This window comes from Lolium rigidum, chromosome 1 (genome assembly GCF_022539505.1).
Source record: "Lolium rigidum isolate FL_2022 chromosome 1, APGP_CSIRO_Lrig_0.1, whole genome shotgun sequence".
In the NCBI taxonomy this organism is placed as follows: Eukaryota; Viridiplantae; Streptophyta; class Magnoliopsida; order Poales; family Poaceae; genus Lolium; species Lolium rigidum.
This window is the reverse complement of record NC_061508.1, coordinates 144888088-144960176: the sequence shown is the minus strand read 5'-3', so window position 1 is coordinate 144960176 and position 72089 is coordinate 144888088. Positions and strand designations below refer to the sequence as shown.

At 44.6% G+C, this 72089-nt stretch overlaps 1 pseudogene; it reads left to right on the top strand.

The window, feature by feature from the left end:
- The first annotated feature begins 38161 nt into the window (after window positions 1–38161).
- On the top strand, window positions 38162–60042 carry LOC124652250 (annotated as a pseudogene).
- The last annotated feature ends 12047 nt before the right edge of the window (window positions 60043–72089 follow it).

Below are 72089 nucleotides of genomic sequence, written 5' to 3'. Positions count from 1 at the left end.
CAATCAAGATGACACGGGCGACCCCGCCGGTACGTGCCCCACAAGCTACTTAAGGGAATGCCACGCTCTCTACACTGGGCGACGAGGTATGCATGTGATCATCTATTAACTCGTCCATTTTCATTTGACAACGGCCAGTGATGCTCAATTGTCCATAGGCCTACTATGCCGGGGACCTAAGAGGCCTACATGCATGTAGAAAGAGACCACATGTGCTACCCTCATCGATCTCTGTCAAAGAGATCTATGAAAATCTATGCCATTGAGGCCGAGGCCAAGTTGCTCGCCGAGGAGAACCAAATCATATTCACCGAGTTGAGCCACATGGATCCGGAACAAAGGACTTGGGTCAAGAAGAAGCAAGCCATCATCCGCCAATGCCATGTAATCTTCCACACATATGTATCTTACTTTGTCTATTGCGCATAAAACTTGTGTCCTTTTACGGCTTGTGTCGGTATTATTGCGTGTGAACTATGTGATTCCATAATTAGTGATGATTATTTACACTGTATTCAGTTTTTGTGGATTTTTCACAAATATATTGGCATATTTAGGGAAATAGAGATAAAATAAATCCATACGGAGATGGCGGACCACAATGTGTTAGCCCGCTAGGACAGCCCCCGTCCCAAACGAACATCAAGGGCTAGAAGGTCAAGTTTATGTCCTCGGCTCGATAAAAAAACACATTGGTGTGTGGAAAGGGGTGGATCGGGTGGACGGAGATAGACGGAATGCAGTGTAATTAGGGCATCTCCACCGGGGAGATCCAATCAGTCACGCGCTGTCCGTTTTTATCCAGCTGGACATCCGGAATAAAAAGGCTCCAGGGGAAAGAGCTAAACGGACCGACTATCTGCGCTCGATCCATCCGTGGGCCAAATTTGGGACATGGATGGGTCGAGTCGGACACGCGAGGACATCTGGCCTGTCCTCCCTCCCACCAGCGTGGCCCAGTTTTCCGTCAAATATATTGGGCGCCTTTGCTAGCATGCAAAGGCTTTTTTTTGCATGGGTGGAGAAAAAAAAACCGGCCATTTGATTGCCCGGAAGGCCTCCGCGTTGTGGCCCAACCAATTTTCAAAACACCCTCGAGATAGGCTGTGGAGGAACGCCCGAATCAGCAGTTTTCAGCGGGCTTGTCCCGTTGTCGTGACTCCTCTGCTCGACGGATGCAACCACTGCACGTGCTCACTCTCCTTTAGACTACTCCACACATCCTCTTTTCAAATCAACACAAACATAGTCAGGATCAAAATAAGGTACATGAAAAAGATGTGTGTCGCGGATATGAATAAATTCTGACAATCGGTTACGAGTTCCGTCAGTCATAAATCGTTAATTTCATTCATGAAGTTTTAAGCGAATTTTTCCAAATTCGTCACACACGCTCGACCGTTTTAAATTTCTTTTAAGGAGTAGGTTCACCTCACCATTCTGCATGACTTTCGTGTGGACATGTTTTGTTTTAGTGTACATACACGGATAGATAAATGACTCGCTAGTATAATGTAATGTGTACGTATGTGTGAGTATAGTTTGGAGTACTCTTGCTCAACTTATTGCTTGCCATCTTCATGGATGGCGACGTGATGATGATATGTGAGAAGTGAGAGGTGATAATCCATGGTGGTGGCGGCATGGTCATGTTCACCTTTGTGGTCGGCGACATGGTGATGCTTGTGAAGGGCGTGAACATCGGTGTCATGGTGGTGTTCATCTTCGTGGTTGGCGGCGCAGTGTTGCTTGTGACCGGTGTGACCGGAGGTGTCATCTTGTTCTTCGTCTTTGTGGTCGGTGATGTGATGATGCTTGTGACCGGTGTGAACGACGGTGCCATGATGGTCTTCATCTTCGTGGTCGACGACATGCCAATGCTTGTGACCGGTGGTGTGTCATGGTTGTCTTCGTCTTCGTGGTCGGAGACGTGGTGATGCTTGTGACCGGCGTGAACGGTGGCGCCATGATGGTCGCTTATGTGCCAATGCTTTTGATGGGTGAGGTAAGGTCATCATGTTGCTATATAGGCGAGGCTAGGAAAAGCATGCAAGGAACCAAACAATGAGGCCTCACTTCCCTACCCGGTGCAGAAATAAGCGGCCCTAGCGACCAAACAATAGGCTGTTTCTGGCTCGTGACCCAGCAAGAACGTGCAGGGGCGTTCTTCAAACTGGCGCAGTGATGCAACAAATTGGCCCAGGCTACCAAATGGGCCCATTTTTTCCGTGTTTATATTTGTCCACGATCTTCTCATGCTCTCGACTCGCCGACAGCTCCCCGCCGCCCTCCTCCTGCTCTCTCCTCTCCGGCCGTGCTTCTCCTCCTCGCTAATAGCGTCCCGCCACCCTCTTCCTCGACCGGTCGTGCCCCTCCTCCTCGCCAGTCGCGCCCCGCTAGGAAGGAATCCAAAGCCTTCAACGCCGCCCACGTCGACACCTGGAACGGGTCCACCTTCATCGTCATTGTCATTGGCGCCTTCCTCGCCGACAGCTGCTAGGGGAAGTACAACACCATTGTCGCCTCGCTCCTCTTCTACCTCGTCGTCAGTATCCTCCTCTTAATCATCCATCCCCTTCGACTCTATCAAGCAGCTGGAGATGAAAATCTTGAAATTGGTGGATGCAGGGCCTGGTGGTGCTCACCCTGTTTGCTGGGATCTCGCCAATGCGACCGGCATCGTGCGAGGAGATCTCGTGCCCGTAGGCCACCGGGAAGCAGTTCTCCATCTTCTTTGTGGCGTTGTACGTGACCTCCATCGACATGGGTGACATCAAGTAGGCACTAGCGGACGGCTCGCTCGTGTGGGCGACGGAGCATGGAGGTTGAGCTCCTCTGCATGTCTTCCTTGGACCGACGCCAAATGGCTGCTGCAGAGAGGTAGCACGGACGACATAGCTGCGTGAAATGGCAAGGATGCATCTGGCGTTGGTTGGGCGTGAGAAAAAAAATACAAAGTAGTAGTAGGACAAATTGGATCGCACCGCTGTGGCATTGTTCCGGACAGGCAGGACAAGCCAACTCAAATGGTCTGCGGCACGATCTAAGACCATCTCAACTCGTCCCCGTGCGAATAGCTCCTATGCGACACAGTTGAGTGGAATTTTCTCCGGAGCATCGTCGTTCGCAATAATAGCTCAAGTGCGACCTATTTGAGGACCACAATAGCCATGGCAAGACAATCGGTTAAAACCTTTGGATGGATGTTAATTTAGGGCGAGATTACGTTAGGGCAGGGGGTATGTGCACCGACAGGTGGGGCCTAGTCAATGAACCAAGTCATCTGTCCCTTGCTAGACCGTGCTCGACTCGAGCGGCGCCACCCCTGTGCCTCTTCTCCAGCGGACCCACTTCTCCGGCAGAGTCAAGGATTTCTTCTCGGCGGCGGCGGCAGAGCTATCACTGGTGAGTTATTTCGCAACCCTAGTCATGTTCGCCCCAATTTCACGGGTATGTGGCCCGTCCTAATGCTCGAATCGTTTTCTGCCGATTTGAATTGTAGATTGTGCTAGAGAGGTTGAGCGAGACGGAGGGAGGAGATGGCAGCCAAGACGACATTGCTTCAAATCGGTAATGCCCGCTCACCTCATGTAGTTGAATTAGCTCTCGACCCTGCCCCCTCCTACAACGCTCGCTCACATGTCGCCATTGACTGAAACAGGGGAGGAGACAGTAGGTTCACAATTAAAGTATACTTCTTTCCTTTTAAGGCCAGGCTTGCTGATGGTAGTGTCAGAGATATTGAAAGAGATACAACAGTGTTGTTGGATGCAAATTGTTCAGAAATTGATCCACAAAAGCTACAGAGCATGGAGGAGAAGGTCGTACAGAATTTGGTGTAGAGAATTGGGGATACTGGTTTTTGGGGTCCAGACCATGAGGTATCATTGCTACGGTTCGATAATTTGGCGGGTGAATATGTTAGAATTGAGGATGGAGAGCAGCTGGTTGATGAAATTGATCAACAAGAAGGCTGGGCAAGCAAAGAAGTAACTATTTATGCTGAGCTAGTTGATTTGAACCATGATTCCAAAGTTGGTTATGTGCCATCAAAGATGGCTGCACAAATGGTAGATGATCAGTGGGTTGCACAAAGCAAATTGTGCCAATGGTTACTGAGCCGTCAGTGCTAGGTGAAGAAATAGGGGTTAGAAAGGTTGTTGTTGATTGGAATGTTGTAGAATTGAATGAAAGTACAAACTTGGTCATTGCACCAATATCTGACATTGTTATGGCCACAATGTTTGGAATTCCAGTTGATGACAGAAATAAGGAGAAAGATGACAATTCTTTGCCAGTTGATGGTAACACAAATGCAACCACTGAAAATGTGGATCAAGAAGAGCCGATGAGAGAGGATGTCGATGATGTGGATGATGCAGATGATAATGAGCTGGTGTCTTTGTATGACAAAGAGCACCCAATTATTGAAGTGGGCAAGACATGGCCTAGCATGATGATTTTAGGATGTCTTTCAAGACCTATGCAGTGAAAAAAGAGTTTGATGTCAAGACTATGTGGACTGATCGCAAGAAATTTTATGCTCGGTGCAAAGGTTATGATGGTGGTGGCAATCCGTGCAAATGGTACATATCTGCTAGATGACAACCTGATGGAAGTATAGTAAGGGTAAATCAAATCCCACACCAGCATACATGTATGACCAGTTCAGAGAGTTTCAAATATGACATCACAGCTTTGGGTTACAGAGAAGATTACTCCAATTTTAGCCAAGACACCAAACACTATAGCAAAGAGGCTTAAAGTTGACTTGGAGAAGCAATACCCCATTGTGCTGAAATATACCACAGTGTGGAAGGCAAAACAAAGGGCAATGAAATCATTGTATGGTGACTGGGCAAATACATTCAGGATGTTGTATAGTTTTAAAGCAGAGGTGGAGAAGAGGTCACCTGGAAGTGTGGTGGAGATAGATACCGAGGTAACAGAGGATGGCAAGGTTTATTTCAACAGAAAATTATGTGTTTAAAGCCTTGCATAAATGGATTCAAAGCGGGGTGTCATCCATATTTGAGCATAGACTCCTCCTTCCTGACTGGAAAGTGGAGTGGTCAGTTGGCTGCACGCAATTCTCTAGATGGACACAACTGGATGTTTCCTATTTCAATTGGAATGTTCCAATTAGAGATAGAGGCATCATGGACATGGTTCATGATGCAACTTAAAATATCATACGGCATGTATCACCTTTGTCCATCCACACATATGCATGTAAAGGGCTGGAAAATGGAGTGAAAATAGGTTTCCTCCATGCTGAGCAGAGGGAGTGCTTTGCATATATGTGGATGAATCTGATAAAAAAATTCGGAGGAGATGAATTTGGGCGCATGTGGCCAGCAGCAAGATCTTACACCACACAGACATATTCTTATCACCTTAATTCGTCATGGCAGCATGTGCTAACAATGAGTTTGCTACATGGTTGAAGACCTACCATTCTCTTTTATGGTATAGATCAGGTTTTAATACTGCTATAAAGTGTGATCGTATCAACAACAACTTGGCAGAAAGTTTCAACAACAAAGTGAAGGAGTTGAAAGACTTGCATGTGCATGACATGGTGGACCAAATAAGGATCATGATCATGCGCTTGTGGGAATTGAGAAGAGTACTTGCTGATGTTTTGGAAGGGGACAAGCTTCCATCCGTGGTACAACAGGTGGTCAACAGGAGCAGAAAACTTTCACATCTATCTGTTGAGAGCTTGATGCGTGCAGTTAACACACGTCCGTTGGGAACCCCAAGAGGAAGGTGTGATGCGTACAGTAGCAAGTTTTCCCTCAGAAAGAAACCAAGGTTTATCGAACCAGTAGGAGCCAAGAAGCACGTTGAAGGTTGTTGGTGGCGGAGTGTAGTGCGGCGCAACACCGGGGATTCCGGCGCCAACGTGGAACCTGCACAACACAATCACGGTACTTTGCCCCAACGTGACGAGTGAGGTTGTCAATCTCACCGACTTGCTCTGTAAACAAAGGATTAGATGTATAGTGTGGATGATGATGATTGTTTGCGAAGAACGATAAAGAACAATTGCGGTAGATTGTATTTCGGATGTAAAGAATAGGACCGGGGTCCACGGTTCACTAGTGGTGTCTCTCCCATAAGATAAGCAGATGTTGGGTGAACAAATTACAGTTGGGCAATTGACAAATAGAGAAGGCATAACAATGCACATACATATATCATGATGAGTACTATGAGATTTAAACAGGGCATTACGACAAAGTACATAGACCACTATCCAGCATGCATCTATGCCTAAAAAGTCCACCTTCAGGTTATCATCCGAACCCCTCCGAGTATTAAGTTGTAAACAACGGACAATTGCATTCGGTATGGTGCGTAATGTAATCAACACAAATATCCTTAGACAAAGCATCGATGTTTTATCCCTAGTGGCAACGAGCACATCCACAACCTTAGAACTTTCTGTCACCGTCCCCGGATTTAATGGAGGCATGAACCCACTATCGAGCATAAATACCCCCTCTTGGAGTCACAAGTATCAACTTGGCCAGAGCCTCTACTAGAAAAGGAGAGCATGCAAGAACATAAATAACATATATGATAGATTGATAATCAACTTGACATAGTATTCAATATTTATCGGATCCCAACAAACACAACATGAAGGATTACAGATAGATGATCTTGATCATGATAGGCAGCTCACAAGATCTAACATGATAGCACAATGAGGAGAAGACAACCATCTAGCTACTGCTATGGACCCATAGTCCGGGGGTGAACTACTCACACATCGATCCGGAGGCGATCATGGCGATGAAGAGACCTCCGGGATATGATTCTCCTCTTCGGCGAGGGTGCCGGAGGCGATCTCTGAATCCCCGAGATGGGATTGGCGGCGGCGGCGTCTCCGGAAGGTTTTCCGTATTGTGGCTCTCGATGCGGGGGTTTCGCGACGAAGACCTTAAGTAGGCGGAAGGGCAGAGTCGGGAGGGTCACGAGGGGCCCACACAACAGGCCGGCGCGGCCAGGGTTTGGGCCGCGCCGCCCTAGTGTGGCGCCTCCTCGTGGCCCCACTTCGTTTCCTCTTCGGACTTCTGGAAGCTTCGTGGAAAAATAGGCCCCTGGGCATTGATTTCGTCCAATTCCGAGAATATTTCCTTACTAGGATTTCTGAAACCAAAAACAGCAGAAAACAGCAACTGGCTCTTCGGCATCTCGTCAATAGGTTAGTGCCGGAAAATGCATAATAATGACATATAATGTGTATAAAACATGTGAGTATCATCATAAAAGTAGCATGGAACATAAGAAATTATAGATACGTTTGGGACGTATCAGAGATCTTCTTTGTGGGGTGCTGAAGTTAAAGATACAAAGAGTGGCAGGACGCATGTTGTAGACACTGAGTTGCATGAGTGCACTTGCCAAGAGTGGCAACACACTGGAAAACCATGTGAGCATGCCATACTTTTTTTGGCATCTAAACCCAAGTTAAATATGCACCCATATTTGCATGAGTATTACCCAATATAAAGATTCAAAGCTGCATATGCAACTCCAATTCCAGCAACGACTGACCAATCTCATTGGCCTGAAGTGGAGATAGAATTTACATTGTGTCCCCCAATCACTACAAGAAAGGCTGGGAGAGGCCCAAACAGAGCAGATTCAAAGCTTGGTTTGAGAAAGGTGGTAGTAGTAAGAAGGGGGAAAAGGAAAATAATGAAAAGCCTAAAAGGGCTAAAAAAAGGTAAGAAGAACATGTGCAAGTTGTGTGAGGAACTTGGGCTCATAATTGGTTCACCCAAATGTCGTTACACTCCTCAAAATGAAAATTATGTTTACGTTTTTGCAAATTTTTGATGTTGCTTCTTGTTTCAGTATCTAACAAATGATCTGCTTTATTTTTAGGACCAAGCGTGCAGGAAAAGCCCCCACCTCTTGTGGTTGAACAATGTTGGCCAATGAAAAAAGCTAGAGTCAATGGCTTTAGAAAGAAGAGAACTAAGCAGATATTGTTTGGTGCTGATGTGGAGCAAACTGAACTTGCTCCACTATCTGAATTTGCTGTGCAGGAAACTAACACTGATTTTGAGCAAACTAAACTTTCTCCACTATCTGAATTTGCTGTACGGCAAACTGACATTGCTTTGGAGCAAACTGAACTTGCTCCCCTCTATGAATTTGATGTGGAGGCTTTGGAGCAAACGGCTTCGGTACCAACTCAACCTATTCTGGACCTAGTTGTACAAACTGAACCAGATGTTGTTGTTGAGGAGTTGCAGCAGGTGAAGCAGGTACTTGGACGTGTTGTGGGGAGGCCATCTGGTTATGGTAAGAAAAGGAGGAGCATCAGCATATTGTGTGTTGTACAGGCTGAGAAGGAGATGAAAGCAAGTGGTAAGAAATAGAAGAAATCAAGTTGTAAGAAGAAGCAAAAGAAATAGACTTTTTTGTTGTAATAATTTGGTACTTGTGTTCTGAACTGAAAACTTGTTACTCCTATTTGTGTGATGCTATTTGTAATGATAACTTGTCATTTGTAGAGTAAAGACATTTTCATCATTTTCATGAAATATGTGTTCAAAGAGGGCTCCAAGTGACGGTAAACGACCCCATTTCTAAGTAAGTTTTTCCCACCTAGTCAAAATCAACCAAAATTAACTTGAATGCTTACTATATGATATAACAAGACTATGTGCTTTGGTTTTTCTTTTTTTTTGTATTTTTTTGAATTTTTTATGCCCATTTGAATCTTGGTCAAATCCTAGGTTTGATCAAGATTTAAACAAGTTTAAAACATGAAAATGAAAAAGTAAGCTTGAATCCTTCTTATCACTCCAAAATGAAGCTTTTGTAAGGTTTTTCATATTTTCATGTTTAAAACCCAAAAAAACTTATTTTCATGCTTGACTTCATACGACAGAGTTTAGGGCTAGGGGTAGGTACATGATATTTCAGGTTTGAATATGTCTAGACCTTGTTTATCAACTTGAATGCTTATTATATGACATAAGAAGACTATGTTCTTTGATTTTTCATTTTTTTGATTTTTTTTTGAATTTTTTATGCCCATTTGAATCTTGGTCAAATCCTACGTTTGACCAAGATTTAAACAAGTTTAAAACATGAAAATGAAAAAGTAAGCCTGGATGTTTGTTGTGGCTTTTTTTGGCTTTTTGGCTTTAGAAAAAGCCAAAAAAAGCACCTAAATAGGTGCTTTTTTGGCTTTTGGGTTTTGGAAGCCAAAAGAATAGGATCTTTGTTTTTGGCTTCCAAAATTTAAAAGCCAAAAAAGCACCTATTTAGGTGCTTTTTTTGGCTTTTGCCAAAGCCAAAAAGCCAAAAAAAGCCACAACAAACACCCCCTTAGTCACTCCAAAATGAAGCTTTTGGAAGATTTTTGAAATTTCTATGTTTAAAACAGAAAGCCACTTCTGTCCACCCTTGACTTCATACGACAGAGTTTAAGGTTAGGGGTAGGTACATGATATTTCAGGTTTGAATATGTCTAGACCTTGTTTATGAACTGAAATGCTTACTATATGACATAACAAGACTATGTGCTTTTATTTTTCATTTTTTTGATTTTTTTGAATTTTTTTATGCCCATTTGAATCTTGGTCAAATTCTAGGTTTGACCAAGATTTAAGCAAGTTTAAAACATGAAAATAAACAAGTAAGCTTGGATCCTTCTTAGTCACTCCAAAATGAAACTATTGCAAATGACAAACTTTTGAAAACAATGTTGACTAGGCTAACGCTAACGACCAATGTGAACCGTCGACATAACCCTAACGACCAACCCCGTCCGTGCGATCTGTTCTTCTAGAAGGATTCCCCACCCGATCCGTGGGTTTCTCTGTTCGCAACGTACACCGTTCATCGCCGCTAGTCGGCTTAACTTGTGTTGTGCGATCTGGACTTCTATATTAGAAGGTTTGGCGACCGATCCGCGGCAGCCCGTGTTCTTCAACGTGATTGGTCGTTCGCATACGGCTGGACGGAGACAGAGAAATAACCGTTGGGCCGTCTCACGAGTCAAAGCTACTCCAACTGGCCCATCTAGGCCTGCCTCTGCATGGTACAGCCCTCGATCAGCTCACCACCTTTACATGCATGCGCCATGCAGCGTCGTATACATGCTATTAAATTCCGCGCGTGCCAAGCCCTCGAGCAGCTCACCACCTTTTCATGCGTGCCAACCAGCCCGCCAACCACCATTTCAGCACCTTGCCATCGTATCAGAGGGTGCCATCGTCTCAGCATACGTGCCAGCAAGCAGCGTGGAATCGGTTTTGGTATCACTGTAATTTGTGCAGTTTGTTAAAGTGAAATCTGTGTGCATTTTTCAAGTGAATTTTGCTAGCATCTTCTTTTTAAGGGGCCATGTCTGCATTTTTCTTTAAATTGAAATTTGCTACCATCTTTCCTCTCAAGTTTTGCTTGCATTTCTGTTTTTCAAGTGTCATGTATGCATGTTTTTTAAAGTGAAGTTTGTGTGCAATTTTGAAGTGGATTTTTCTACCATCTTCTTTTCAAGGGGCCATTTCTTCATTTTTCTTTAAATTAAAATTTCTAATATCTTTATTTTCAAGTTTTGATTCCATTTCTGTTTTCAAGTGTCATGTATGCAATTGTTCTTTGAAGTGAAACTAGAAACTTGCCACCATCTTTCTTTTCTAGTTTTGCTAGCATTTCTTTTTTCAAGTGTCATTTGTGCATTTATCTTTAAAGTGAAACTCAGAGCATCTTTTGAACTGTCATTTTATGTGTAAGCCTTATAGTCATGCGCGGTCTCATTGTCCAACGTTTCGTTACTCCCATGCACCAGAAGAGGAAACGGTCCACTCACCACTACGGGCACCACTACTTCCTCTTCTCTCTCACACGCTCCACCCATAACTCGCCCAAACTCCCCGCCCTAACTCCCCCGGCTATATAAGGCCACCTCCTCTTCCTCTTCTCTCACACATCTCACACACTCTTCTCCTTCCCTCCATCTGCCATCGCATCCGTGCCCTAGCCATCGTTTCTAACCAAACCCTAGCCGCCATCATGTAGTTCCTTCGCCCATCCTACCGTCTCCCGGCCACTGCGTGAGCAGGAGTTCCCGGCGGGTGTCATCGTGTAGAACGAGCTGCGCATCTGGGCGATATCGAGGTGGAGGGGTGCCATGGCGCTAGCCGAGTTCTACCTCTTGCAGGGCTACCACCACCTCAACCTCCCTCTAGGCTCGCCGCCCATGTACAAGATCGAGTCCCACTTCGACGGCAACAGCAACCATGAGATAGGCCTCTTCGTCCACTTCACGAACCTCTTCGACGTGCACCACCTCCTCGGGCAGGTGTTCTAGTGTGGTTGCGAGTTTATCGCTTTCACTGCGTACAATATCTACACCAACTTCCACGTCATCTTCCCCAACCATTTCAACATGCACTTCCTCCCCCACCGCTTCCACATTGATGGCCACATCGGCGATGAGGAGGAGGAGTAGAGGAGCGAAGGAGGAGCAAGCCAAGGAGGACCCGGGGTGGTCTCATGTTTTAATTTTTTTTTCTAGTTTCATGAGTGCTTTTATTATCTATGTCTTGTTGTGGGGTTTGTGGGCCCGAGGTTTGTTGTGTGCGTTTGTATCGTGTGTGTGATGAATTTCCTATGTAAGGTTGGTACTATCTACCCCTATCTATCTATGTTTTTATAGTCCGTGCTAAATCAGTCTATTTTGGATCGTGCACTACACAAAGAAACAACAACACACCCTAACATTTTTTTACTGCAAAACTAACACAATTTGAGTCCAAAATATTTCAGTCCAAGGCGGCAGGTGGTGTTGGTTGGCTTGGGCTTGTTTCAACTTGGGCCCAACATCTATTTTACCATATGGGTCGGCGCAGATAATTCTCTATATGCATGTGTTCTTCTCCAATTCCAAACTGAAGAACTTAAAACCCAACTTCAAATATTGTACCATTTCATTCAAACACAAACTGCACTGCTTATTCAAATTGATCATTTTCTACAATTTCATTCACTGCCTAAACTGAACTTAGCACTAACAAACCCAACTTACATGACACAACTATTTCTTCTGCAAATAAAAGAAAAACATAGCAACGATACAACAATAAAATGCTCCAGCCATCATGTTCGACTACTTCTTCAAATCCATCATTTTCTTCAGCTTATTATTTATCTTCTTCAATCCCCCTTTCACTTCATCATCTGCACTGCCCAAATTCTGCACTGCCCCTAAATCGGGTCCGAAATCTCTGCACCCCGTAATGGCACCCCATCATCATCCTTTTCAATCCTACGAATATATGCATCAATCCACTTGAAATGGCTGCAATGTTTCAGATTCTGCAAATTTCCCCAATTTCAACATGAACCCTAGATCCAAAATTAAAAGGGTAAACGCAATTGAAAAAATCATAGAAAATGGATGCGATAGAAAAGAGATCTAACTTGCCCCGGCTGTGCTAAGCTCTCACATTTCACGAAATTGCACCCAGCGTTACCATTCTTCTCCGTCACAAAAACAAACGCTTCAACGGCTCAACTCGTGGGTAGTCAGGGCAGCGGGTCAGCGGCACTGGACCGTATTGAGGCCACGATGGGCAGGACACGGAGGGCGAGGTGGAGCTATGCATCTCTCGCTGGACGGTGACGCCGCTGAGTCACCGGAGAAGAAGAAGAAAAGGGGGGCCGGAAGAAAAGGTAGGGCCCGACGAGATGGTAACCAATGGCGGACACGTGCTCGCTCGGGCTCTGTCTCCACCAAATGTGAGCTGCACGAGTGGTTTGGGGTCTATGCTGAGTTGGATAAGTCGTTGGTCCCACGTTGAGCTGGTTAAGTTGTGGGTCCCACCTGGACAAATGGCCCATTCAAAGCCTAACGAATGAATGTCGTATATGAGTTATTTCAACTAGCACAAGCATCGCATGGGAGCTATTTCGGCCAACGTCGTTGCATTTCAGTCCATTTCCCTCAACTATGTCACACAGGAACTATTCGCCCCTCGTCCCCCCCCCCACAAGGCCTCCTACCGGCATTTGGGGAGTGCCGGGGCCCAAAATTGCGTCCAGTGATACGTCCAAAACGTATCTACTTACCCGAACACTTTTGCTATTGTTTTGCCTCTAATTTGTGTATTTTGGATGCAACTAACACGGACTAACGTTGTTTTCAGCAGAACTGCTCTGGTGTTTTGTTTTTGTGCAGAAATCCAACTTTCAGGAAAATCCTCGAAATTTATGCGAAAGGTCCTATTTTCCCAGAATACTGACGGAACCAGAAGGGCAAGCCAGGTGGGGGCCCGAGGGCCCCACACGCTAGGCCGGCGCGGCCCAGGAGGGGGGCGCGCGGCCCTAGTGTGTGGCGGCCTCGGGTGGCCCCCGACGCCCTCCTTCGGACTACTTATTGCCTTCGACCTAAAAACGCACGGGAGTTAGTCAAAATCGCCAGAAACCATCCGGTACGCCGCCAGCCGTCGCGAAACTCCGTCTCGGGACCGGAAACTCCGTTACGGCACTCTGCGGGACGGGGAATTGGATGAGATCATCGCCATCATCACCACCGACGCCTCTCCATCGACCAGCCATGTTTCCCCCATCCATGTGTGAGTAATTCCCCCGCTGTAGGCTGAAGGGGATGGTAGGGATTGGATGAGATTGGTCATGTATTAGCATAAGATTGTTATGGCATAGTGCCTAGTGTCCGTAATTGGTACTTTTATGATATTGTTGCAACTTGTTATGCTTAATGCTTGTCACTAGGGCCCGAGTGCCATGATTTCAGATCTGAACATGTTATCGATTCATGATGATATTCATTGCTTTATGATCTTACCTGCAAGTTGTATACACGTATTGCTGTCCGGAACCCGAGGCCCCAAAGTGACAGAAATTGGGACAACCGAAGGGGATGGCGGTGATATGAGGATCACATGTGTTCACGGAGTGTTAATGCTTTGCTCCGGTGCTCTATTAAAAGGAGCACCTTAATTTCCAATAGATTCCCTAGAGGCCCGGCTGCCACCGGCTGGTAGGACAAAAGATGTTGTGCAAGTTTCTCATTGCGAGCACGTACGACTATATATGGAACACATGCCTATTGATTGATTAGTACTTGGATACCGTTTTATTATTATCTGCAAATTCCCTACCTTGATTGTTACATGAGTTTCTCTCATCCATGCAACGCCCGTTCATCCATCCCTGTGCCTACAGTATTTTAATCTTGCTGTTTACTATAATCACTACTGCTGTCTTTGTTACTCTGCTGCTGTTATTTCACTACTGCTAGTACTATAAAACTGTTACTACTAATAAATTCTTGCGAGCAAGTCTGTTTCCAGGTGCAGCTGAATTGACAACTCCGTTGTTAAGGCTTTCAAGTATTCGTTGTCTCCCCTTGTGTCGAATCAATAATTTGGGTTTTACTTCCCTCGGAGACTGTTGCGATCCCCTATACTTGTGGGTCATCATCCAGCTGTGGCCCCCAAAATAGTTTTTCAGCCTACGCGGCCCAACTATCTATCCGGCGCCTCCAGGCCGAACCCAGTAGAAAGGGAGGCTAGCGGGGGCACCGGCGTGCTGCGTGTTGGCAGGAACGATGCGTGAAGAAGGCGCGGGAAACGTCTCCTAGATTTGGACCCGCCTCGTCAGTGTCGGCGGAGTCGTCTTCCTCCTCCGTCAAAAGCTGCTCGCCTTCAACATATGCTCGCCTTCAGCGCCTGCTCGCCTTCCGCATCAGCGTTAATGTTGCTCTCCTTCAGTGTCTTCTCATCTTCCGCGCCTACGTTAATGCTCGCAAACGCCCCCTTGACGCCATATAAACCCCCGCTCGCGCTCCCTCGCCTCACATTCCAGCCCTTGCCATCTCCTCCAAACCTTCACCAACGCCCTCGCTATGGACTGCCAAGAGCAAGAAGGCGCCGCCGCGAACGGCTGCGGCCGCCGGTGGCTTAAAGTCGCCGAGACGCGCGCCCTCTTGAATGCGCACTACCCCATCCCACTAGGCATGCGTTGTCCGGGGGATGGGCGCTCAGCCGCGGCGGCCTGCCAGTCCCGCCGATGCCGATGGGGTCAGCGTGTGCCGTGGCGATCTATGACCACTTCTTGGGTAATCTCACGCCAGAGGAGCGCAACAACCCGCGCTGGTCGCCGGACAACGACCACGCCTGGACAATCTTCTTCGAGCGCGAGCGCGAGGACCGCCTCGCTGCCTATGGCGATCCACCGGCGAACTACAACGCCAGTGGAAGGCGGCGGTGGTGGAGCGCGCCCAGGAGGAGCCTCGCAACGGGAACAACATGTCGCTGCAAATGCCACCACGGCAGTTGAAGCTGGCACCCCCCGCACGGCAACGACCAGTGGGCGGCGCGGCGCCAGGCCTCGTCGTCATCGCGCTCCTCCGCCTCGTGTGGGTCCTCGACGAGGTACTCGCCCTACAACACACCGTCGTCGCGCTTCTTGGCGACGGTGAAGGACGAGCCGGACGAGGCTCCTGCTACTCGCAGGTGGCACCTTGGCAGCGGCGTCATCCGCAAGCGGCGCCAACCATCTCCACCGCCAGCTGGATTGGACGCCACCGCCGGGATTACAAGGCGGCGGCATCCATCGTCAAGGAGGAGGACGACCCCGAGGAGTTCATGGGGTTGCGCCAAGCCCAGCTCGAGTCCTTCATCACGAAAGACGAGTTCGCCGAGGTGTGGAGCGCGGCCTATCACCGTCGGGCGGAGGAGGAGCGCCGCCGTCGCCTCGGCCTCGTCATCAACCTGGACATCGACGATGACGTTGGCCAGTCCAGCATGCCACGCATGAGGCGCGTGCACGCCGGCTAGGGCTGCAGCTACCTCCCGCAGACGAAGGAGGATCCCAACAACGAGGAGGAGGACTACACGGCAGCGATGAATTGCCACCTAGGGCTAGGGCGTGGCGGCAACAGCGGCGGTTACTAGATTTTTAGGGTTTTTTATGTCTATGTTTTTAAATTTGTATAAATACTAGCCAAGTACGACCGAACTATCTATGAATATAATATTTCTATGAAATGTAATATATTTTGAAAATTCAAATATTTCTAGTATAGGACCACAACTGGCAGCAACCCGGTCTCTCTTTTTATTTTACCGTCGGTGCCCCATATGAGCCCTAAAACAACTGCGTCGTAGCCCATACGGGGAACGGGGGAACGAGTGGACATGCTCTAAATCGATAAAATCGGACAGTTTGGGTAAGTAGCAAGTGTTCACATGTCAGTACTCGGTACTAGCTAGAAACTAAATAAGCTGCAGTCCCTCCTGTGTACGGTGGATAGATGAGAGCTTGTAGTTTAGCTGTAACCCACAGCCACTGGCAGTAGGGGGCGGACAAGTTGTTGGATGTTTTCACGTGACAAGTTGTTACGGTTTTGTCTGACGTGTAGAGATTGTGGTCGTGTCCTAGAAGCAACCAAAGCCAGACATACCAGTGTAGAGATTGTGTAGTTCATAATATCAAGTTGGTGTAGAAATTGTGTAGACTCAAGAATCAGCTGATACAACAGTTTTTTTGTTTCTTCTAAAACAATACATATTAATCATTAGAAATAGAGTAAATTCCAATTTTTACCCCCTACTTTGAAAATTTTGACACTAATTACCTCATTTAGAATTTTTTCATCATATTACCCCATTTAGCAAAAGTTGTGCCAATTTTTACCCCTTCTAAAATTTTGTGAGCATTTTTATGGATGGATCCGTAGTGTTGGGCACATTCACGTGCCAATTTGTTTAATTCTATAACTATTATTGAAAAAAGAAAATCAAACAATTAATCACGCTGCTATACCATAGAGTGTGCAACTACTTCTCCCATAAACACACCGATGTACTCTACAGGTCGTGTCTTCCCTCAAAGAAAGGACACCTAATGGGAAAAGTCCCAGTTGAACCTGGGTGCACGTGAACCCAGGTGGGAAATGCATTTTCCAAATGTTAAAAAATTGTGAATTAAAAATAATGGGATACGTATGCATTTTTCATGTGCGCGTAGAAAGTTTTCACTGGAGAAACCACTTTTTTATTTCAGAATCTAAAAAAGACAAAATACGTCACATATATACTCTTATATAACCCTGCAAAATTTCACTTTTTTGCCGAGGCAAAATAAAAGGTTTTTTCATCACGAAACTCATGTCCAGGGAACATATTTGAGATCACCTTTGCATTCATTTTGTGTTTCGATTTTTAAAACATGTTTTTACATCACAAACGGATTTTTTAAAAAGTGGGTTCACATGCACCCAGGTTCTGAAAAGCCAGTCTCCACCTAATGTCTTGTTTAAGGCGACAAAATCTATGTTACGTCAAACTCAACACCACTCCTGCTCCGTTGATCAAGGAGAAGTCAATAACTCAGTTTTTATTCAACCTGCACCTTACACACCTGCGGATAAGTTACTTAATACCCTCATAGAGTGATAGGATATATGTGTGTTCATTTACATGTGTATGGATTCCAGATGCAGTGTAGCATCTTGGTGAACACGGCCTACATTTCCGTCATCGCGTGAAGATTATGCCATCGGGCATCTTCTATTATTGCAGGTAGTATAGCAGGGGATGCTCTTTGCAGTCAGTAGTTTGATGGCATAGATATAATCCCTTCGTGTTAACTTTCTAGATTACAAGTATGCATGTCTAGATAAAGTGGAGTCAATTAATTTGGATCAGACGCAGTACAAAAATTAAAAAAGGTAAAAATTGGCACAATGTTTACTGAATGGGGTAATTAGGATGACAAATTTTTAGATGGGGTAATTAGTGTCAAATTTTCAATGTAGGGGGTAAAAAAAGGAATTTACTCTTAGAAATACTTTGTACCATTATTTAAGCCTAGGTTAAGTAGACGGGTGCTCCAATTTCCCTTTGAATTATTACTATGAAAATTCATTAACTAAAGCCAAGAAAAGGCAAAGCTCTTGTTCGGTGTTATACGTCGCAAAATTATCTATAATTTTTGATGCTCTATGCTTGTTTTACACCAATTCATATATGTTTTGCTCATACTTTGTTGCACTTTTATACATTTTCCGGCACTAACCTATTAACAAGATGCAACAGTGTTAGTTCCCTATTTTCTGCTGTTTATGTATTTTACAAAAGTTGTATAGGAAATATTCTCGAAATTGGACGAAACAAAAGCCGAAGTCAATATTTTTCCGTAACAAAGACCACCCCTTGGCTCGGCCAGGCCTGGGCCCGCGCCAAGGCATGGTCTGGCCCACCCAGGTGGCCACCGATATCGCCCATCCGCCTATTTATTCACGATCTCGGGAAAACCCTGGATACCCTAGCCTCCATCCACGAAAATTTCCGTCGCGGCCGCCATTGCAGAACCCATCTCGGGGGTTCTGAAGCTCTTCCCGGCACCCTGTCGGAGGAGGAAATCATCGTTGGAGGCATCTATATTACCAGGCCCGCCTCCGAAGTGATGCGTGAGTAGTTCATCCTGGACTATGGGTCAATAGCAGTTGCTAGATGGTTGTCTTCTCCAATTTGTGCCTCATGTTTAGATCTTGTGAGCTGCCCTACATGATCAAGATCATCCTTATGTAATCCTACATGTTGTGTTTGCTGGGATCCGATGAATATTGTATACTATGTTGAGCTCGATTATATATTCATGTCATATGTTATTTGTGATCGTACATGCTCTCCGTTGCTAGTAGATACTCTGGCCAAATAGATTCTTGTGACTCCAAGAGGTGAAATTTATGCTCGGTAGTAGGTTCATGCCTCTAGTAATCTGGGAGAGTGACAGTAACTTTTAAGATTGTAGATGTGTTGTTGCTACTAGGGAGAACACAACAATGTTTTATCCAAGGGTGATTCTATTGTTTACTTTACACACATTGCTTAATCTGATAATCTGTTGCTTGCAACTTAATACTGGAAGGGGTTTGGACGATAACCGGAAGGTGGATTATTGGTCATAGACGCAGTTGGATTACGTTCTATGTATTATGTTGTAATTTCCAAACAAATCTCATAGTATTCGTCTGGTTATGTATGGTCGATATTCTGCACATTGCTTAATGTAATAATCTATTACTTGCAACTTAATACTGGAAGGGGTTCAGACAATAAGTGGAAGGTAGATTATTAGTCATAGACGCAGTTGGATTATGGTCTATGTATTATGTTGTAATGCCCAAACAATTCTCATAGTAATCATCTTGTTATGTATGGTCGATATTCACCCAACATGCTATTTATCTTTATGGAGAGAAACCTCTAGTGAACTGTAGACCCCGGTCCTTTCCTTTACACTGATAATTTCAACCACTGCAATCCTGCTCTGTTACTTACTGCAAAGCTCTGTTCTCTTTAATTACTGCAAACATCTCCTTCCACTCGATACATTTAATCCTTTGTGTTCAGCAAAACCGGTGAGATGACAACCTCACTGTAAGTTGGGGCAAAGTATTTTAATTGTGTTATGTGCAGGTTCCACGTTGTTGCTCACACCGGTAGTGCACCCTGCCACTAGTCAGCTAGCAATACCTTCAGAAATCACGCCTTTCTCCTACTGGTCGATTAAACCTTGGTTTTTTACTGAGGGAAAACTTGCTATTGTGCTTATCATACCTTCCTCTTGGGGTTCTCCAACAGTGTGAAGTTGGTGTTACGATAAGCACCATCATGGTGTTGCAGTGTGCGACACGTTGTTCATCTGTAGGGCAGCGGACGACATCGCTGCTCTATTCAAGTCACCGGGGGGAGCTTACAGACGAAGTCATGAGAGGGTACATCAACGCCTCCCCGGATGCGCAGCTTGCACATGGCGGAGGCATCCAACCCGCCCAACTTCTTGCGGCATCGAGTCAGCACGTGTTGTCGACCTCCGTGAGCACGACACCGCCCACCAGCGCAAGGAGAGCCAGCCACTGCCTCGTGCCAGTGTCCCTAAGCCACGGGATTAGGGACTGGCGCACGCCGGCGGTGAGTACCGAGTGGACCATGGCAACACACCGCAGGGCGTGCGAGCAGGGGAAAAGCTCCCCTTGGGGCAAGTCAAGGAATCCTCTCTACCTTGATTTTTCGTGAATACATTTAGATGCACATGTTTTTCTGAATATTTTGAGTGGTCCTGCATCGAAAACAAACTCAGTGTGAGAAAGTTATGCTTGTTTTTGTGAACATTGCGTAAAATCGACTTCGAGCTGAAAGCATATGCTCATATTCTAGGTTTAATGTAAATAACAATGATTCTATATTTCTATTATAGATATTTATCATGAATCTTAGTATATTTCTATTATAGAGATTTATCATGAATCTTAGTATATGCAGGATAATTTTGTGATATTCATTATTCAAACGTGTAGGATTGAAAATACATAGATTTTCTTGATATTTGAAAGACACATCATGATTTCATCAAAGACATTATCACCTCATTTAGATGGTGAATTGGAAGGGTTTCTTGGCGACAAAGATCATTAAGACCTAGTTGCTCACGGTGGATATTTAAAATCTTAATCGATAAATTATTCTTATTACAAAAAAAGTAAAGCCTTGGCATTGAGGTGGCATTATTGTTATGTTTTTGGGTTCTACGTATATCAAATAAGTCTTTGTTTTTATCGTACTAAGTTATTTCGTTAGAATCATATATGACGTTCAGGTCTTACAACTATTTTGGTATTTGCATCATTTTTTTAAGTTTGCCCTACATCAAAAAAAATTTGTCCTTCGCCACTGCGTGCGAGAGGAGGATAGGCTACCTGCTGCCAAGCGGTGTAAGTATTTCTTTGTGGTGGAAGCAATACTTTGTCTCGCACCAGTTACATGTTTATATAGTCAACCGAGTATGCCATTTTGGTAACACAAGATTACAGGGATTGACTAAATCAAAATATGCTTTATACTCCTAACACATTCCGTTACATATACGGAAGATATAATCCTAACATTCCCCCTTAATTCAACCTCCTCTAAATTGCCTCCCTTTCCGGTGTTTTCCCTATCTCGCATCTCTTCTCTCCTGCAGTCACAATGGGAGTATCATGGATGCAAATGATGATGCGAACGATGTGGACTAGATTTGTTGCCTATGTGTCGTTGTAGACGTAGATATGATATCGATGTCAAGTTAGCCGATGATGTTGTCGTGGTCGAGATAGTCATGGTCGATCTAGAACTCATCGTCGGCGTAGCCGCAATCACCCAAGGCGCAAAAAGTTGCACGTATTTTTTGGACAGAGTTGCAGTCATGGAAGAGGCACCTTGCGGATGTCAGAGGGAGCCTTCTAGGGGCGTCTTGCAAATGTCAAAGGACACGATCGTAGGTGAGACCACCAGTTTGCCAGGACTGGACGAAACCAGCGAGCCCGCAATAGTTTTGCAAGAACCGTGTGCGCGGTTGTAGTGTCGATGCAGTTGCTCTACATCGGACGTGGTCGATGCCATCGTCGATGTTGTGTCGCCTTGCAGTAGTACCGTCAGAGGGCGTGTGTCCATCCTAGGGGATGATGTAGCGGCGGTGGCATTTTGACGAGTTGGTTTTGTTGATGAAGACCATGCTGATTTAGACCCTGGCGATGAAGTGTTGGCGATGTCGGAAGTAGCAGGCGCGTCGATGGTGATATGTCGCTTGAAGGCGTCCCTTCTTGCAACGATGATGTCGATGTCGTGCCGCATTGGAGAAGTCGACAAAGTAGTGTTCCACACTGGCCTGTGTGTGGATGTTATTAATGTGTCTTCTTTGTAGATGCTCAGGGCTCCTTTGATTCATAGGATAGGAAAATCATAGGAATTGGAAAAGTATAGGATTGAAATGTCATGGCTCTTGAATCCTATGGGAAAATGAAGTGTTCTCGATTGTAGCAAAGGAAATTTTTCATGAGGTATGACCTCATGTTTTTTCCTATAGAATTTACACTACAAGATTTCTATAGGATATGTTTCTATAGAATATGTTTCTATGAATTAAACAACATGTGTAGGAAATTTTCCTGTGGAATTCAAATCATACACTAAACTAAACGGGCCTGAAGAGTGACGAGCAGCCCGGTCCACACGAGGTGAGGCCGAGAGGGAGTCCTCTGGTGCAAAGCGCTGAGATCGCGCCATGGCTTGAGGAATCAGACGCAAAAAATCTGACCGATGGTGAAATCAAATTTCAGCTAGCTGAAAACTAGGAGACCTGTTATTTTTTATAACATGAAAACATAATTTACATAGTTGAACACATGGAAATAACCCTAAACGCATGCGCCTACTGCTTCTCCTAGTCGCTGTCGAGCACGATGAGCTCCGGTACCACCCACGGCTAGTTGGGAACCGGCGGAATGTACGCCGGGCGCGCCGGCGGTGCTGGAGGTGGAGGCGCCTAGGACTGTGGCTGTGGCGGAGGTGGAGGCGCCTAGGGGTGTGGCGGAGGTGGAGGCGCCCAGGGATGTGGCGGCGTTGGAGGCGCCCAGAGATGTGGCGGCGGTTAAGGAGCCCAGGGGTTGTACGGCGGCGGTTGTGGCGTGGCCGAGTCCTGTAGCGCCAGTCGTAGGGCTTCATCCTCCGACAGGCCCGGCGGCATGAAGCCGGTGGCGTACCGGGGCAGCGGCGGCTGCACAGGTCGGTCGTTCTCGGAGACGAGGACGGAGCTTCGCGATCTCGTCGTTCGTCATGTTGTCCGGGTACTAAAACTTGCGGCCCTCCGCCATGGCCAGCTGCCATTCCTGGAGGACGACCGCGATGTAGTCGTCCTTGACCTCCTCGTTGTGGTACGCCGGCGCCTTGATGTAGTCGTCGTCGTATTCGTCGTCATCATCGTCGTACAGCACACGCATCAGCGCCTGCTGTCTTCGAGGACGAGGCGGCGGTGGACGGTCGAAGGGAAAGTCCCTGTCGCCCATGAAGCCCGCCCTCCTCCTCCTATCCCTCTCGGACACGAGATACGTGCGCCAGCTGTCGGAGTCGATGGCGTACGTCGGATCGGCGCGGAGGTCCGGCGGCAGGTACCACCTCCTTCGCCGGATCTCGGCGGTCCTATCTGGCTCGCGCGCAGGCACGGGAGGGACGGGCACCCGGCGGTAGCTGAGACGCCAGCCGCCAGGCAATTGCACGCCCGACCAGGCGTCGCACGGCGTCTAGTTCCCGTGCATCAGCCTCCCCTCGTTGACGGCCAGCGGCACCCTCTGTGTCCACTCCCCCTTGGTGCTGCTGTCGGACGCCTCGAAGTCGTTCTTATTCTTCCCCATGGTGCTGCGGCGGTACGCGGCGGTGGAGGTGGGAGTGAAGGTGTAAGCGAGGGCAGGAACTATGTCGGTCGACTTTTAAGACCGACCGCGCGCGGGAAACGATGTCATTGAAGGCGACGCAGGCGCAGAAGCCTAGCCGCCCGCCAGTGCGCGCGCAGAACAGGCAGCCCTGACATTGAAGGTGAAGGTTGCGGCGCAGACGCGGAAGCGCTGGCCGTGGAAGCGATGCCCTTGATACAGGGTCGCTACCAGGTGGGCCCGTGGTGGAAGCGAGCGGACGCTCGGCAAGACCGCGCAGTTGATGGCGTGTATTTCACACGTTCGTTGGGAACCCCAAGAGGAATGTATGATGCGCACAGCAGCAAGTTTTCCCTCAGAAAGAAACCAAGGTTTATCGAACGAGGAGGAGCCAAGAAGCACGTTGAAGGTTGATGGCGGCGGGATGTAGTGCGGCGCAACACCAGAGATTCCGGCGCCAACGTCGAACCTGCACAACACAACCAAAGTACTTTGCCCCAACGAAACGAGTGAGGTTGTCAATCTCACCGGCTTGCTGTAACAAAGGATTAACCGTATTGTGTGGAAGATGATTGTTTGCAGAGAAAACGAGAAAACAAGTATTGAAGCAGATTTGTATTTCAAGTATAAAAGAATGGACCGGGGTCCACAGCTCACTAGAGGTGTCTCTCCCATAAGATAAAAGCATGTTGGGTGAACAAATTACGAGTCGGACAATTGACAAATAGAGAGGGCATAACAATGCACATACATGTCATGATAAGTATAGTGAGATTTAATTGGGCATTACGACAAAGTACATAGACCACCATCCAACCGCATCTATGCCTAAAAAGTCCACCTTCGGATTATCATCCGAACCCCTTCCAGTATTAAGTTGCAAAGCAACAGAACAATTGCATTAAGTATGGTGCGTAATGTAATCGACAACTACATCCTTAGACATAGCGTCAATGTTTTATCCCTAGTGGCAACAAGACACAGCACAACCTTAGAACTTTCTCATCACTCGTCCCGGTGTCAATGCGGGCATGAACCCACTATCGAGCATAAATACTCCCTCTTGGAGTTAAGAGCAAAAACTTGGCCGAGCCTCTACTAATAACGGAGAGCATGCAAGATCATAAACAACACATATGCAATAACTTGATAATTAACATAACATGGTATTCTCTATCCATCGGATCCCGACAAACACAACATATAGCATTACAGATAGATGATCTTGATCATGTTAGGCAGCTCACAAGATCCAACAATGAAGCACAATGAGGAGAAGACAACCATCTAGCTACTGCTATGGACCCATAGTCCAGGGGTGAACTACTCACTCATCACTCCGGAGGCGACCATGGCGGTGTAGAGTCCTCCGGGAGATGAATCCCTCTCCGGCAGGGTGCCGGAGGAGATCTCCAGAATCCCCCGAGATGGGATTGGCGGCGGCGGCGTCTCAGTAAGGTTTTCCGTATCGTGGTTTTTCGCATCAAGGGTTTCGCGACGGAGGCTTGAAGTAGGCGGAAGGGCAATGTGGGGGGCCACACGAGGGCCCCACACCACAGGTCGGCGCGGCCAAGGCCTGGGCCGCGCCGCCCTATGGTGGCGGCCCCTCGTGGCCCTACTTCGACTCCTCTTCGGTCTTCCGGAAGCTTCGTGGCAAAATAGGACCCTGGGTCTTTATTTCGTCCAATTCCGAGAATATTTCGTTACTAGGATTTCTGAAACCAAAAACAGCAGAAAACAACAGAATCGGCTCTTCGGCATCTTGTTAATAGGTTAGTTCCAGAAAATGCACGAATATGACATAAAGTGTGCATAAAACATGTAGGTATCATCAATAATATGGCATGGAACATAAGAAATTATCGATACGTCGGAGACGTATCAGCATCCCCAAGCTTAGTTCTGCTCGTCCCGAGCAGGTAAAACGATAACAAAGATAATTTCTGAAGTGACATGCCATCATAACCTTGATCATACTATTTGTAAACATATGTAATGAATGCAGCGATCAAAACAATGATAATGACATGAGTAAAAAAGTGAATCATAAAGCAAAGACTTTTCATTAATAGTACTTCAAGACAAGCATCAATAAGTCTTGCATAAGAGTTAACTCATAAAGCAATAAATGAAAGTAAAGGTATTGAAGCAACACAAAGGAAGATTAAGTTTCAGCGGTTGCTTTCAACTTATAACATGTATATCTCATGGATAATTGTCAACATAGAGTAATATAACAAGTGCAATATGCAAGTATGTAGGAATCAATGCACAGTTCACACAAGTGTTTGCTTCTTGAGGTGGAGAGAGATAGGTGAACTGACTCAACATAAAAGTAAAAAGAATGGTCCTTCAAAGAGGAAAGCATCGATTGCTATATTTGTGCTAGAGCTTTTATTTTGAAAACATGAAACAATTTTGTCAACGGTAGTAATAAAGCATATGAGTTATGTAAATTATATCTTACAAGTTGCAAGCCTCGTGCATAGTATACTAATAGTGCCCGCACCTTGTCCTAATTAGCTTGGACTACCGGATCTTTGCAATACACATGTTTTAACCAAGTGTCACAATGGGGTACCTCCATGCCGCTCGTACAAAGGTCTATGGAGAAAGCTCGCATTTTGGATTTCTCGCTTTTGATTATTCTCAACTTAGACATCCATACCGGGACAACATGGACAACGAGATAATGGACTCCTCTTTAATGCATAAGCATGTAGCAACAATTATTATTCTCATATGAGATTGAGGATATATGTCCAAAACTGAAACTTCCACCATGGATCATGGCTTTAGTTAGCGGCCCAATGTTCTTCTCTAACAATATGTATGCTCCAACCATTAAGGTGGTAGATCTCTCTTACTTCAGACAAGACGGACATGCATAGCAACTCACACGATATTCAACAAAGAATAGTTGATGGCGTCCCCAGAAACATGGTTATCGCACAACAAGCAACTTAATAAGAGATAAAGTGCATAAGTACATATTCAATACCACAATAGTTTTTAAGCTATTTGTCCCATGAGCTATATATTGCAAAGGTGAATGATGGAATTTTAAAGGTAGCACTCAAGCAATTTACTTTGGAATGGCGGATAAATACCATGTAGTAGGTAGGTATGGTGGACACAAATGGCATAGTGGTTGGCTCAAGTATTTTGGATGCATGAGAAGTATTCCCTCTCGATACAAGGTTTAGGCTCGCAAGGTTATTTGAAACAAACACAAGGATGAACGGTACAGCAAAACTCACATAAAAGACATATTGTAAACATTATAAGACTCTACACCGTCTTCCTTGTTGTTCAAAACTCAATACTAGATGTTATCTAGACTCTAGAGAAACCAAATATGCAAACCAAATTAGTAAGCTCTAAGTGTTTCTTCATTAATGGGTGCAAAGTATATGATGCAAGAGCTTAAACATGAGCACAACAATTGCCAAGTATCAAATTATCCAAGACATTTTAGAATCACTACATGTAGTATTTTCCAATTCCATCCATATAACAATTTAACGAAGAAGAAACTTCGCCATGAATACTATGAGTAGAGCCTAAGGACATACTTGTCCATATGCTACAGCGGAGCGTGTCTCTCTCCCACAAAGTGAATGCTAGGATCCATTTTATTCAAACAAAACAAAAACAAAAACAAACCGACGCTCCAAGCAAAGTGCATAAGATGTGACGGAATAAAAATATAGTTTCAGGGGAGGAACTCGATAATGTTGTCGATGAAGAAGGGGATGCCTTGGGCATCCCCAAGCTTAGACGCTTGAGTCTTCTTAGAATATGCAGGGGTGAACCACCGGGGCATCCCCAAGCTTAGAGCTTTCACTCTCCTTAATCATATTGTATCATCCTCCTCTCTTGATCCTTGAAAACTTCCTCCACACCAAACTCGAAACAACTCATTAGAGGGTTAGTGCACAATAAAAATTAACATGTTCAGAGGTGACACAATCATTCTTAACACTTCTGGACATTGCATAAAGCTACTGGACATTAATGGATCAAAGAAATTCATCCAACATAGCAAAAGAGGCAATGCGAAATAAAAGGCAGAATCTGTCAAAACAGAACAGTCCGTAAAGATGGATTTTATTAGGGCACCAGACTTGCTCAAATGAAAATGCCCAAATTGAATGAAAGTTGCGTACATATCTGAGGATCACTCACGTAAATTGGATTAATTTTCTGAGTTACCTAAATAGAATTAGACCCAGATTCGTGACAGCAAAGAAATCTGTTTCTGCGCAGTAATCCAAATCTAGTATTTACTTTACTATCAAAGACTTTACTTGGCACAAAAAAACATAAAACTAAGATAAGGAGAGGTTGCTACAGTAGTAAACAACTTCCAAGACTCAAATTAAAACAAAAATACTGTAGTAAAAACATGGGTTGTCTCCCATAAGCGCTTTTCTTTAACGCCTTTCAGCTAGGCGCAGAAAGTGTAACTCAAGTAACATCAAGAGATGAAGCATCAACATCATAATTTGTTCTAATAATAGAATCATAAGGTAACTTTATTCTCTTTCTAGGGAAGTGTTCCATACCTTTCTTGAGAGGAAATTGATATTTAATATTACCTTCCTTCATATCAATAGTAGCACCAACGGTTCGAAGAAAAGGTCTTCCCAATATAATGGGGCAAGATGCATTGCATTCAATATCCAAGACAACAAAATCAACGGGGACAAGGTTATTGTTAACCATAATATGAACATTATCAACTTTCCCCAAAGGTTTCTTTTTAGCATTATCAGCGAGATTAACATCCGGATAACGAGTTTTTCAATGGTGGCAAGTCAAGCATATCATAGACTTTCTTAGGCATAACGAAATACTTGCACCAAGATCACATAAAGCATTACAATCAAAATCTTTGACTCTCATTTTAATGATGGGCTCCCAACCATCCTCTAGCTTTCTAGGAATAGAAGTTTCAAGTTTTAGTTTTTCTTCTCTAGCTTTTATGAGAGCATTTGTAATATGTTTTGTGAAAGCCAAGTTTACGAGCGCTAGCATTCGGACTTTTAGCAAGTTTTTGTAAGAACTTTATAACTTCAGAGATGTGGCAATCATCAAAATCTAAATCATTACAATCTAAAGCAATGGGATTATCATCCCCAAGGTTGGAAAAAATTTCAGCAGCTTTATCACAAGCAGTTTCAAGCAGTTTTAGCGGTTTCAGGTAATTTTGCGCGCTTTGCACTAGGAGTAGAAACATTGCCAACACCAATTATTTTACCATTAATAGTAGGAGGTGCAGCAACATGTGAATCATTAGCATTGCTAGTGGTGGTAATAGTCCAAACTTTAGCTACATTTTCCTCTTTAGCTAGTTTTTCATTTTCTTCTCTATCCCACCTAGCACGCAGTTCAGCCATTAATCTTATATTCTCATTAATTCTAACTTGGATGGCATTTGCTGTAGTAAAAATTTTATTTTCAATATCCCTATTAGGCATAACTTTCGATTTCAAAAGATCAACATCAGAGGCAAGACTATCAACCTTAGAAGCAAGAATATCAATTTTATTGAGCTTTTCCTCAACAGATTTGTTAAAGGCAGTTTGTGTACTAATAAATTCTTTAAGCATAGCTTCAAGTCCAGGGGGTGTATTCCTATTATTGTTGTAAGAATTCTCATAAGAATTAGCATAACCGTTACCATTATTATAAGGATATGGCCTATAGTTATTACTAGAATTGTTCCGATAAGCATTGTTGTTGAAATTATTATTTTTAATGAAGTTTACATCAACATGTTCTTCTTGGGCAACCAATGAAGCTAACGGAACATTATTAGGATCAACATTAGTCCTATCATTCACAAGCATAGACATAATAGCATCAACCTTATCTTTCAAGGAAGAGGATTCTTCAACAGAATTTACCTTCTTACCTTGTGGAGCTCTTTCCGTGTGCCATTCAGAGTAATTAACCATCATATTATCAAGAAGCTTTGTTGCTTCACCAAGAGTGATGGACATAGAGGTACCTCCAGCAGCTGAATCCAATAAATTCCGCGAAGAAAAATTTAGTCCTGCATAGAAGGTTTGGATGATCATCCAAGTAGTCAGTCCATGGGTTGGACAATTTTTAACCAAAGATTTCATTCTTTCCCAGGCTTGAGCAACATGTTCATTATCCAATTGTTTAAAATTCATTATGCTACTCCTCAAAGATATAATTTTAGTAGGGGGATAATATCTACCAATAAAAGCATCCTTGCATTTAGTCCAGGAATCAATACTATTCTTAGGCGAGAGATAGCAACCAATCTTTAGCTCTTCCTCTTAATGAGAAAGGAAACAATTTTAATTTTATAATGTCACCATCTACATCTTTATACTTTTGCATTTCACATAGTTCAACAAAATTATTGAGATGGGCAGCAGCATCATCGTAACTAACACCGAGAAAATTGCTCTCTCATGACAAGATTTAGTAAAGCAGGTTTAATTTCAAAGAATTCTGCTTGTAGTAGCGGGTGGAGCAATAGGTGTGCATAGGAAATCATTATTATTTGTGCTAGTGAAGTCACACAACTTAGTATTTTCAGGGGTGGCCATTTTAGCAGTAGTAAATAAAGCAAACTAGATAAAGTAAATGCAAGTAAACTAATTTTTTTGTGTTTTTGATATAGCAAACAAAACAGTAAATAAAGTAAAGCTAGGAACTAATTTTTTTGTGTTTTGATATAATGCAGCAAACAAAGTAGTAAATAAAATAAAGCAAGACAAAAACAAAGTAAAGAGGTTGGGAAGTGGAGACTCCCTTGCAGCGTGTCTTGATCTCCCCGGCAACGGCGCCGAAAAATATGCTTGATGGCGTGTATTTCACACGTTCGTTGGGAACCCCAAGAGGAAGGTATGATGCGCACAGCAGCAAGTTTTCCCTCGAGAAAGAAACCAAGGTTTATCGAACCAGGAGGAGCCAAGAAGCACGTTGAAGGTTGATGGCGGCGGGATGTAGTGCGGCGCAACACTAGAGATTCCGGCGCCAACGTGGAACCTGCACAACACAACCAAAGTACTTTGCCCCAACGAAACAATGAGGTTGTCAATCTCACCGGCTTGCTGTAACAAAGGATTAACCGTATTGTGTGGAAGATGATTGTTTGCAGAGAAAACAGTAAAACAAGTATTGCCGCAGATTTGTATTTCAGTATTAAAGAATGGCCCGGGGTCCACAGTTCACTAGAGGTGTCTCTCCCATAAGATAAAAGCATGTTGGGTGAACAAATTATAGTCGGGCAATTGACAAATAGAGAGGGCATAACAATGCACATACATGTCATGATAAGTATAGTTAGATTTAATTGGGCATTACGACAAAGTACATAGACCGCCATCCAACTGCATCTATGCCTAAAAAGTCCACCTTCAGGTTATCATCCGAACCCCTTCCAGTATTAAGTTGCAAAGCAACAGACAATTGCATTAAGTATGGTGCGTAATGTAATCGACAACTACATCCTTAGACATAGCGTCGATGTTTTATCCTTAGTGGCAACAACACAGCACAACCTTAGAACTTTCTGTCACTGTCCCAGGTGTCAATGCAGGCATGAACCCACTATCGAGCATAAATACTCCCTCTTGGAGTTAAGAGCAAAAACTTGGCCAGAGCCTCTACTAATAACGGAGAGCATGCAAGATCATAAACAACACATATGTAATAACTTGATAATTAACATAACATGGTATTCTCTATCCATCGGATCCCGACAAACACAACATATAGCATTACAGATAGATGATCTTGATCATGTTAGGCAGCTCACAAGATCCAACAATGAAGCACACAATGAGGAGAAGACAACCATCTAGCTACTGCTATGGACCCATAGTCCAGGGGTGAACTACTCACTCATCACTCCGGAGGCGACCATGGCGGTGTAGAGTCCTCCGGGAGATGAATCCCCTCTCCGGCGGGGTGCCGGAGGAGATCTCCAGAATCCCCCGAGATGGGATTGGCGGCGGCGGCGTCTCGGTAAGGTTTTCCGTATCGTGGTTTTTCGCATCGTGGGTTTCGCGACGGAGGCTTTAAGTAGGCGGAAGGGCAACGTGGGGGCCACACGAGGGCCCCACACCACAGGTCGGCGCGGCCAAGGCCTGGGCCGCGCCACCCTATGGTGGCGGCCCCTCGTGGCCCCACTTCGACTCCTCTTCGGTCTTCCGGAAGCTTCGTGGCAAAATAGGACCCTGGGTCTTGATTTCGTCCAATTCCGAGAATATTTCGTTACTAGGATTTCTGAAACCAAAAACAGCGGAAAACAGCAACTGGCTCTTCGGCATCTTGTTAATAGGTTAGTTCCAGAAAATGCACGAATATAACATAAAGTGTGCATAAAACATGTAGGTATCATCAATAATATGGCATGGAACATAAGAAATTATCGATACGTCGGAGACGTATCAGCAGTGTCCGCGAAGACGGAAACGTGCCGCATATTTGCGCCACATTTGTATCGCTGCGGACGTCCCGAAAACGATGCGTCGTCCCGCTGAAGCAGAGTGCAGACGTATTTCCGATCCGCGCGAATGCAAACGATACATATCACCCCGTTGAAGATGCCCTTACAAAATGAATAGGTTCTATTGGGCCGGCCCTCTCTTCGGTCTGTTTCGGAACGTGTGGGATTTCGCCTCGCGGAGGTGAGCAGTAGGAATTCTACTGCTCCTCTTTTCGCCAGAAGTATAAACAGCTACAGACCATTGGATTGACCAAACTAAACGGCTATGGTTCATTTGAGGTATTACCATAAAAGACCTCTATATTTTTTCTTAGTTGGATGAGATAGATTAGGTGAGAGAGAGGAAAAAACTGGGCTCTACAAGAGTCAACTCTAGCACGTGTTTCTAGATATTTTTTTGCGAAAATTCCTCCGATCTATTAATAATCATCAATAGTAGTACAAACAGACTCAAAAGTAATAAAAATTACGAAGAGGTCTTCGGACCACCTAGCGACGACTACAGACACTGACGCGAGCCGAAGGCGCGCCGCCGTCCTCGCCCCTCCATCATCGGAGTCAGGCAAAGCTTGTCGTAGTAGAGCTTGTTGTAGTAGATAAATAGTAAGTCATCGTGCTAAGGCCCCAAAGGACCAGCGCACCAGAGCCGCAACCGTCGCCAAAGATGACAACCATAGATCGGAAGAGACTGACCTGAAACCACACCAAAAAAACATGAAAACTGACCGGATCCCATGAGATCCGCCGGACACACGACTCCACACGCAATCCGCCGATGCAAGACGCACCACCGGAGTGAGGATAGGGCGGGGAGGACCTTATTCTGACATCAGGATGTAGCCGCCCGCCTCATCATCCTGAAGAAGACACTGAAAACAACCTAACAAAAAAACGGAAACCCTCCGCCGGCGAGAGGCCGTGGTCCGCCGCACCTCCAACTCCAAGGCCCCAAGGAGACCGAAGGCGGAGCGGACCAGCGGCATCGCCGGCGAGGGAACGGAACCCTAGATGGGTTTTCTTGACCGCCTTCTTTTCTCCTCCTCCTCTGATTCCCGTACGTGCACTAGTAGAAACAAGGGCTTTTATCCTGTCCTCGAAAGAGCTTTTGCACCGGATTTGGCACGAACCAGTACTAAAGGGGTCATTAGCACAACCCCCCCCCCCCGTGGATCGCCTTTTTTAACACTGTAAAATAGAAAAGAAAATGATAGAAAATTCAAAAAATAAAATCTTTTGAGATTCCTGTATGTTACACAACCTACTATTAGGGAAATTAACAGATTTGAATTTCAATTTTTTTTTCAAAAAAAGTTTGAAGAATGGTAAAACCGCATTAACTTTTGCATACGACGTCGAAAAAAAAACGTATAATATATCAAAATCATCGTGGGAAAAAGTTACATCCGAATTTTAGTTTTTTAGATTCTCAAAATTCCAAATGAAAATATGAAAAAATTGAAAATAATTAAAAATAATACAAATTATAAAGTTAATGTTTATTTATTTAGTCTAGATTATTATTATATCATTACTTTTGTTTATTAAAAGAATTATTTGAAATTTGAACAATAAAGAAATATGACATCTACCAATAAAGCACTTGGATACGGGATGGAAAGAAACTTGGAAGTTAAGCGTGCTAGTGCTAGAGTAGTGGGAGGATGGGTGACCGAGCGGGAAGTCTAAGCACGAGTAAGTAATTAGACTAGAGATAAGGGTAGTTAGATACTAAACTTGTGAAATAACTAAAATAATAGAAATTCTGAAAAAAAAGGAAAAAAGAGGGAGTTAAAAATAATTCGAAAAAAAATTACGGTAGCGGGGTTCTACCGCGGCAGCGTTTTGGGACATTTTCCTCTCGCTCGAGCGCCCGACAGCCGCCACGTGGTGCCCCTTTAGCACCGGTTCGCAACTGAACCGGTGCAAAAGGGGGGCCTTTTGCACCGGATGCTTTGCACCGGTTGGGCATCCGGTGCATATGGCCCTTACCAACCGGTGCAAAAGCACCATTTTCCACTAGTGGTGGTGTGGTATATAATCTGGGTGCCTTGCTTCTAGATATTGTAAAAACATTACACTTTTATAGTTCATTTGTCGTAAAATCTTGTGATTTTGCCTAACCATTAGAAACCAAATAAACCGGTATGGAGGGGACGTGCCTTTTATGCTGAATTATCCATAGAATATTTACAAATGTGATTAAATAATATTGCAAGCGCAGACGTCTAACCATTTCAAACTTGATCAATTCAATTCAGAGACTTCAAAAGGTTGAACGTGCGAATTTGTTTTCGGTTTGGTTTTACTTATTCGGTTGCTGATTTTATTGCGGACGTCGAAGTTTCCAGTGGGTAGATCAAGGTAGCGTCGGTGCTCGGAACGACCTACATGTTCACACGGGATAGATTCATCTTTTCTTTGAGTAGACCTAAACGTTTGAAGAATGTATGCCAAGGAAGGAGGAATTCACACCAAATTCAAGGGGGGAAGACCAGTCAAGTAGAACTCGTGATTTGGAAAAGATCAGCGCAGAAAGAGAGAGACGGAGACGGCACTGCCTAGAGTTGGTTTATCCATGCAACTTGCATGGTGGCGACGTGAACAGAATATGTGCATACGCTGCACCTAGCTGGGTATAAGGGTATTGACACCGATAGATCTGCATTAGTTAACCAAGTTGTATGCGCGCCCTCGCTGCACTGCACCTTGCTCGCTCGGACAAGTTTCTGCGCTTGGAGCTGAACTCCCCGTGCCATTGCCTCGCGAACTAGATGGACACCACCGCCGCCAGGTACGCACATTTGCACTGGTTTCTCAATCGGTACAAAAGATCCGGTACAAAAGGCCTCCCCTTTCGTATCGGTTCCTTACGAACCGGTATAAATGGCGCCTCCACGTGGGCGCCTAGGAGAGCGCACAGCGAGGGAGCTTTGGTACCGGTTTGTATTACAAACCGGTACCAAAGGTTGTCTGCCGCGGCAGAGAAAATGCAGAAATCTCTGCCGCGGCAGAGAATTCAGGGTTTAGGGTCTTTGGAGGGGTTTAGGGGTATCGGAGCGTTTCGTATCACGTCGATGCACCATAAACGCGTTTGGGTTTACGTAGTACATGAAGATCAAGGTGATGCATATCAAGTTGATGCATATAATATAACACACATGTAATTGCATAAGTAGTACTCTTCGATGCATATCAAGTCGATGCACCAGAATAAAGTAGTACATGCATGAAGATCGATCTTCATGCGTAGTGGTACTCTCCGAGGCATACTATCTATTACATGTACCATAGTGGTACACTCCGAGTCGAGCTATATATACATAAAGCAATCGAGGAGCGGGAGAAGATCTTTATGCATAGTGGAACTCTCCGGATGGTGGTATGACTTTCCGAAGGAAAAAAATCCCGCCAATTCCTCGCCAATTGCTTTGAAGCGCTCCTCGATTGAGATCTTCTCCCGCTTTCTTCTCAACTGTAAAAGAATAAGATACGAATGAATACATGAAACTCAGCACAACTTATGGTAACAAAATAAATTTGTGAATATTGTTTTCGTACCTCTCTATTTCTTTCATTATTCACTCTCTCGCTGACAATTCTGTGGATGTACTCGCAAACGTAGTATCCACATAGATCAGCCCCCTGTGCTTGTTTCGCGAATTTCTGTACAAGAATATAATTCAGTCAAACAATAATCAAGTATGATAAAGGTGTGTGGACCTAGGTAACTACTACTTACTTTGTTCGCACGCCATATCAGCTTCGGTGCCCATTGAAAGGACTGATCTTCCTTGATGAAAGTTTCCCATACGCTGCCCGACAAAAGAAAATGCACACAAGAGTTATCAATCAGTTGATATCAGGAAATTCACAAAAAATCCGATAAGAATTTGAATTACCTTTTGAGCATAAGAAAACAAGACTTGTATAGTATAGGCTCTTTGGTTAGTGAGTCAAAGACTTCAACTTCTCCTTCGTACATTTTAATGACGATAAGAATAAAGTGAAACCTGCGCAAGTTTAAATATGTAGTGTCATATATATATAAGTCATCAGTTAATATTTTAACATATGGTGAGCAAAATAGAATGTGTTATAAGAGAGTAACACTCACTGGAAGTTGTAAGGCCAAAGTATTATCTTTTTGTCACGTTGTCTCTTCAAAAACGTTACCAAAGTCTCCGGTGTATCCCTGTTATAGAGGGGTTCTTCTATGGTCCTGACATGCATTGTGTCCGGGTCAATGAATCCAATGTCCGTGATTTCATCCCTTTTGCATTCGAGCATCTTCGATCTGCATGACATAGCGCACAAAAAATTATAATTTGCAGATAATGAAGGAGCTGAGCTAAAGACTTCTCAAATTATATAAATAAATCACTTACAGACAATAGCAACTGATGATAGATTTGTCGAGGGCCCGAAGATTGTATAACTAGAAAAGCTCGCAGAAGTCAACGCTCACAGAGTATTCTTGGAAGTAGTGCTCTTCCTTAACTTGCACCATAATAGTCTCGATCCCTCCCTTTGTGGCAAGTTGGTACCACGTATGCAAGTTACGCATTCTTGTTGGTAGCTTCCTGAGATTCTCGACCAAATCTTTCCCTTGAACATATTTATATTGTACTTGAGCTAAGGGGTAATCGGTGTATTGTCGAGAACTTTGAACGGCCTTCTCGTCATACACCACGAGATTGGGGGATGATTGAACGGGTTGTTGTCCGAGCTGGTAGACTTGGTGTATCCCTTTTATCTCCTTGACACCCGATTGAACGGGTTTTGTCGCCTCGATCATGTTGTCATACGACCTTTCAATAGAACGTCTATAGTCAGATGGCGGCGATGGTAAAGGGTCATATAGATTCTCAACGGTACGCACAACTTTCACCGGATCTAGTTTCTTCTCAAAAGGTATCTCTGGCACTTTCGGTGCAAAAAAGGCTTTCAGCTCGGACTGAACGGCTTCCCTGTTTTCCTCTGCACTTTTTTCCCAAGGTAACTTCTCAATGGGCGGCTGTGGTTTCTCCTTTCTAGATCTCTTCCGAGGCGGCGTACCGTTCCGCTTAACGGGCGCTGTCTTACACGGAGGATCTCGAGATGGTGGACTCACGCTGGGGTCCCTCTCAGGTAGGTGTGGAGTTGGCTGCTCACGAGGACTGCTACCAGGAGGAGCCGATGGCATTTGCTGCTCATGTGGAGGAGTCGGTGGCTTTGCAAAAGGACGACGTACTTCTTCGGCCATAGGGCGAAACCGTGCTTGATATCAGCCAGTGTCCTCTCATCTTCACCTCTAGGAATATCAAGCTCCACTGTTTCAAAACCCGGAACAACTTCATCCACCCCGACACGAACACAACCAGGTGGAATGGGCATATGATGGTGCATTGCTCCATCTTCACTTGGGTACACATAGCCGACCGCCACCTTAACGGACGCGGTCCTGAATAACATGTGTAGCGCGCAATCTATCTTCTCCGTGACATAATCCACGGGGTAGCTTCCTCCACATCCGTCAAGATGCGAGGAACCAACACTGCTTCTTCACTGAGATATACACCTCGCCGGAGTTTGTTATCGGCACTTCGTTGTCTCTTCTAACTTGTTCAAACTCAAGTCCCTCGCCGAAATCATTCAGAAAGTCTTCGAACTCGTTATCATCTCCATCGGGTTCCGTACCACGGGCACTCTCATAGATCAATTTCTACACCGCTTCTTCCCCCTCCTCATCTCGGACGAAGGTGCCGTCCGCCATACCTCAATGTCACTGCAAAATTAAGAAAGCAATTATAATAGCATAATCATGTGAAATGCAAACACATATGCCCTCCTTTTGAAATGAATATGCCAAACAAAAACACAAGCATGCCCTTAAAAAAACTTAGTTGTGGTACTTTCTATCTATCCAGATTTCACCTTGTGATGTTCATATCTTTATGTAGTTCAAGAACTATCAAGTCCAATCCATGCCAACAATTAGAACACTTTGCTCTGTTTCCCTACATTTATATATTTAGTTTAATATTCATGATAAAAGAACTCGGCACGACCATACCTCCTACCAATCTTGCAGTTCATTTGCAGAGACAAAATCAACTTCGAAATTCAGTGCTCAAATAATGTAGAACGGATGCGTTTTGGAAATATATGAACATTATGGATAACAACGGACACAATACTGGCCAGCTAATCCCGAAGTCTTTGCTAGTTCACATGTAACTACGGACACACAAATGGCACCCAAGTTCAGAGTTGAGCTACATATACTAGTTGAGCTCACAATACCTAGTTTGTTCTTTCCAATCCGATCTCTTATGCACTAAGGCAAGAAGTGACAATATTGCAATCAAACATTTAGAAAGGCACTGAAATCAAACACAACAAATCAAGTTGTTCAGAATTTAGAAAAAATGGTGCTCTGCGTGGCCTCTGCGTCGAGCAGGCAGAACAAGGCCGTCGGCGGTGGCCTCTGCGTCGAGTATGTCGCGCCCATGTCGCTCGCCCAGGTTGGCGTCCACGGCGGCGGCGCGCTCCACTCCAACAACCACCGCGCCTACTCGCCGCCCCCCGCGGCGCTCCCGTCGGAGGTGGTGCCGGCCTTTCCGCCGCCGGAGTCGAAGGACGACGAGTCCTGGGTGTGGACCCAGATCAAGGCGGAGTCCCGGCGCGACGCCGACGCGGAGCCGACGCTGGCCTCCTGATGACCCACAAGTATAGGGGGTGTATCGTAGTATTTTCGATAAATAAGAGTGTCGAACCCAACGAGGAGCAGAAGGTGTTGACAAGCAGTTTCGATGAAGGATTCACTGTAAATGCTCACGGACAAGTATTCGGGGGTTTTGATATAGCAGATGAATAAAGTACAAGTAAGTAAAGTGCGAGAGAAATAATTGCAGCGAGTGGCCCAATCCTTTTTAGCACAAAGGACAAGCCGGTTTGTTTACTTATAATGACCAAACGTTCTTGAGGACACACGGGAATTTAGTCTAGTGTTTTCGCTTCATATAGCTGATTAATCTTCATTGTTTTGATAAGTGTTGTGTGGGTGAACCTATGCTAATGCACCGCCCTTTCTAGGACTAATACATACTTGTGATTATACCCGTTGCAAGCATCCGCAAATACAAGAAAGTAATTAAGATAAATCTAACCATAACCTTAAACTCTGAGATCCTGCTATCCCTCCTGCATCGATATACCAACGGGAGTTTAGCTTTCTGTCACTCCGGCAACCCCGCAATTAGCAAACGAATACAAGATGTATTCCCCTAGGCCCATAAATGGTGAAGTATCATGTAGTCGACGTTCACATGACACCACTAGAAGAATAACACCACAACCTAAATATCATAACATTGAATACTAACCAACATACTTCACTACTAACATTTAGACTTCACCCATGTCCTCAGGAACTAAACGAACTACTCACGAGACATCATATGGAACATGATCAGAGGTGATATGATGATGAATAAAAATCTGAACATAAACCTTGGTTCAATGGTTTCACTCAATAGCATCAATAACAAGTAGAAATCAATACCGGAGAGTTCCCCTATCAAGCAATCAAGATCCAACCCTAATTGTTACAGCGGTGACGAGGTGCAGCGGTGGAGATGGCGGTGATGATGATGAAGATGATGGTGATGATGCTGGAGATGATGTCCAGCTTGATGACGGTGACGATGGCGTCGATTTCCCCCCTCCGGGAGGGAATTTCCCCAGCGGATTTCAGCCTGCCGGAGAGCTCTTTTCTCTCTGGTGTTTTCCGCCCCGCAGAGGCGGCTGTGACTCTTCGCGAGTATCCTCTGGAGCTTCGATACGTCCAAAACGTATCTACTTTCCCGAACACTTTTGCTATTGTTTTGCCTCTAATTTGTGTATTTTGGATGCAACTAACACGGACTAACGCTGTTTTCAGCAGAATTGCTCTGGTGTCTCGTTTTTGTGCAGAAATCCAACTTTCAGGAAAATCCTCGGAATTTATGCCAAAGGTCCTATTTTACCAGAAGATTGACGGAGCCAGAAGGGCAAGTGATGGCGTGTATTTCACACGTTCGTTGGGAACCCCAAGAGGAAGGTATGATGCGCACAGCAGCAAGTTTTCCCTCAGAAAGAAACCAAGGTTTATCGAACCAGGAGGAGCCAAGAAGCACGTTGAAGGTTGATGGCGGCGGGATGTAGTGCGGCGCAACACCGGAGATTCCGGCGCCAACGTGGAACCTGCACAACACAACCAAAATACTTTGCCCCAACGAAACAGGTGAGGTTGTCAATCTCACCGGCTTGCTTGTAACAAAGGATTAACCGTATTGTGTGGAAGATGATTGTTTGCGAGAGAAAACAGTAAAACAAGTATTGCAGCGAGATTTGTATTTCAGTATTAAAGAATGGACCGGGGTCCACAGTTCACTAGAGGTGTCTCTCCCATAAGATAAAAGCATGTTGGGTGAACAAATTACAGTCGGGCAATTGACAAATAGAGAGGGCATAACAATGCACATAAATGTCATGATAAGTATAGTGAGATTTAATTGGGCATTACGACAAAGTACATAGACCGCCATCCAACTGCATCTATGCCTAAAAAGTCCACCTTCAGGTTATCATCCGAACCCCTTCCAGTATTAAGTTGCAAAGCAACGCATACAATTGCATTAAGTATGGTGCGTAATGTAATCGACAACTACATCCTTAGACATAGCGTCAATGTTTTATCCCTAGTGGCAACAAGCACAACACAACCTTAGAACTTTCGTCACATCGTCCCGGTGTCAATGCGGGCATGAACCCACTATCGAGCATAAATACTCCCTCTTGGAGTTAAGAGCAAAAACTTGGCCGAGCCTCTACTAATAACGGAGAGCATGCAAGATCATAAACAACACATATGTAATAACTTGATAATTAACATAACATGGTATTCTCTATCCATCGGATCCCGACAAACACAACATATAGCATTACGGATAGATGATCTTGATCATGTTAGGCAGCTCACAAGATCCAACAATGAAGCACAATGAGGAGAAGACAACCATCTAGCTACTGCTATGGACCCATAGTCCAGGGGTGAACTACTCACTCATCACTCCGGAGGCGACCATGGCGGTGTAGAGTCCTCCGGGAGATGAATCCCCTCTCCGGCAGGGTGCCGGAGGAGATCTCCGTAATCCCCCGAGATGGGATTGGCGGCGGCGGCGTCTCGCAAGGTTTTCCGTATCGTGGTTTTTCGCATCGGGGTTTCGCGACGGAGGCTTTAAGTAGGCGGAAGGGCAACGTGGGGGCCACACGAGGGCCCCACACCACGGGTCGGCGCGGCCAAGACCCGGGCCGCGCCGCCCTATGGTGGCGGCCCCTCGTGGCCCCACTTCGACTCCTCTTCGGTCTTCCGGAAGCTTCGTGGCAAAATAGGACCCCGGGTTTTGATTTCGTCCAATTCCGAGAATATTTCGTTACTAGGATTTCTGAAACCAAAAACAGCAGAAAACAAAGAATCGGCTCTTCGGCATCTTGTTAATAGGTTAGTTCCAGAAAATGCACGAATATGACATAAAGTGTGCATAAAACATGTAGGTATCATCAATAATATGGCATGGAACATAAGAAATTATCGATACGTCGGAGACGTATCAGCAAGCCAGGTGGGGGCCCGAGGGCCCCACACACTAGGTCGGCGCGGCCCAGGAGGGGGGCGCGCCGCCCTATTGTGTGGCCGCCTCGGCTGGCCCCCGACGCCCTCCTTCGTACTACTTAATGCCTTCGACCTAAAAACGCACGGGGGGTAAGAAGAAATCGCCAGAAACCATCCAGTACGCCGCCACCGTCGCGAAACTCTGTCTCGGGACCAGAAACTCCGTTCTGGCACTCCGCCGGGATGGGGAATTGGAGGAGATCATCGCCATCATCACCACCGACGCCTCTCCATAGACCAGCCATGTTTCCCCCATCCATGTGTGAGTAATTCCCCCGCTGTAGGCTGAAGGGGATGGTAGGGATTGGATGAGATTGGTCATGTAATAGCATAAGATTGTTAGGGCATAGTGCCAAGTGTCCGTAATTGGTACTTTTATGATATTGTTGCAACTTGTTATGCTTAATGCTTGTCACTAGGGCCCGAGTGCCATGATCTCAGATCTGAACATGTTATCAATTCATGATGATATTCATTACTTTATGATCTTACCTGCAAGTTGTATACACGTATTGTTGTCCGGAACCCGAGGCCCCAAAGTGACAGAAATTGGGACAACCGAAGGGGAAGGCGGTGATATGAGGATCACATGTGTTCACGGAGTGTTAATGCTTTTCTCCGGTGCTCTATTAAAAGGAGTACCTTAATTTCCAGTAGATTCCCTAGAGGCCCGGCTGCCACCGGCTGGTAGGACAAAAGATGTTGTGCAAGTTTCTCATTGCGAGCACGTACGACTAAATATGGAACACATGCCTATTGATTGATTAGTACTTGGATACCGTTTTATTATTATCTGCAAATGCCCTGCTTTGATTGTTACATTAGGTTCTCTCATCCATGCAACGCCCGTTCATCCATCCCTGTGCCTACAGTATTTTAATCCTGCTGTTTACTATAATCACTACTGCTGTCTTTGTTATTCATGTCTGTTATTTCACTACTGCTACTGCTATAAAGCTGTTACTACTGATAAACTCTTGCGAGCAAGTCCTGTTTCCAGTGCGGCTGAATTGACAACTCCGCTGTTAAGGCTTTCAAGTATTCTTTGTCTCCCCTTGTGTCGAATCAATAAATTGGGTTTTACTTCCCTCGAAGACTGTTGCGATCCCCTATACTTGTGGGTCATCAAGCTTAGGTTTTCGGGACGAAGAAGTACGCGAAGGAGAGGAGGCCAGAGGGGGCTGTGGGCCCCCTCCCCACATGGCGGCGCGGCCAGGGCAGGGCCCGCGCCGGCCTATGAGGGGGCCCATGGCGGCCCTCCTCGGCTCCTCCTTTTGCCTACCTCCGTCTTCTGGAAAAATAGGATTTTCAGTATAATTTCCGTCAATTGCTGATCTTCCGAAATATTGCATTCTGACGGTGCTTTTTCCAGCAGAATCCTAACTCCGGTGCGCGATTCTCCAATCATCATGAAACATGCAAAATAGATGAACATAAGTATCATCTCCAAATATTAAATATATCAATGAATAATAGTAAATTATGATATAAAATAGTGATGCAAAATGGACGTATCAACTCCCCCCAAGCTTAGACTTTGCTTGTCCCCAAGCGAAACTGAGCTCAGTAAACAAGACCACATGTTTATGGAGTGAAGAGTCGATAAATAAAATACGGACAAGAAGCATCATATTAATTCATGCAAGACATTCTAGTAGACAACTTCCTCATATAATTCAACTTGAAACAAGTAGAAGGTAATCACAAATAAAGGTGCATAAGAAATCATAATTGGTGATGGCAAACTTCGTTCTTGGTCAGAGAACGATTAACGATTATACTTATCTATTGAGCAGCGCTCTTATATTAAAGCTTATAACAAAACTTGCATACTCAATCATAATAATTTCCACATAATCATTGATAACCTTCAAAGCTATATTCAGTCAGATAAAACTTGTACTAAACAAGGAAGAATAAAGGGCATGATTAAGTAGATCACAATATAGATGGTTGGATCACAACAACTCAAATGCTTGCTTAAGATGGAGGGAAATAGGTTTACTGACTCAACATAAAGTAAAAGACAGGCCCTTCGCAGAAGGAAGCAGGGATTAAATCATGTGCTAGAGCTTTTTAAGTTTTGAAATCATATAGAGAGCATAAAAGTAGAGTTTTAAGAGGTGTTTGTTGTTGTCAACGAATGGTAGTGGGTACTCTAACCCCCTTGCCAAACAGACTTCCAAAGAGCGGCTCCCATGAAGGATGTTATCTCTACCAGCAAGGTAGATCATCCCTCTTCTCTTTTGTTTACACATGTACTTTTTAGTTTATTTAAGGATGACACTCCTCCCAACCTTTGCTTTCACAAGCCATGGCTAACCGAATCCTCGGGTGCCCTCCAACAATCACATACCATGGAAGAGTGTCTATTGCAAAATTAAGTTGCTTACTGATGAATCAGGGCAAAACATGTGAAGAGAATTATTAGTAAAAGTTGATTAATTGGGGATGGGAACCCCGTTGCCAGCTCTTATGCAAAATTATAGGATAAGTGGATGAAGCCACTAGTACATTAGTGGAAGTTGCTCAACAAGATTGAAAGATAAAACACCACATACTTCCTCATGAGCTATAAAACATTGACACAAATAAGAGGTAATAACTTTTGAATTGTTTAAAGGTAGCACATGAAGTATTTGCTTCGAATGGCAGGGAAATACCACATAGTAGGTAGTTATGGTGGAGATCGATGGCATAGGTTTGGTTTAAGGGTTTGGATGCACGAGAAGCATTCCCTCTCAGTGCAGGTCTTTGGCTAGCAAGGTTGATTAGCAAGCATAAGAGTTGAGGGAAACAAACAAATATACATGTGATAGAAACAATCATGCATCTTCCTTGTAAGCACAAACAATTTTAACTTCAGAATACTAAGCCCGGAACTAACAAGAAAGATAATAACATATCTACATGTATTTCCTCTTTTCTACTTAAACTCAAAGTGTTGTTGCTATTGACCAATGTTAAGTTTGCCAAAACCAAATAGATTTACTCAATGCTCCCAAAGTGATACCAATACTAACAACAAGATCAATCATATAATCGAGATTGCAAACTAAAATAAGATGTGCAATATGTAAATGATAAAACTTCTCATTAATATTCCATAACGATAACTCACACCAAGGGATACATAGATAACCAGCTAAAGAGAGATACTTCCATACCGCAACACATCTTATATGATAACTTCCCTACTCATGATATGACACTACTTGATAGTAAAAAGGTAAAAGATAGTGATGATGTGATACCGCGGCACTCCCCCAAGCTTGGAACAAACCAAGGGGATGCCAATACCGACGATGAATTACTCCTTCGGCGGTGGTGATGAATTCTTGATAAGCTTCTCAACAAGCTCCTTTAGCTCATCAATCCTGTACATGAGGTTGCGGATCATCTCCGAATTGTGCTCGACGCAGTTAAGAAGTATATCCAACGGCGAGTCCCAACTCTTAGAGTTGTTTCCCCACTCTTCAGCTTCAGGCTTTATCCTTCCTGCAGTGTTAGAACGATCTATATCCCAATTGCTAGGCAATACTGCCTTGGGAATCCTTTCAATTTGACTATTGTAAATTAGATTGCGGAAGGGGTTGTAGGTGCCTGGAGGAGATGTCTTTGGAGCTAGGTAGTGACGTGGAACCTTTCCTCCGGTGCGAATTCTTGCACTCTTCTTGGTACTGAGAGGGTTTTCCACCACCTCGATGCTTGCGATGGTGGCACGCAGGTATGCACGCGAGTCTTCCTCCACTTCTTCTTCATCTTCTTCCTTGACACTCTCATCCACCTCTTTCCACTCGGGATCTGGAATATCATCATCCGAAAGCCCCTTGCCTTTGTTGTTGGAGACCATGGTGCTTATAGATCAAAGACAGATCCTGGCAGAAACAGCTCGAAACAAAACACGTCGAGAAAATGATATACGGACCTCCAGGGGTCCGGGGGATTATATAACAGAAATTTTCACGACAAACGGAAAGTACCAGGTCGAACCAGAGTCGGAGAGGGGCAACGAGGGGGTCTCCTCATAGGGCGGCGCAGCCAGGCTGGGGCCCGCGCCGGCCTATGGGGGCACGCCCTCGTGCGTCTCCTCCACTTCGTTTCGATCTCGTAATTATTCATATTTTCCAAAAGTCGCAAAAACATTGTTCGGAAAGTTAAACGCGGACTTTTTCTTACCAGTACTGTTACCTATTCAAAGTCGAACTCTGCAGGACTGTCAATTTGACCTTTGATGAAGGCTTCCGGAGTTACCACTCGAATAACATCAACATCTTCATTATAAGAATCACCGGAGATATAATGCTTGAGTCTTTGTCCATTTACCACTTGTGTGGCATTACCTTGCAGAGAGCTAATTTTAATTGCTCCTGAACGATACACCTCATCAATGACATATGGTCCTTCCCATTTTGACAGTAATTTCCCTGCAAAAAATCTGAGACGAGACCGATACAATAGGACTTTATCCCCAACATTAAACTCTCTTTTGATAATTCTTCTATCATGCCATTTCTTAACTTTCTCTTTAAAGAGTTTAGCATTTTCATAAGCTTCACTTCTCCATTCATCTAGAGAACTCAATTGTAGCAATCTCTTCTTACCGGCAAGTTTAGGATCTTTATTTAGTTCTCTCACAGCCCAGCAAGCTTTGTGCTCTAGTTCTAAAGGTAAATGACAAGCTTTCCCATAAACCATTTTATACGGTGACATACCCATAGGATTTTTATAAGCAGTTCTATAAGCCCATAGTGCTTCCTTCAATATAATAGCCAGATTCTTTCTAGATTTATTAACAGTCTTTTGCAAGATAGATTTAATCACTCTATTTGATAATTCTACTTGCCCACTAGTTTGAGGATGATAAGCGGAAGCAATTCTATGATTAATACCATATTTAGCAAGAGTTTGTCTAAAACCTCCATGAATAAAATGAGAACCTCCATCAGTCATAAGATATCTAGGAACTCCAAATCTAGGAAAAATAATATCTAAAAGCATTCTTAAAGAAGTCTCACCATCAGCACTTTTTGTAGGTATGGCTTCTACCCATTTAGTAACATAATCAACAGCAACAAGTATATGAGTGTTACCGTCTAAAGAAGGGAAAGGACCCATGAAGTCAAATCCCCAACAATCGAATGGTTCAATAACAAGAGTATAATTCATAGGCATTTCATTGCGTCTGGAGATATTACCAACCCTTTGACATTCATCACAAGATAAAATAAACTTTCTTGCATCTTTAAATAGAGTTGGCCAATAGAAACCTGATTGCAAAACCTTTTGCGCAGTCCTATCTCCGGCGTGATGTCCTCCATAAACACTACCATGACACTTACTCAATATCTCTTGTTGTTCATATTCGGGAACACATCTTCGCAGAATACCATCCACTCCTTCTTTATATAAGTGTGGGTCATCCCAAAAATAATGCCTCAAGTCATAAAAGAATTTCCTCCTTTGCTTGAGCTGAAAAGGTTGGAGGCAAGTACTTGGATACAATAAAGTTAGCATAATCGGCGTACCAAGGACTATCTCGCGAGCTCACCTTTATTACAGCCAATTGTTCATTTGGAAAACTATCATTAACAGGAACAGGATCATAAGTAGTATTTTCCAATCTAGATAAATTATCAGCAACAGGATTATCAGCACCTTTCCTATCTATAATATGTAAATCAAATTCTTGCAAGAGAAGCACCCATCTAATAAGCCTTCGCTTAGCATCTTTCTTTGCCATAAGGTATCTAATTGCAGCATGATCAGTATGAATTGTAACTTTTGAATCGACGATATAAGATCTAAACTTGTCACAAGCAAAGACTACGACTAATAATTCTTTTTCAGTTGTAGCATAATTTCTTTGAGCAGACATCAAGAGTTTTGCTAGCATAATGAATAACATTCAATTTTTTATCTACTCGCTGTCCAAGAACAGGCGCCTACAGACAAAATCACTAGCATCACACATAATTTCAAAAGGCAAGTCCCAATCGGGAGGTTCAACTACGGGAGCGGTTGTTAAGGCTTTCTTTAGAGTTTCAAAAGCTTCCTTACAATCATCATCAAAAACAAAAGGTACATCTTTTTGAAGAAGATTAGTAAGAGGCTTTGAAATCTTGGAGAAATCTTTAATAAATCTCCTATAAAACCCAGCATGACCAAGAACACTACGAATACCTTTAACATCCCTAGGATAGGTATCTTCTCAATTGCTTCAACTTTAGCTCTATCAACTTCAATACCTCTCTCGGAAATTTTATGTCCCAATACAATTCCTTCATTAACCATAAAGTGGCATTTCTCCCAATTAAGAACAAGGTTAGTTTCTTCACATCTCTGCAATACTTTATCAAGGTTTCGCAAGCAATTATCAAGAGAATTTCCATAGACAGAAAAATCATCCATGAATACCTCTACAATATTCTCACAAAAGCCATGTAAAATAGCATACATGCATCTTTGAAAAGTAGCAGGAGCATTACATAAACCAAAAGGCATACGTCTATAAACATAAGTTCCATAGGGACAAGTGAAAGTGGTTTTCTCTTGATCTTTAGTTTTAACAGCAATTTGTGAAAACCCGAATAACCATCAAGAAAGCAAAAATGAGTATTTTTAGACAACCTTTCTAACATTTGATCAATAAAGGGTAAAGGGTAATGATCTTTCTTAGTAACCTTATTAACTTTTCGATAATCAATGCACATTCTATACCCTACAACTACTCTTTGAGGGATGAGCTCATCATTATCATTAGGCACAACGGTCATTCCTCCTTTCTTAGGAACGCAATGCACAGGACTAACCCATCTACTATCAGCAATAGGATATATAATACCAGCTTCAAGAAGTTTTAATACCTCATTCCTTACCACAACCTTCATCTTAGGAATTAGACGACGCTGATGTTGAACAACAGGCTTTGCATCATCCTCCATATTGATAGCATGTTGGCAAATAGAGGGAGAAATCCCCTTCAAGTCATCAAGAGTGTAGCCAATAGCTCCTCGGTGTTTCTTCAATATTTCCAATAACCTTTCTTCCTCAAAATCTGAAAGCTTAGAACTAATAATAACATGATATATTTTCTTGTCATCAATATGAGCATACTTAAGATTATCAGGAAATGGCTTTAAATCAAAAACAGGATCTTCCTTTGGTGGTGGTGTTGTACCTAAATCTTCAACCGGCAAGTCATGTTTAAGAATAGGTTGACGAAGGAAATTTTCATCAAGCTCATTCCTTTCTTCCCTAAAGACTTCACTCTCACTATCCTCCAAATGTTGCTGCAAAGGATTATTAGGAGCAAGAGCAATAGACGCACACTGTTCAACTCTAAAATCATTATTAGACAAATCAGCTTTATAAGGAGTTTTGGCAAATTTAGAGAAATTAAACTCGTAAGATTCACCAGCAAATTTAGTCACAATCTTTTCCCTCCTGCAGTCTATAACAGCTCCACAAGTATATAGAAAAGGTCTACCAAAAATAATAGGACAAGACTTACTTGCAGCAGAACCAAGTACCAAAAAGTCAGCAGGATATTTAACCTTACCACATAGAACTTCCACATCTCGAACAATACCAATAGGAGAGATAGTTTCTCTATTAGCTAGCCGAATAACCACATCAATATCTTCAAGTTCACAAGAACCAATTTCATGCATGATCTCCGTATAAAGCTCATAAGGAATGGCGCTAATACTTGCACCAATGTCACACAAACCATAATAACAATGATCACCAATTCTAACAGAGAGCATAGGAACACTAGCTTTCCTAGACTTATTAGGATGCGAAACAATATTAGAAGCATCTTCACAGAAAATAATATGACCATCTTCTACATTTTCAGTCACAAGATCTTTAACTATTGCAATAGCAGGTTCAACCTTTATTTGTTCTTCACGTTGTATAGGTTTCTTTGACTTTTATTAACCGCACTAGTTATAACAGAGTACTCCATCATTTTAGTAGGGAAAGGAGTTTTTCAATATAAGCTTCAGGAAGAATATGATCAACAGTTTCAATTATAGCACATTTATTTATAGATGGATCAATTTTATCTTTATAAGGTTCATGATACTTATCAAAATTCTTCCTAGGCAATTCAAAGTGAGAGGCAAAAGCTTTATAAAAATTTGCAACGACTTGAGAATCAAGACCATAAGTAGCACTCATATTACGAAATTTATCGGTATCCATAAAAACTTCAATGCATTTATAATCATAGTTTATACCGACTCTCTATCTTTGTCGTTCTCCCATCCTTTAGTATTCTCCTGGATCCGATCAAGAAGGTCCCTTTTAAACTCTTCTTTGTTGCGTGTAAATGATCCGGAACAAGAAGTATCCAGCAAAGTCTTATCTTGAAAAGACGAGTCTTGCATAGAAATTATCAATAATAATATTACCGGGAAGCTCATGAATGGGGCATTTGAGCATTAAAGACTTCAATCTCCCCCACGCTTGGGCAATACTCTCTCCATCATGAGGCCAGAAATTATATATGCGGTTCCGATCTTTGTGAATTTCACTTGGAGGATAGAATTTAGAATAAAATAAAGGCACAATGTCCTCCCAATCAAGAGAATCCCTATTCTTCGACAATTTATACCGATGCTGCTGCTTTACCGGACAGCGATATAGAGAATAGTTTCTTCCTAACTTCATCCATAGCAATACCTGCACATTTGAATAACCCGCATAATTCATGTAAAAACGAGTAAATGATCACCGGGATGGACAGTTCCATCCCCTTCATAGCGGTTATCCACAACACGTTCAATAATTTTCATAGGTATTTTGTATGGAACCTCTTTCTCACCTGGCGCCTCATCCACTACCTTTGCGGTAGTAGTAGATTTTCCAAAGAGGAATTTAAGAGAAGACCTCTCCATAATGAATTATAGCGACGAGCAGAAATAAAAACAGCATGTACAGTAAAAGTTTCCCTTACCAATTCCACTTACCAATAGCGCTTCACTCCCCGGCAACAGCGCCAGAAAATAGTCTTGATGACCCACAAGTATAGGGGGTGTATCATAGTATTTTCGATAAATAAGAGTGTCGAACCCAATGAGGAGCAAAAGGTGTTGACAAGCAGTTTCGATGAAGGATTTACTGTAAATGCTCACAGACAAGTATTCAGGGGGTTTTGATATAGCAGATGAATAAAGTACAAGTAAGTAAAGTGCGAGAGAAATAATTGCAGCGAGTGGCCCAATCCTTTTTAGCACAAAGGACAAGCCGGTTTGTTTACATATAATGACCAAACGTTCTTGAGGACACACGGGAATTTAGTCTAGTGCTTTCGCTTCATATAGGCTGATTAATCTTCATTGTTTTGATAAGTGTTGTGTGGGTGAACCTATGCTAATGCACCACCCTTCCTAGGACTAATACATACTTGTGATTATACCCCTTGCAAGCATCCGCAAATACAAGAAAGTAATTAAGATAAATCTAACCACAGCCTTAAACTCTGAGATCCTGTTATCCCTCCTGCATCGATATACCAATGGGGGTTTAGGTTTCTGTCACTCCGGCAAACCCGCAATTAGCAAACGAATACAAGATGTATTCCCTAGGCCCATAAATGGTGAAGTATCATGTAGTCGACGTTCACATGACACCACTAGAAGAATAACACCACAACTTAAATATCATAACATTGAATACTAACCAACATACTTCACTACTAACATTTAGACTTCACCCATGTCCTCAGGAACTAAACGAACTACTCACAAGACATCATATGGAACATGATCAGAGGTGATATGATGATGAATAACAATCTGAACATAAACCTTGGTTCAATGGTTTCACTCAATTGCATCAATAACAAGTAGAAATCAATACCGGGAGAGTTTCCCCTATCAAACAATCAAGATCCAACCCTAATTGTTACAGCGGTGACGAGGTGCATCAGTGGAGATGGCGGTGATGATGATGAAGATGATGGTGATGATGATGGAGATGATGTCCAGCTCGATGACGGTGTTATCACCAGAATTTGACCGGATCAGAGGTGGGCCGCGATTGAAGATGGGCTTGAAGAATATACATGGAAGGAATAGATGAATCGGCCTTGTATACAAAGTTTGGGCTAGTTTGCCCGTGTATCTGTAACATAGTAGGATACGTGTCGGTTAGATGGAGTTTGGGCTCGTGCCCGGTTGGGATTATTCCCACGTTAGAAAGTCTACGGACTATAAATATGTATCTAGGGTTTATGAAATAAACAACAATCACGTTCACCACAAACCAATCTAGGCGCATCGCCAACTCCCTTGTCTCGAGGGTTTCTTCCGGGTAAGCATCATGCTGCCTAGATCGCATCTTGCGATCTAGGCAGCACACGTTTATTCGTTGTTCATGCGTTGCTCGTGCCGAAGCCTTTTGATGGCGAGCAACATAGTTATCATAGATGTGTTAGGGTTAGCATTGTTCATCGTATCATATGCTTGTCGTCGTGCAACCCTTAGACGTCTAGCCGTCCTTACACCTATCTTAGGTGTAAGGGCGGCTACCCCGCTTGATCATTATTTAGTAGATCCGATCCGTTATGATTGCTCCTTGTTCTTCAAGGATTAGTTTAATATCTGCATAGTTAGGCCTTACAAACGGGTTGAAGGATCCGGTGGCGCGTAGGGTGTAGTTTGCTAGCCCTAGACAGGATGTTCCGAGGATCAACTTCGTGTTGGTTTTTAGGCCTTGTCTAGGGTCGGTTTACGATCATCGTGCGTGGCCGCCAGGCTCAATCACGAGTAGGATGTTCCGATTATGCGGTGAAAACCCTAAATCGTAGTAGGTAGTTTTAGCTTTATTTTGATCAAGCAGGACCACCATCTGATCGTACACCTCGTACGGATCATGGGTGGATCGGCTCCTTGAGCCGATTCACGGGACAACCCGAGAGCCGATCGAGGCTCGTATTTAATGTTTACGTGTATGCCATGCAGGAAACTAAGCGAGGCACATCCAACACCTTCCCGACCAGGTATAGGTCGGGTGGCACGCCCTTGCATCAGCATCGGACGTGCGTGCCGAGTCTTTGCGGGCCGTCGCTCGGAAGGACCGGGGCTAGCCGCGGTCCCGGGAGCCTCCCGGCTCTACGGTGTTGCCCGTCGGCTGCTCGCCGGTGGGTTTCGACCGCAACACATTCTGGCACGCCCGGTGGGACAATCTTCGACATCAACCGCATCGCCATCTACATCCGAGATGGCGGAAGGCACTCCGATCACGTACGAGGATCCGACCGAGGAGCTCAAGAAGAAGCATGACGAGGTCAAAGCAATCCTCGAAGCCGATCTCATCGGCTCTTTTCACGGAACCCGCTCACACGGCATCGAGGTGGAAAGGGTTCTCACTCGAAGGCGTGCTCGATGGAGTGGACCTGTCCGCCCCGTCAGAAGAACGCACCAGGTCTCTGCGTCAGGAGATTAACTTCATGGTAGCTCATTCGCTACACCGCCATTCTGAGAGCCTGGTGAACACTTTGGAGCGTGTCGCTCTTCGCGTGATCCGGGAAATCATGAGGCATCAGTACTCTCCGTCAGGACCAGCTCTAGGGACTCACCAAGGAGAGATGCCACTCCAGTCCCGTCCACCGCTGCCGTTCGCGTTGGCAGCACCAGAAGTGCCGAACTCACCAGCATACGTCGTCTAGAAGATCTATGGTGACCCTAGTGACTACCAATTCTTGCATGAGGCGCCTAAGGAGATCCCTCACGGATACACGTGCACATACGTGCCAGACTGCAGTAACTGGGCACTCACGAACCAGGCTGCAACAGCAGGGACTTCGGAACGAGCGGGAGGAACTTCGGGAACATATCTTGAGAAGCGGACGTGGCTAGCTAAGTATGCCACTCCGACAAACCTCCGAGCCCAGCTCCCGCAGTTGGCTCAGAGCTGGAAAAGCAAGCATGGCTGGCTAAGTATGCCACTCCGGCGAATCTTCAGAGTTCGATTCCTACAGCCAGCACAGCAGATCAGATTAGTACCATCTTAAAAGACCAGTTCGGCATGGTGCCGAAAAGGAGGACAATCGGCTATTCCAAGACGTACCCCAATGAGTACGAGTTGATCCCACTACCACCCAAATATCGGCTCCCTGATTTCTCCAAGTTTAATGGATCAGATGGTTCCAGCTCCATCGAGCATGTGAGCCGATATTTGGCACAGCCGAGCACGATCTCGGCGTCGGATGAGCTGCGTGTGAGGTTCTTCGCACGGATCCCTCACGGGATCGACTTTCGGGTGGTACACTTCGGCTGCCACCAGATTCAATCCGGACTTGGAAGCGGTTGGAAGAGCAGTTCCACATGCGGTATCACTCGGAGGCTTCCGAGGCTGGCATTGCCGATCTAGCACAAGTACGACGAAGCGCGGAGAAACAGTTTCAGAATACATCTAGCGCTTCGGGACCGTTAGGAACCGATGCTATTCGGCTCGTGTGACCGAAAAGAAGCGATCGAGTTGGCGGTGGTGGGTCTCGCATCACCGATCAAGGACGTGGCCTCCCAAGCGAGACTACCCTTCACTCGGCGCACATGGTGCGAAGGCTGTCGCATATGAACGGCGCCACCCGGATGTCTACCGGGATAAATTCAAGCGTGCGGTGGTCCCGGTTGAGGCGGATGAAGATGAAGCCTCGCGGGAGATCAAGAGGTAGCAATGGCTGAATGGACTCGGGGGCAAGCCCCGTGTCCCGTAAGTGGGTTAAGCCACAAGGTCCTCCAAGAGGGTTTGACTTCGATGTCACCAAGGCCGAGCAAATTTTCGACCTCTTACTCAAGGAGAAGCGGCTAAAGGTACCCGAAGGCCACAAGATCCCTACGGCTCGGGAGCTGAACGGAAAGCCATACCGCAAGTGGCATAACACGTTCACCCATGCCACCAACGACTGCAGGGTGTGGCGTCGGCGGGTCCAAATGGCGATAGAACAAGGGCGGCTAATTTTCGGCCGATACGCCATGAAGGTCGACACACACCCCTTCCCCGCCGTTAACATGGTGGATTGCACTTACCACGGAGGGTGCCAGCCAGGATTCTCGTTCAACATCAACATGGTAGGACCTGGGCACCACTCTAGTAAGGACGGAGACGAGGGCAGCTGCTCTCATAGCAAGGACACAGAGGAAGCCGTTCCACGCGATCGGCTCTGTCATGATGGCAAGGGCTATATCACAGAGGGAGAAGTGAGGAACGTGAGATATCAGCGACCTCTCTCTGATCACCTCCTCAACAAGTATGTGAGTCAATATGACCAACGCCGACGATACATCGACGATGATGAAAGAGATCGTCTGGCTAGGGACGCCAGGAGACATCGTCGGCATGATCGCGACGAGGAGAGATATGAGCGCCACGCCAAGGGAAAGTCGAGAGAGCAAGACGACGTGGATATGCACTCGGGACTGCCCCTTCTTCGGTTACATCGCTGGGATTCGGGAATGAGCCGATTGCCTACAATCGGCAACGCCCGGAATGTAGACAAAGAAGAAGGATGCAGCTAACGTGTCCGTGTTCAAACGTCTAGGGCCTCTCCCGCCTCGGAACAAGCACGCCGAGTCCTCTCGGGTAGAAGATCTCGAGGAACTAGAGGACGATGATGAAGAAGAAGATAAGTATCATCGGCCAAGGTGGTGCCCCGATGGGCTCGGCCGTTCCCAAAAGCGTAGGGTTCAGCGACTACGTGGTTTGGAGGAAGCCGAAAGGTTATACCCGCACACGTTGAGGAAGGCGCGGCCTGATCCGGCCGCTAAAATTCAGCGAACCACTGGACGAAGAAGGTCGGCCACAAAGGAAAGAGTGGCGCCCCGAGACAAAGAAAGCCGATGATGAGACATCGGCTGGCACAAACATGGTGTTCATCCTTCCAACGGAGTTTAGTGCTCCGGGATTAGACGAAGCACCCGTGGCACAACTTGACTCGCGGCCCACGGCCGGTTATCTTTGAGAAGCCACGAGAAAGAAGCTACGGACATCCGAAGGCCCCGTACTTGCGAGGCTACATCAATGGGCAGCCTCGTCAACAAGATCTTTGGTGGACACCGGAGCGGCGATCAACATTATGCCATACTCCATGCTACGTCGGTTGGGACGCTCTAGCTCGGATCTGATCAAAACCAACGTGACGGCGAGCGATTTCAACGGCCAAGCATCCGACGCACAAGGTGTTACGAACGTGGATCCGACCGTAGGAAGGAAAACCATCCCTACGACGTTCTTTATTGTCGACGACAAGAGCACCTATGCTGTCCTACTAGGGAGAGATTGGATCCACGCCAACTGTTGCATTCCATCCACGATGCACCAATGCCTAATACAGTGGGATGGAGATGAAGTAGAAGTCGTCCACGCGGATGATTCAGCCAAGATTTCAACGGCTGGCATGAACGTTTGGGAGACATCAGGCCAAGAGCCACTCTCAGGCATCAATTTGGACGACTGCGAGCGCATCGACGTGACGAAGGACGGGGTTAGGCTGGTTTTATCCACCGGCCCGACCGTGTAACAAGAGCAACATCTATGGACAAACGTGGCGATGCCGATCCATGTGATCGGCCCCAAGGATCTATGGAGGAACATTGCAAAACCTTCATTGAGCAATTCAATCAACATGGAGGCCGATTCCGAGCAATCGGCCAAAATTATCCTCACCATGCATTCCGCACGGGTTCAACGTCGATCTAACGGGCAATGGGTTTACGTCGGCCGATGAGCTGGAAGAAGTCAATACCGGTCCTAACGGAGCCGACGTTCACATATAGTGCCTTGGCTAACCACGCAGCCGATATCGGCGGTTACCCGGCAGAATCGGCTCGGGGGCACCTAATCGGATGAACATGTGCGATACATGTGCGGTGAAATATTGGGGGCCGATAGAAAAATCGGCCAAGAAAAAAAATTCTCAAGATGTACAGCCGATGCACGGACATCGACTTTAGAGCTAAGGAACAAAGCCGATGCACAGCCATCGACTCTAGTACAAATTTCATGGGATCTACCAGTTGCGTGTTCAACACACGAGGACTTCCAACTCTGTGTCAGAGGAGTTTTGGCGTACGAGACAACCGTGTCAGAGGAGTTTTGGTTTCTAAGCCGCTGGTGATCATCTGCAGTATCGGCTTTCAACGGAAGAAAGGTGATCGGCTCTGGCTGGCTCTGCGTGGTAGCTTTCTCAGATATGATTGAGCTCAGGTCCATTTGTCTGAATTGCGTGTCCTCATCTCTGTTTTCGCCTTGACTGAGGCTCGGGGGGCAGCTGACCTGGTAGATGCTCTGTTTCTAGAAGCCGATTGGAGTGTCATCGGCTGGTCCTGCGTCGCAATCTTCTTCAAAGGTGGTGATCCACCAGAGCTCAAAGTCATCGGTCGAAAAGATGAAGGATAGATCGTGAGGGATTGATGCGTTGACATCGGTTTATTGAGCATTGACCAAGTTTACGATAACTCCGTAGTCGAAGAGATGAAGGGCGGATTATGAGGGACCGATGCGTTGCCATCGGCTCATTGAGCATTGGCTAAATTAGCATAAAGGAAATCGGCAAAATCAAATTGGGGAAATTCTTCATTGATAAACGAGATTTCTTACAATGAAGAGCCGATTGCTCAGGAACTACTAATCCTACATTGCTAATCCTCGCTGGCCCCATCGTCGGCATCGGAGCTGCCGTCGGCGCTACTTCCGGAGAATTCCTCGTCGCTGCTGCCCTAGCCCTCAGCCGGAGCCTCTTCTTCCTCGTCATCATCGTCATCCTCGCTGTCCGCCCAAGCGCGGAAGCGCTTCGCCGGCGGATACCCAGCGGAGGAGGAGGAATCATCCTCCTCCTCTTCCTCTTCTTCCTCGTCATCATCATCGTCCTCGCTGTCCGCCCACGCGCGGGAGCGCTTCGCCGGCGGATACCCGGCGGAGGAGGAGGAATCATCCTCCTCCTCTTCCTCATCTACTTCTTCTTCTTCCTCCTCCTTGTCGGAGGAGGTGGGGTTCGCCCAGGAGTGGAGGTCGTCTTCACTCTCGCTCTTCAGCTCCCCTTCGATGAGGAACTCGAGGTCGTCCTCCCCATCGGTCAGAGGTAAGTCACCATCTGACCCGACGAGTGCTTCGGGTGGGCCATCTGGTATGTGGTCAAAGTTCCACTCCTGCTCGCTCGAGGAGGAAGATTGGAAGGAGAGGCCTGAGGAGATAGAGGAAGAGGAAGACATTGCTACAAGGAAAGAGGGTTGGGTGCTGATGGACAGAACAGAGCAAGGGGATGAAGTGGCGAACCGTTCGGCACAGTTAAATAAAGGGGGTATAGTGGAGATTTTTAATGCCATGACGGTTCTCGAGGACATGATGCCGAATCTGTCAATTCACGCAGAGAAGCTGAGGAGGCGAGGCGACATGATGAAAGACTCTGCAGCGGTTCTGCTCTGCCACGACATGACCCGACGAAGGAAAAGCATAATGATTTTGGAATTGTCATTTCCAAAACCAGGGGGGCATGTGTTATCACCAGAATTTGACCGGATCAGAGGTGGGCCGCGATTGAAGATGGGCTTGAAGAATATACATGGAAGGAATACATGAATCGGCCTTGTATACAAAGTTTGGGCTAGTTTGCCCGTGTATCCGTAACATAGTAGGATACGTGTCGGTTAGATGGAGTTTGGGATCGTGCCCGGTTGGGATTATTCCCACGTTAGAAAGTCTACGGACTATAAATATGTATCTAGGGTTTATGAAATAAACAACAATCACGTTCACCACAAACCAATCTAGGCGCATCGCCAACTCCCTTGTCTCGAGGGTTTCTTCCGGGTAAGCATCATGCTGCCTAGATCGCATCTTGCGATCTAGGCAGCACACGTTTATTCGTTGTTCATGCGTTGCTCGTGCTCGAAGCCTTTTTGATGGCGAGCAACGTAGTTATCATAGATGTGTTAGGGTTAGCATTGTTCATCGTATCATATGTCGTCGTCGTGCAACCCTTAGACGTCTAGCCGTCCTTACACCTATCTTAGGTGTAAGGGCGGCACCCCGCTGATCATTATTTAGTAGATCCGATCCGTTATGATTGCTCCTTGTTCTTCAAGGATTAGTTTAATATCTGCATAGTTAGGCCTTACAAACGGGTTGAAGCATCCAAGTGGCGCGTAGGGTGTAGTTTGCTAGCCCTAGACAGGATGTTCCGAGGATCAACTTCGTGTTGGTTTTTAGGCCTTGTCTAGGGTCGGTTTACGATCACCGTGTGTGGCCGCCGGGCTCAATCACGAGTAGGATGTTCCGATTATGCGGTGAAAACCCTAAATCGTAGTAGGTCGTTTTAGCTTTATTTTGATCAAGCAGGACCACCATCCGATCGTACACCTCGTACGTATCATGGGTGGATCGGCTCCTTGAGCCGATTCACGGGACAACCCGAGAGCCGATCGAGGCTCGTATTTAATGTTTACGTGTATGCCATGCAGGAAACTAAGCGAGGCACATCCAACACCTTCCCGACCGGGTATAGGTCAGGTGGCACGCCCTTGCATCGGCATCGGACGTGCGTGCCGAGTCTTTGCGGGCCGTCGCTCGGAGGGACCAGGGCCAGCCGCAGTCCTGGGAGCCTCCCGGCTCTACGGTGTTGCCCGTCGCTGCTCGCCGGTGGGTTTCTGACCGCAACAGACGGTGACGATGGCGTCGATTTCCCCCCTCCGAGAGGGAATTTCCCCGGCGGATTTCAGCCTGCCGGAGAGCTCTTTTCTCTCTGGTGTTTTCCGCCCCGCAGAGGCGGCTGTGACTCTTCGCGACTATCCTCTGGAGCTTAGGTTTTCGGGACGAAGAAGTACGCGAAGGAGAGGAGGCCAGAGGGGGGTGTGGGCCCCCTCCCCACATGGCGGCGCGGCCAGGGCAGGGCCCGCGCCGGCCTATGAGGGGGGCCCATGGCGGCCCTCCTCGGCTCCTCCTTTTGGCTACCTCCGTCTTCTGGAAAAATAGGATTTTCAGTATAATTTCCGTCAATTGCTGATCTTCCGAAATATTGCATTCTGATGGTGCTTTTTCCAACAGAATCCTGACTCCGGCGCGCGATTCTCCAATCATCATGAAACATGCAAAATAGATGAAATAACATAAGTATCATCTCTAAATATGAAATATATCAATGAATAACAGTAAATTATGATATAAAATAGTGATGCAAAATGGACGTATCACCTCCTTCCTCTACGCGACGGTGATGTCCCACCCTTCCCTGCCCCGCTCCCTCTCCTTCCACCTCGCCAACAAGCTCTGCTCCTCGCCTCCCTCACCGCGCACCCCTCCCTCCGCGCCGCCGTCGTCGCCGACCTCCTCGCCGCGCGCGCCCGCGACCCGGCCTGCGTCGGCTTCTCCCACTGCCTCCTCAACTTCAAGGGCTTCCTCGCCATCCAGGCGCACCGCGTCGCGCACGTCCTCTGGGCGCAGAACCGCCGCCCGCTCGCGCTCCAGTCCCGCGTCGCCGACGTCTTCGCCGTTGTCGGAGAGGGGCCGCCATTTCGTCGAACAACTGGTGGGCGGCCGCGGTTGAGGGCGCCGCGGCACGCGCCACTGCACGCAGACGGGCGCTAGCTACTTATTTGCAAGATTCCTTTTTATAGGAAGTGGTTCAGGCTTAAATTTGTTTCATACTTGCTTCTTGATGCTCTCTTTTGCTTCAACTCTTATTTCTTGCGAGTGCATCATTAAAATTACTGAGCCCATCTTAATGGCTATAAAGAAAGCACTTCTTGGAAGATAACCCAAGTTTTATTTTGCTACTATTTTGTTGTGTCTTGGAAGTTGTTACTACTGTAGCAACCTCTCCTTATCTTTATTTTATTGCATTGTTGTGCCAAGTAAAGTCTTTGATAGTAAGGTTGATACTAGGTTTGGATTACTGCGCAGAAACAGATTTCTTGCTGTCACAAATTTGAGTAGACCTCTCTGTAGGTAACTCAGAAAAATCTGCCAATTTTCGTGTGTGATCCTCAGATACGTACGCAACTTTCATTCAATTTGAGCTTTTTCATCTAAGCAAGTTAAGTGCCCCTGAAAAATTCGTCTTTGCGGACTGTTCTGTTTTGACAGATTCTGCCTTTTATTTCACATTGGCTCTTTTGCTATGTTGAATGGATTTCTTTGTTCCATTAACCTTCAGTAGCTTTGTGCAATGTCCAGAAGTGTTAAGAATCATTATGTCACCTCCGAATATGTGAATTTTTGATTATGCACTAACCCTCTAATGAGTTTGTTTTGAGTTTGGTGTGGAGGAAGTTTTCAAGGGTCAAGAGAGGAGGATGATACAATATGATCAAGAAGACACTAGTACGAAAAGCCTCATCAGTGGCGCACCATAAATGGATTCTGTGGCGCATGGGAGGTGCGCCACAGAAACTTCGCCACAAAAATAAGGTTTCTGTGGTGCACCGGCCCATGCGCCACAGAATTGGTTTTCAGTGCGCCACAGAATTTGCTTGTATTATACACGATTTTGTGCTGCCTGTTATACACATGCAGTTTATAGACAGCAATATACAGGTTATATACAGCAACATTCAGATATAATATAAATATCATGTACATTGCACAAATATAACATAGACATCATCATCACATTACTTAGAGCCCGATCGAGATACATATATAGTGGCAAGTGTCAAATGTTTTGCATACAACTCTTAATTCATACAAAATTCACAATTTCGAGATACAAAGTAGTCTTCATCCGGTTCCTCCTTTGCTCCCTCATCTCTACCCACCAGGCTCGCTTGCATCGGGGTCTTCATCCAGTTCCTACTATGATGAAAATGGAAGAAAGTGAGACCAACAAGTCCGATGCACAAGAGAACACTTTATAATGTTTTTATGCGTTTTCCGGAACTAACCTATTAACAAGATGCCACAGTGCCAGTTCCTGTTTTCTGTTGTTTTTGGTTCCAGAAAGGCTGTTCGGGCAATATTCTCGGAATTCGACGAAACGAAGACCAAACATCTTATTTTTCCCGGAAGGTTCCGAACACCGAAGGAGAGTCGGAGGCGGGCCGGGGGGCCACCACACCACACACAGGCGCGGGCCCAGGCCTGGCCGCGCCACCAGGTGGGGAGGGTGCCCTGGTGCCCCTCCGACTCCGCCTCTTCGCCTATTTAACACCTCGTGACCTAAAAACTCGACACCAATTGACGAAACTCCAGAAAGATTCCAGGGACGCCGCCGCCATCGCGAAACTCCGTTTCGGGGGATAGAAGTCTCTGTTCCGGCGCGCCGCCGGGACGGGGAATTGCCCCCGGAGTCATCTCCATCGACACCACCGTCATCTTCATCGCCATCGCTGTCTCCCATGATGAGGAGGGAGTAGTTCTCCCCCGAGGTTGAGGGCTCTACCGGTAGCTATGTGGTTCATCTCTCTCTCCCATGTGATCTTTATGTGATCATGAGCTTTGTATCACTATTACTATGTGCTACTCTAGTGATGTTATTAAAGTCATCTATTCCTCCTTCATGATGTAATGTTGACAGTGTGTGCATCATGTAGTACTTGGCGTAGGTTATGATTGTAATCTCTTGTAGATTATGAAGTTAACTATTACTATGATAGTATTGATGCGATCTATTCCCCCTTTCATAGCTATTGTTGACGAGTGTGTATGCTATGTTAGTACTCGGTCTAAATTGCAATGGTCTATTATGCACTCTAGAGGTTACTTAAATATGAACTCCGAATGTTGTGGAGCTTGTTTACTCCGGCTTGAGGGAGCTCTTGTAGCCCTACACAATGAATGGTGTTTGTTATCCAACAAGAGAGTATGAGAAATTAGCACAAGTGAAGAGAAGTTATTTATTTATGTGATCATTGTTGAGAGTGTCCACTAGTGAAAGTATGATCCCTAGGCCTTGTTTCCAAATATCGAATCACCGTTTATTTACTGTTCTACTGCATGTTTACTTGCTGCCATATTTATTTCAGATTGTTATTACCACTCATATTCATCCATATCACTTGCATCTTACTATCTCTTCGCCGAACTAGTGCACCTATACATCGACAAGTGTATTAGGTGTGTTGGGGACACAAGAGACTTCTTGTATCGTAATTGCGGGGTTGCTTGAGAGGGATATCTTTGACCTCTACCTCCCTGAGTTCGATAAACCTTGGGTGATTCACTTAAGGGAAACTTGCTGCTGTTCTACAAACCTCCGCTCTTGGAGGCCCAACACTCGTCTACGGGAATAGAAGCGTGCGTAGACATCAAGCTATTTTCTGGCGCCGTTGCCGGGGAGGTAAGGTAAAAGGTATTCACATCCTCCGACTACTAAGCTATTTCCTAGCACTGTTGCCTGTGTGTGGGTGCTCGAAGATATTTCCTTTAGATCCTGCAATTGCATCTTTTTATTTCTTGTTTTTATTTTTCACTAGTTAGGCATAATGGAAAACAATAGTGAGCTCTTTAATCTTTTTCCTAAGTTAAGACATGAATTGTTTGATGCGAAAATTTAAAAACCTATGGAACCTTATTTGCATGCTAGCAGCAATGTTATTAGTATGAACGCAATTACTGCTAATGCTATGGAGAAGTCTAAGCTTGGGGAAGCTAGTTCTTATGATCTTTTTAGCTTCCCATCTTTAGGGGAGAAAATTTGCTCTGATAATACTTTATCTCCCATATGCGATATTTTAAATCCACCTGTTGAAAGTATTCCATATAAAATACCTATGAAAATTATTGAACGTGTTATGGATAACCTCTATGAAGGGGATGGAACTGTCCATCCTGGAGATCATTTACTGTTTCTATATGAATTATGCGGGTTATTCAAGTGTGCAGGTATTTCAATGGATGAAGTTAGGAAGAAACTATTCTCCATGTCGCTGACTGGTAAAGCGGCGCATTGGTATAAATTACTGAAGAATGGGCATTCTCTTGATTGGAAGGATATTATGCCTCTATTTTATTCTAAATTCTATCCTCCAAGTGAAATTCACAAAGACCGAAACCGCATATATAATTTCTGGCCTCATGATGGAGAGAGTATTGCCCAAGCATGGGGGAGATTGAAGTCTTTAATTCTCAAATGCCCCATTCATGATCTTCCTGGTAATATCATCGTTGATAATTTCTATGCAAGACTTTCTTTTAAAGATTAAACCTTGCTGGATACTACTTGTTCTGTATCATTCACGCACAACAAAGAAGAGTTTAAACGGGACCTTCTTGATCAGATTCAGGAGAATACGTAAGATTGGGAGAACGACAAAGGTATAGAGTCAGGTATAAATTATGATTAGGAATGCATTGAAACTTTTATGGATACTGGTAAATTTCTAAATATGATTGCTACTTATGGTCTTGACTCTCAAGTTGTTGCAAATCTTTATAAAGCTTTTGCCTCTCATTTTGAATTGCCTAGGAAGAATTTTGATAATTATCATGAACCTTATAAAGACACTTGCATGAAGGATGAAACTGTTATTAATGATTGCAATGAACATGTTCAAACTTCTGAAAATGCTATTTCTTATAAGCATGTTAATTTTTGTGGAATGCATAGACCTTGTGGAATTAATCAAATCGAAGATGAATATTGTATCCATCATAGGAATGAAAAGACTAGAAAGTGGTTTAGGGCTCTAGATGATCTTGGTGAAAAAGTTTGTGCCATCTATCCTTTTATTTGTGAAATTTGCCATAGAGTGGGTCATTTTAATTTTCAATGCTCCTCCAATGATAATTCGAACCCCATGAGTGCTGCAAATTTGTATTGTGATGATGAAATCCTTCCTAATCAGCATGATGAACTTACTTTATTTTTGGGGTGTGAAGAGTTATCAAGAAAAATTTCTTTGTTACATATGAGTGATCTTGATATTGATAGTGTCCTGCATGGGTGTCTTTCTTATTGCATTAATAATTGCCATACAAATACTTACATACAGAATATTTTAGAAGATGACACTTTGCCAAAATATGATAGGACAGCTGTGTGTTTTGAACTTATTAATGAAAAGGAGGAATCCTCCCAAATTTCTTCCATTGTTTCTGGAAATAAATCAGGTTATGTGGAGAAGCCTCCCATCAAGCCTCTCCCTCCTAAAGAAGGGAACGAGGAGAAGAAGAAGAAGAAGAAGAAGAAGAAGAAGAAGAAGAAGAAGAAGAAGAAGAAGAAGAAGAAGAAGAAGAAGAAGAAGAAGAAGAAGAAGAAGAAGAAGAAGAAGAAGAAGAAGAAGAAGAAGAAGAAGAAGAAGAAGAAGAAGAAGAAGAAGAAGAAGAAGAAGAAGAAGAAGAAGAAGAAGAAGAAGAAGAAGAAGAAGAAGAAGAAGAAGAAGAAGAAGAAGAAGAAGAAGAAGAAGAAGAAGAAGAAGAAGAAGAAGAAGAAGAAGAAGAAGAAGAAGAAGAAGAAGAAGAAGAAGAAGAAGAAGAAGAAGAAGAAGAAGAAGAAAGTATGTTGCTCCTAATGATAATTATGATAATGAATCTGAGTACAATGATCTTCCTATGCCCTTTACCTACATTAGTGATTATGATTTAGAAGAGCACACTACTTTTGATATTGAAAATCTCTGGGAAACTAATTCTGAAAATGATGATGTTAATAATTTCCATAGTATTAATAATTTCCATGTTCCTTCCCATGACGATATAGAAAGCTCTAAGCTTGGGGAAGCTTGTTTTGATGAGAATGATATTTTTAGTCCCCCAAGCATGGAGGAGAAAATTTACTTTGATGATATTTTACCTCCTATATATGATGATTACAATGATGACTATCATATTTTAAGTCCACCTACTATTGAGGAGAAAATTAATTATGATTACAATATGCCTCCTATATATGATCATTATGGTGATGAGAATAATAATGATAGCTATTTTATTGAATTTGCTCCCACTACAATTAATAGTAAAGACTATGATTATGTGGAGAGTAATAATTTTATGCATGTAGCTCATGATAAGAATGTTTCATGTGATAGTTATATTGTTGAGTTTGTTCATGATGCTACTGAAAGTCATTATGAGAGAGGGAAACATGGTTATATGCATCTTAATAATATTAAGTTTCCCCTCTTTATGTTGAGAATCCTGAAATTGCGCTTGTGTTGCCTTTCTATGCTTGTTGAATTATGCCTACATGACTTGTTTATTTGCAAGATTCCTTTTTATAGGAAGTGGGTTAGGCTTAAATTTGTTTCATACTTGCTTCTTGATGCTCTGTTTTGCTTCAACTCTTATTTCTTGCGAGTGCATCATTAAAATTACTGAGCCCATCTTAATGGCTATAAAGAAAGCACTTCTTGGGAGATAGCCCAAGTTTTATTTTGCTACTGTTTTTTTGTGTATTGGAAGTTGTTACTACTGTAGCAACCTCTCCTTATCTTTATTTTATTGCATTGTTGTGCCAAGTAAAGTCTTTGATAGTAAGGTTGATACTAGATTTGGATTACTGCGCAGAAACAGATTTCTTGCTGTCACGAATTTGAGTAGACCTCTCTGTACGTAACTCAGAAAAATCTGCCAATTTTTGTGTGTGATCCTCAGATATGTACGCAACTTTCATTCAATTTGAGCTTTTTCATCTGAGAAAGTTAAGTGCCCCTGAAAAATTCGTCTTTACGGACTGTTTTGTTTTGACAGATTCTGCCTTTTATTTCACAGTGCCTCTTTTGCTATGTTGAATGGATTTCTTTGTTCCATTAACCTTCAGTAGCTTTGTGCAATGTCCAAAAGTGTTAAGAATGATTATGTCACCTCCGAATATGTGAATTTTTTATTATGCACTAACCCTCTAATGAGTTTGTTTTGAGTTTGGTGTGGAGGAAATTTTCAAGGGTCAAGAGAGGAGGATGATACAATATGATCAAGAAGAGTGAAAAGTCTAAGCTTGGGGATGCCCCCGTGGTTCATCCCTGCATGTTTCAAGAAGACTCAAGCATATAAGCTTGGGGATGCCAACTTATCAGGTCACCTCTAGTGAAACTATATTTTTATTCCGTCACATCTTATGTGCTTTACTTGGAGCGTCTGTGTGCTTTTATTTTCGTTTTGTTATTTTCATTCTCTGAATAAATTCATGCTTGTGTGGGAGAGAGACACGCTCCGCTGTTTCATATGAACACTGGTGTTCTTAACTTTACTTTTAATGTTCATGGCGAAGGTTGAAACTGCTTCGTTCATTGCTATTTGGTTGGAAACAGGAAATGCTTCATATTGTCTTGAATAATTTGATACTTGGCAATTGTTGTGCTCAAATAGATCATGTTTAAGCTCTTGCATCATGTACTTTGTACCTATTAATGAAGAACTACCATAGAGCTTGTTGAAATTTGGTTTGCATGATTGGTCTCTCTAAAGTCTAGATATTTTATGGTGAAGTGTTTGAACAACAAGGAAGACAGTGTAGAGTCTTATAATGCTTGCAATATGTTCTTATGTAAGTTTTGCTGTACCGGTTCATACCTATGTTTGCTTCAAACAACCTTGCTAGCCAAAGCCTTGTACTGAGAGGGAATACTTCTCGTGAATCCAAATCCTTGAGCCAAAACCTATGCCATTTGTGTCTACCATACCTACCTACTACGTGGTATTTCTCTGCCGTTCCAAAGTAAATTACTTGAGTGCTACCTTTAAAATTCCATTCTTTGTCTTTGCAATATATAGCTCATGGGAAAATAGCCTTAAAAACTATTGTGGTAAAGAATATGTAGCTTATCTATCTTATTTCTTATAAGTTGCTTGTTGAGCGATAACCATGTTTCTGGGGACGCCACCAACTATTACACCTTTGTTGAATATCATGTGAGTTGCTATGCATGTTCGTCTTGTCTGAAGTAAGGGTGATTTATCATGATCAAATGGTTTGAGTATGCATATTGTTAGAGAAGAACATTGGGCCGCCAACTAAAGCCATGAATCATGGTGGAAGTTTCAGTTTGGACAATTAATCCTCAAACTCTTATGAGAATATTATCTGTTGTTGAATGCTTATGCATTAAAGAGGAGTCCATTATCTGTTTTCTATGTTGTCCCGTTATGGATGTCTAAGTTGAGAATAATCAAAAGCGAGAAATCCAATGCGAACTTTCTCCTTAGACCTTTGTACGAGCGGCATAGAGGTACCCCTTTGTGACACTTGGTTGAAACATATGTTATGCAATGATAATCCATGTAAATCCAAGCTAATTAGGACAAGGTGCGAGCACTATTGGTACTCTATGCATGAGGCTTGCAACTTATAGGATATCTTATGCATAACACATATGAATTATTACTACCGTTGACAAAATTGTTTCTATGTTTTCAAAATGAAAAGCTCTAGCACAAAAATAGTAATCCATGCTTCCCTCTGCGAAGGGCCATTCTTTTACTTTATGTTGAGTCAGTTTACCTACTTCCTTCTATCTTAGAAGCAAACACTTGTGTCAACTGTGTGCATTGATCCTTACATGTTTACCTATTGCACTTGTTATATTGCTTTATGATGACAACTATCCATGAGATATACATGTTACAAGTTGAAAGCAATTGCTGAAACTTAATCATCCTTTGTGTTGCTTCGAAACCTTCTACTAAGAATCTATTGCTTTATGAGTTAACTCTTATGCAAGGCTTATTGATGCTTGTCTTGAAAGAACTATTCATGAAAAGTCTTTGCTATATGATTCAGTTGTTTAGTCATTGTCCTTACCATTGCTTTGAATCACTTCATTCATCTCATATGCTTTGCAATAGTATGATCAAGATTATGTAAGTAGCATGTCACTACAGAAATTATTCTTTTTATCGTTTAACTACTCGAGGGCGAGTAGGAACTAAGCTTGGGGATGCTTGATACGTCTCAAACGTATCTATAATTTCTGATGTTCCATGCTAGTTTTATGACAATACCAACATGTTTTGTTCACACTTTATAATGTTTTTATGCGTTTTCCGGAACTAACCTATTAACAAGATGCCACAGTGCCAGTTCATGTTTTCTGATGTTTTTGGTTCCAGAAAGGCTATTCGGGCAATATTCTCGGAATTCGACGAAACGAAGACCAAACATCTTATTTTTCCCGGAAGGTTCCAGAACACCGAAGGAGAGTCGGAGGCGGGCCAGGGGGCCACCACACCACACCTGGGCGCGGGCCCAGGCCTGGCCGCGCCACCAGGTGGGGAGGGCGCCCTGGTGCCCCTCCGACTCCGCCTCTTCGCCTATTTAACCCCTCGTGACCTAAAAACTCGACACCAATTGACGAAACTCCAGAAAGACTCCAGGGACGCCGCCGCCATCGCAAAACTCCGTTTCGGGGGATAGAAGTCTCTGTTCCGGCACGCCGCCGGGACGGGGAATTGCCCCCGGAGTCATCTCCATCGACACCACCGCCATCTTCATCGCCATCGCTGTCTCCCATGATGAGGAGGGAGTAGTTCTCCCCCGAGGTTGAGGGCTCTACCGGTAGCTATGTGGTTCATCTCTCTCTCCCATGTGATCATGAGCTTGGTATCACTATTACTATGTGCTACTCTAGTGATGTTATTAAAGTAGTCCATTCCTCCTTCATGATGTAATGTTGACAGTGTGTGCATCATGTAGTACTTGGCGTAGGTTATGATTGTAATCTCTTGTAGATTATGAAGTTATTACTATGATAGTATTGATGCGATCTATTCCCCCTTTCATAGCTATTGTTGACAGTGTGTATGCTATGTTAGTACTCGGTCTAAATTGCAATGGTCTATTATGCACTCTAGAGGTTACTTAAATATGAACTCCGAATGTTGTGGAGCTTGTTTACTCCGGCTTGAGGGAGCTCTTGTAGCCCTACACAATGAATGGTGTTTGTTATCCAACAAGAGAGTATGAGAAAGTAGCACAAGTGAAGAGAAGTTATTTATTTATGTGATCGTTGTTGAGAGTGTCCACTAGTGAAAGTATGATCCCTAGGCCTTGTTTCCAAATATCGAATCACCGTTTATTCTGTTCTACTGCATGTTTACTTGCTGCCATATTTATTTCAGATTGTTATTACCACTCATATTCATCCATATCACTTGCATCTTACTATCTCTTCGCCGAACTAGTGCACCTATACATCTGACAAGTGTATTAGGTGTGTTGGGACACAAGAGACTTCTTTTATCGTAATTGCAGGGTTGCTTGAGAGGGATATCTTTGACCTCTACCTCCCTGAATTCGATAAACCTTGGGTGATTCACTTAAGGGAAACTTGCTACTGTTCTACAAACCTCTGCTCTTGGAGGCCCAACACTGTCTACAGGAATAGTAGTGGTTCGTGATGGCCATCTCGCGCGCCACACCTAGAGGGACTGGAGGGACCGGTACGCCTCCGACGCTTAGGAACCAGCCGGTCGGAACGCGGTACCCCGGCGGGCAGGGGTAGTTCGAGGCGCAAAGCGCCTCCGCCTCCTGGGGGGTTAGAGATACGATGGAAGCCATGGGAGAGAAAGATGAGGTTTGCAGATATGAGTCTAGATGTGATATGTAAATGGAGGCCAAGCCTACATATATATAGTGAAAAAATGGCGGGAAGACAGAGGCAGGAACCGGTGGAAAGCGCGGGATGAAAATAGGCGGGAACGCAATGGCGTGGCAAACCTTTAGTACCGGCTGGTGGGTGCAACCGGTACTAAAGGTGGTTTTTCTGTCATGTAACAAAAGTGTCGGTGGGATAAGGACGCGTGGGTAACCTTTAGTACCGGCTGGTGGGTGCAACCGGTACTAAAGGTGGTTTTTCTGTCATGTAACAAAAGTGTCGGTGGGATAAGGACGCGTGGGTAACCTTTAGTACCGGCTGGTGGGTGCAACCGGTACTAAAGGCTGTCGGCGAGATAAGGATGCCCCGCTCGATGAGATAAAGCATGTAGCGCACGACGCCCTGTCGGAGGAAGAAGACAATGTAGAAGCGGCGCCGTGCCTATAAAAGGAGCATCGATACGCCATGGCAAGCAGCTCAACAAGCCAACATGGATGGAGAGTTTCATCACCATGGATGGAGGAAAGGGTTGGGAAATCGCCCGTGGCGGAACTTGTCGAAGATGCCCTTGGTGCACACGCCCTATGGCATCTTCGGAAGTTCCGCCTCGGAAAAATTTCCATGCAAGCCCGTGAAAGACTCCATCTCCTCTAACAATGTTGGGGAAAGGGTTGGGAAATCTCCCGTGGCGGAACTTGTCGAAGATGCCCTTGGTGCACACGCCCTATGGAATCTTCGGAAGTTCCGCCTCGGAAAAATTTCCCTGCAAGCCCGTGAAAGACTCCATCTCCTCTAACAATGTTGGGGAAAGGGTTGGGAAATCTCCTGTGGCGGAACTTCTCGAATATGCCCTTGGTGCACATGCCCTATATATGGCATATTCGGAAGTTCCGCCTCGGAAAAATTTCCCTGCAAGCTCGTGAAAGCTACTTAACTAGTAAAACAAGCCAACCATCTCCATTGTTAATATCTTACATACAGTAACATCATTACACAAAAGTGATTTCCATATTGAGATACACAAGTTATGATCCCTATCTAGCTAGTCTTCTGAGTTTTGTTCGTCTGTTTCCCTTTCTTCTGACTGCGATGTAACCATGGACAATCTTCATTGTTTAAGATGATGCTTGGGTCATTTTTTACCTTGAAGGGTGGAATATTCGACGAGAAGCCAGACGGGACCTTTATGCTACTCAGGACTTCAAAAAAGATCTCCTTCTCCTCTTTCGTAAGAGCGTAGCTGGCAGGACCTTGATACTTCTCTGGATTCAGGTTGTTTCCTTCGTGGATACTTTGCTGGTCCTGCCGTGCATCCGGTGTATCTTTTGTCTTCCCATACACGCCCAAGAAGTTTAGCAGGTTCACGCAAAGATTTTTCGTCACGTGCATCACGTCGATTGCGAGTGAACCTCTAAGAATTTCCGATATGGTAGCTCCCAAAATATCGACTTCTTCTTCCACATGGGTACGTGTCCGTCAACATCATGCGGAACAGATTGTCCGCCGGGACCCTTTCCAAAGATCACTTTTAAATCCTTGACCATATCATATATAACTTCCCCGATGGGGCGAGTAGGCTTTGTTCGGTTATCTGCCTCACCTCCGAAATGCTTTCCTCTCTTTCTTACGTGATGTTGTTTTGGAAGAAATCGACGATGCCCCAGGTACACATTCTTGTTTCCCAAATATATATTATCAGTCTCACCTAAACAGTGTGTGCATGCATTGTATCCCTTGTTTGACTGCCCTAAAATGTTACTAAGAGCAGGCCAATCATAGATGGTTACAAACAATAACGCCCGTAGGTTAAATTCCTTTTGTTCGTGCTCATCCCACACAGGTACACCTTCGTCACGCCACAACTGTAAAAGTTCTTCAACCAATGGCCTCAGGTACACATCAATGTCGTTGCTCGGGTTGCCTCGGGCCCTGGATGAGCACCGGCATCATAATGAACTTCCGCTTCATGCACAACCAAGGAGGAAGGTTATAGATACATAGAGTCACCGGCCGGGTGCTATGGTCGGAGCTCGCTCACCGAAAGGATTAAAGCCATCTGTACTTAGACCAAATCTTAAGTTCCTTGCGTCATCTGAAAATGACTTGAACTCTCTGTCGATTTTTCACCACTGCGACCCGTCAGCGGGGTGTCTCAGCATCACA